Source organism: Leuresthes tenuis, unplaced genomic scaffold, assembly GCF_036924035.1.
Source record: "Leuresthes tenuis unplaced genomic scaffold, fLeuTen1.0.hap1 SCAF_22, whole genome shotgun sequence".
Lineage (NCBI taxonomy): Eukaryota > Metazoa > Chordata > Actinopteri > Atheriniformes > Atherinopsidae > Leuresthes > Leuresthes tenuis.
The window spans coordinates 28,386,174-28,458,262 of NW_027325376.1; the positions used below are offsets into that span (position 1 = coordinate 28,386,174).

A 72,089-nucleotide genomic window follows, 5' to 3' on the forward strand; every position below is an offset into this window, starting at 1 on the left:
ATGTGTGTGTATATATGAATTACGTGTTAAATACCCTCATGCTTTGAAACCATATCCTGCAGAGGGTTGAAAAGTTTGGATCCATGTGATAATCCTGCTTCCACGGTGTACCGTTCTGTCTGCGCGCTTCCACGGAGCTTCAGTGATTTCACACACACTGCTGTGGAGCCAGATTAAATTTGACACCGGGAATCGCAGTGTTCTCGCGATAGAAACGTGTTTGCTGGCAGTATTTATTCGCAGCAGCGGTCTCCCCCTGTCGTCACAGTTTCACGGGTGGGTGCTGTGGGTGCCTGGTAAACGCACTGCTGTTATCGACACTTGGTCTTTGACAACCCATCGCAGACGTTTCAGTTTCTCCACAATTTGCAAGAGAGACAGGGGGCCTAAGCAGAGGGAGGGGAGGAGAAGTAACCGGGTAAGGCACCGATTTATTGTTATTCCGTTGGGTCTGATAGTTGGTCTTAAATGACACAGCCGATGCAGTCGGTCTGTTTGTGCTATAGCTACAGAACTATGTGCTGCAAACACTGCGCACCTCGTGCATGGGAGGTTGCTATCTTTTGATCTGATCACATCGATAGTAGCCATGGTCACGAGCAAATTATCTCGTTCCGTGAAAGAAATGGCAGGGCTGGCAGCGCTGCTGCAGCTGTCTAACAGGCGCGGAGTGCCAGCCTGTACTCCATTTCATACTCAGGCTTTCCCAGGCTGATCAGCAGAACTGCACAGCTCCTGGAACATGGCTGGGTACCATCGGATTTCTCAGCGGTAGCAAGTGAACCTTCTGCAGAATGCCACAGTAACATATAGTACAATATGGCAGATGTATTGATTGAACTGTCAGAAGTAATGATGAAGCGTGCTGAAGGTGCTGTGCTGTTCTCTCTGACATGGGACTGTATGCACTTTTATAGCTGTGGGAAATTGATGCGTGACTCCTCAGTGCTGAGACATGTGGTCACTGGTGATGGTGTCTTCTTTCTTCCCTCTGCTGCTATCACATGTGCAGATGTTTAAACGTGCATGCTGGGAGCTGACGCAGTGTTTTAGTAATATTCTACGTTGCTTCTAAAAGGTAGCTCATGCTGAGACACTGCTTCACAATCCTGCATTGACTTGGATGTTTAAACATGAGCAACACTGACAGGATCAGACTTTTACATGCACAGATACTCCATGTTGTGATGGCGGTGCGTGAAGCTGTGCTTTCTCAGGTTGCATATTCTGTTCTGTCCCTCATACACTAGAACTTATCTGAATGTGCTGGCAAATCCCAGCCACACTACTATAACAGCTAAAGTGCTGAAAATGGTTAACTGTCAGTCATATGGACTGAGTTAAAGAAAATGACGTTGATGTACCCTGTGTGGTTCTTGAATTGTTAAACACAAAGCAATCATTTAGTCCTTCTTGGCAGCCTGAGCTCACTGTGCCCTTAATTTATTGCATCTCTAAGTAATAAGAGTAAATGCACTTTTGGCAGCCTGCAGTGCTCTCTGTTGAATGATGAGTAATCAATGCTGCAGGTTTTATTGGATTTACTTGGACGTGCATGCAGTTTGGGATAATATCTGAGTAAATTTTTTCTTACTTCCGTCCCACAGTGTGGTTTGTGTGTTATGACACTTTGCTAGTCTGGCAATTTTAGAAGAGGAAAGAATAAAGCTGATTTGATTCTTTATTTTGTCCTGCTGTGAACAAATCTACCAGAAAGACTAAAAGCAGCAAAGTACTGCTGCATCTCTCAGTACTTCCTGTCGTGTTACTGGAAGTGAAGCTTTTGTTACATAATGTCCTTGGTAAAATTGATCAGTTAACGATGAAAGAAAGACAAAGTGACAGAACAGAATGTGTCATACTCTGTGTGATAAGTGATGGAAGCTGAGGCAGACTTACTATTTGATGAAGGACTTTTACTGGTAGAGCATGCTTTTCTCTTTTCGCGGTCCAGACTCTCCACTCTGGCCAGACCTTCACTAAGTCTGGTCTTTAGAACAGTGGGAGAAGCAGGCAAAGCATAATTGTGGTCCTAGTCGAAAGAGGGATGGAAATATGGAAGGGAATAATGCCCGACAAGGTGTCCATTATCAGAAATGAATGGAGGACGCGGAGGCGTGAACCGCCCGACGCCACGAAGCCTTCCAGACTTCGAATTCATCAAATAAGTTGTGATAAGAAATGATATCACTCATGTTTTGTCTGTCTTGCCCATTGTGATAAACAAACTGTGAGATAACGTTGATTCTCCGTTGCCATGGTTACCAACTAGCGTTTGAGCCAGCGCGATAATTTAGAACTGTCATCAGGCAATTTGTCCAGAATGTCTTTCCTTGGTGTCCATAATCACTTTTTAACTACACCCTCCAGCTCTCATGATGCTCTCATGTGTTTGAAGAACATTACACGCAAATATAAAAACATTAGAATTCAGAATGACGGTTCAGCTTCAGGCAAAGGCTGAGAAAAGTCCACTGGAAGACAACCAGCATTTAAAAAATATCCAAGCACCCTGTATCATAGCTACATGTGAGACGTTTTTAACAAATCATTACGTTTGGAAATCGGTCCAAAATTCAGCGAGTAATTCTACTTTAAGATTGAGGAGTTTATCTTTCCTTTGTAAATTCACGCACCGCTGCCTCTGCTGGCCCTGTACCAAGCGGCGCTTTAGACACGCCCTTCCACTGTCTGATGCCGTCTGACCAAACTTCCAGGTCACGTAAACCCGACCAATTATATATCAAAATCAAATTCTGTCGTGGTGCCGGTTTTTCCATTTCATATTTTTGATTTGAGCCTAAAAATGAAATACGAAAAAACAGGCATTTTTTTGTTTTTTTTTTGTGTTATCATAAAAAAAACAAAATAACCAGTAAATTTTTCATTATTTGAATTTTTTGATTGGCAATTTAAAATGGAAAGAACGAATGATACCCTGATCATGCGACCCTGGATTGGCTGTATTAACGTTACACTGTGTCGCATGCAGGAAAATGTGGTTACGCCCACAGACGGGTTCATGTGCATCTGCGTTGGGAACTGTAGTTCAGTGCGTGTCGTCCAACCGGTTAAACGATGCCACCGAGATCAAAAGCGTGGCAGCCATCCTCCTCTCAGCATTCAAGTCAGCCTGTGGACGCCACAGAGCCCGAGCGGCATAATTCAAAGTCTCCACCACTGGACTCGGCTTCATCTAAGAGCACCGAGGACGGCGCAGTGTTTGGGATTATAACAGGAAAATTAACGTTCGGTGAAATCAAATTCTGCATGGAAATCATGCAGAAATCTTAATGTTACTGCAGCTTAATACGTGCAGAAAGCAGACACGTTGACTTTTCTGAAGAAAAACTGCTGAGTGAAAAGTATCCTCAGTATGTAGGATAGTGTTAGACACCAACCTGTCACTTGTTTGCAGCCCACCCAGCTAAACTTAAAAAAACGTTGAAAAGACGTGATGGTATGCGTCCAAACAACGTCTACATTTGGTTGAAAGGTAAAAAGCTGTCATTTTCAGGCCATTGGAAAAAAGACTCTTTCAACGACTATTTCAGAACTAAATCAAGACTATGACAGACCGACCAGATTTAGCCTAAAAACCAACATCCAAATGGCGCAAACTGTTTTGCTCTGGAAATTATTAATTTTTTTCTGTAAGAAAACTGCTTGGATTGGAAATATAGATAAACAACTTTATTAATCCCTTTGGGAGTTTCCCTCTGGGAAATTGAAATGCTGAGCTGAAAAATAAAACTGAAGATTTGTACTGTTATGTGTAATGGAATTTCCTTTTTGTTTGAATTGATATTATAAAATTGGTATAAAAAAAAGTATTGTTCAGGAACCAGTATCGGTATTGGTACCGGTATCAAAAAATTTTGATTGATACCCAGCCCTACCCAGAGATGTACTCTGCACAGAGAACATATTTGCATTCAAAAACTGAATAGAGGTCAAACAATCTAATGTAGATTAGATCTTTTTCCACTCGCTGCCAATCAAAAACAGAGCAGTTATTGTGGCAAATGGAGGACTGTTGAACATAATCAATACTCAATAGATGATTAAGACATCTCCTATTGAAATGATTGCTCTAAATGTGCAAATCTACTGTACATTCTGTCTTTTAGTGAAACATCTTCAGCGCAGATAAGCCCAGATAAATTCAAATGATACATTGCCTGGTAGTGAAGTACCCCAAACCTAAAGTGTCAAATCTGATCAACTTTCAAATAGGAAATACTCTGTAGTCTGGTGGGACATCAGCACACACTTTAGTCTTACTTGTCAGATTACAGCTGACTATTGCTTGTATGGAAATAGTCTTGAAGCAGCCTTGCTCAGTAGTGACACCTCATCACACCAAAGAAGTAAGACGGTTACCAGTGAAGAACATGCCATGCCCGTTTGTGATGTTTAGCCTTCTTGTACAACCATTTCAAGGGTGGAGATATGTTTTGACAGTGACATTTTCTCTGTGAAATAGATTTTCAGGAATCGGAACTGTCCCTTGTGAACAGAGGTGTGGGTTTTTTTTTAACCTCTTTTCTTGTAAAATCAACAGTCAAATCTTTGATTTTTGTTAATGTTGAGTAGCATCTGTGCACTATCAAACCATAAGCTCGGTGACAGATGGTGGTGGTGGTGACATCAGCAGAGTTCTTCTTGTGTCTTGGTGTGCAGTCGCAGATTAACAGGAGGGGCTTGAGAATTTAACCCTAAAGGACTCTTGTGTTGAGAACCAGAATGAAGGAGGAGCAACTACCAGTCAGAACTGAAGTGTTGTTTTTTTTTTTTGTTTGTTTTTTTTTGTTTGTTTTTTTTTTAGGAAGTAGAGGGGACTATGTAAACCCATAAAGCCAGTTTAACAATAATTTTCAAGCTATGTTAAGACAGAACAAAGAGCAGTGAACATGGCATTCTCATTGGATATGAATGCAAACTGAAGGTCGAGCCCGACTGAGATGTTGCACTTGATGTAGTTCCTGTTTTCTCTCTTTTTTTTAACACAAAACTTTGTGTGTGTGTTGCAGAAATGAACAACAAAATTCACAATGTAAACATAATTATATAATTCATAAAAAGTAGTGATGGACAATAAAAAAAAATCAATAGAATTTTGAATCTAGACTTTAATCCAAGAAGTAAGTAAATAGGAGGTGAGCTACAGGTCAAACGTTGATAAGTTGAACTGAAACATTTTTTTCTTTTTCCCTTGCAAACCATTTGCATTTCCAGTGGAATGACCAGAAACAACTACATTGTGATAGTTTACACATTTACCTGTTATGGAGTTGATTTGTAATGTAAGCAGAGGCAGTTGCATTTGTTATGGAAGTTTTCAATCGCTTCCTTCCTAATACCTCTGATGAGCAATGACATAGAGAACTTTACTTTTTCTGCCGGCCGGCTAAGATTTTATTCTTTGTTGCAAGGAAAAAGATCAGTCCACACCATTCAGTGGCAATGGTATGAAAGATAAAAACAAAAGGAACCCAGAGCATTTATACCTGAGGAGGGGGCTTTGTTCTTTAGGTGTGTAACCACACTTCCGGGGGGGGGGGGGCTCATAACTCCATCCACTCACTGTCTTTCTAACTGGCACCTGTTGGTTTTTCAGGGTCTCCCATGTGGCGTATATGTGTATATATTCCTAAATTTTCATGGGATTTGAAAGCAGTGCTAAAAAGTCTACATACCAGACTACACCAGCATTTAGTGCAGTCAGTTTAGTCAGTCATTTCTGTAGGAGTTGATTTTCACTCTGCATGTGGGGATTTTCCCTTTTTGCTGTGTTAAACTGCCTTGTATTTACCATAAGCCTTCTGTCGTGCTCTGTAATATATGTCCCATATCACAGCTGTCGCCAACTTTGACAGCCCTGATATTCAGGCAAGATAGCTCAGTTTTGTCTCGTGTTCCAATGATGCCCTGAAAATGTCTGCTAGACTCCAACTGGTTCTGTGGTTGATTTTAAAACAATAAGCTGTGCTAGATCATCAGCGGAGAATTCATATGTCAGTCACTTAATTGAGTCTCATTGGTTGCCCCTTCCCCGCTTTGTGACAAATTGAGATGGTTCTGTTTTAGGGTCTGGGATCAGTGCACAGCTCTAAGACATTGGTCTTTGCTGTGATACTGTTGTTGGTCCCTGTCAGAGGTGCATCATTCTCATCTGATAAGTCAAAGTTGGGTGGTGGAGGTTGCAAGGATGGCAGGAGTCTGGTTGGTGCCTGCAATGTGGCCCCTTGACTCCCCCTTGACTTCAGACATAGGCAACGCCAGGGTAGGTCTTGGTGGGCTATAGCCCCACCAAGAATTGTGTTAGCCCTACCATAAAACCAAGAGAAGTGCCTGACGTGGAGGCATGTCAGGCAACTGCGATGACAACTGTCGCTCACATGACGTACTCATGTGAGCGCGCTTTGAGTGCATGCTCTCAAAACCCGGTGGTTGAAAATCTCAACATGGTGAGTTTTAATACTGTTTTTGTTTTTGGAAACTTTACTGACTTTATTGCGTTTTGCCCGTTTCATGCTCTTCCTTGCTGTGGTCTTGTTGCCTAATTAGCATACTGTAGTGAGTGCAATGTACATAATTCACCACATCTTCAAAACAGCACATTTCACATTCTTAATAATAAGTATAACTGTTTACTGGTCTTGCCTCCTTTAAGTGGCGGCGATGTTTGATGACCTGTTTTGTGTCTGATCTCTTCAACCCTTCTTGGAATGCTGTTTTGACCGGGTCTGGAGCTTTGAATAAACAGCACTGTCAAGTGTGTGCGTTCTGTGGAAAATCGCACCTTCTTGGTCTTTTCAATTTCCCACAATACTTAATTGGTCGGGACTGTGTTTTGACTCTTGACTGTTGTGTGGTAGACTATATATGGCTTTAGGACAACTTAACTATACCCTCTCTCTCTGTCTGTCTGTGTCTCTGTGTGTTTCTAGCTGTGGGAGGGTGTTGTTTTATTGAATATATATTCACATTGAAATCATGGCATTGATTTGAGCCTCATGGGTTAGCTGCACCGTAGTTGAACCAGAAAAATCCTCTGGGGTCGCCACTGACTTCAGACAACAACAAACCACAGTGAACAACAGTCAAACAAGAAGAAGAAGCTGATGAGACCGCTTTAGTTCATGAGGGGTAGGTGAGAACTAACATGAGAATGTACCCTTATTGGCTGTTTGGGTTATTTGCATTTATTTAGAGAGAAAGAAAACTAAATGTTTCGCCTTGGAGACTTCTTGATTGTTTTTTTGTCTTTTTCACAATGGTTTGGTTTGGAACTTGTTTGTACATTCCGTGGCGCACACTCGAGTGACTCGAAAACCAGATTCACTTTAGTGAGTGACTCATACAAACTCGAGTCAGTAAAAGGAATCGAGTCTCTCATCACTAGCTCACAGTCCCTCCAGACGGGCTGCTGAACATATCGATATGGAAATAGTCTGTGATCGTAGACGTATGTGTGTGAGTGAGCGAGCGAGAGAGTAAAAACTTAATGAACTCCATTCAGTCCAGTTTTATTGCAGGGAAGCACGTTGAGGGGATGGCTAGAGAATAGTGCTTGTCTCTCCTATTGCTATTGTACTGTTTTTTTTTCAGCTTCATTAATTATTATTAATGTTGCAGCCTAGTTTTCTAAAACTTCAGGGAGCTATTTATTTGTTTAAGTTTTCATTTCACTTTATAAGACATGCTGTTGAGCCCCTTGGAGCTCCCTGCACTTTTTGTTAGACAATAGACATCTTTGTTGTAAAATTCTAAGAAAAAAAAAAAAAAACCTTACCATGTTCTGTTATCTGAAAATCTGTTCAATAAACATATGCTATGTATTATTTAAAATTTTGACACCAATATTTTCACTTTTACTGCAAATGAATATCGGTTCCAAATATTGTTTATCGGCCTCTTTGACTACTAATAATCGTTATCGGCCCTGAAAGAAACATTGGTCTATCTCTACAGCAGACAACTGAGATACCCACCCACCCCCAAATCTCTCCTGTGGCCTAGGAGACTGAGGGGACACCATAAACAAAAGCGGGTCAGGAGGAACGGGCCCCATGCTAGACAACATGCTAACTCACACAGACGGGGTCATCCAAATCTCTTCCTCGCAAAGTCTGAGACGTTTCTGCTCATGAAGCTCCACAGACAGCATTCAATAGATCTGGAGGATAAACAGAGTTTGCAACACGCAAAATCATGAGTCACCTTCAAAGCTTCCTGTGTTTGTTGGATATCAGCATGTTGCTGACCATCAGTGACTGCACAAGTTTGATGATACCCGATTAAGGATCCTCCTAAAGCACATCAAGGACATCATCCCTGCTGGTCTGGAGAGCCTTCAGTTTGCATAAAGGGGGCACTGATCAACAAAGGATGCAGTCTCAATAGTGCTTCACACAGCCCTAACTCACCTACAGCACGCTAACACTTATGTTCAGATGCTATTTGTTGACTTCAGTTCAGCATTTGATCCTGTAATCCCAGGCAAGCTGGCGCCGAGGCTACATAACTTTGGACTGTCCACATTGTGTTACAGGATCAGGGACTGTCTCAGCAACAGGGCTCAGGTGGTGAGAATAGGAGACTGCACATCATCCACACTCATCCTGAATGCAGGTACGCTGCAGGGTTGTGTGCTCAGCCCAGCCCTCTTGACTCTGTTCACACGGCTGTTCTGCCACCCACTCCACAGTCATGGTTGTGAACTTACCTCAAAACCCAACTTAGATGTTTTTGACCAGAAAGGTTTTGAGGTGTCCTTTGGTTCCACATCCTCTGCATACTTTCCCTTTCACTAGGATTGCTGGTATAGTAGCATTCTAGCAATGGTGTTTTTTTCCATTCTGGTCCATGAATGCTAGAGTAGCCTGCTTCCCATCAGCATGTTATGGTCCCCCAACATCTTACAAGGACCTTGTTTATTCAGGAGACGTCATGGCTCAATCTGTTTTGTTCTGCTCATGTTAATTCCGAGGTTGCTGGAGGCATGCCCTTGCTGAGAATCGAACCGCTGATCCTAATCCTTACCGTCCCTGTTTTACATGCCATGCAGCTGTCACTGCTATTAATAACCCCCTTGCCTCCGCAACCCCTGCATTCTCTTTCCCTCCCTCTCATATGGTACATGAACTCCTCTTCTAAATTTCAGTTTTCCTCTGTTATCGTTGCAATAGATAAGTTCACACTATGAATTGTAAAAATCCTGAGCTCCACATAATGTCCCATTATTTGTGTATTCATCAAGTTTAAACACACCAGTCTTATTTTTCAAAGTCAAGAAACATTATTTTCGCCAAAGGGTTTGGCCTAAATGTGTTCCAGAGATGTAAAATGACCATTGAATAAAAATCTTCTGACATCTGCAAAACACTATACGTGACCAAACTACAGTGGAAACTACTGAGTTGATGATTAGTTTAGGGACAGTATTCTTCTCTCACAGGTCCAGCATCTGGTCTTCCCAGTTCACAGATATTTAGACTTTTTTCAAAGAAGAAGAGATGCTACACAGTAACATGTAGTAACATGGTTCTGGCCCAATTCTTTTGAGATGAGCTGCTTCCATCAAATTCAAGATTAGCAAAGATTTGCTTTTAGTAATCTTTTGTTGAATGCTGTTGTCTGTAATTACTTACCTGGTTTAAATTCCCCATTAAATACTTCTATGGATATTATAATCTTGGTTATAGTTACCGGTTTATGTATTAATAAAATTGTTAGTCAAGTACATTTTGATTTCTTTAGAGACTTTTCTTTAGTTGATTCTGATCTCCTGTTTACTGTAATTTATCATTTAATTTATTCATTAGAATTCCAAAAGATTGAGTTATCATTTATTAAACTAGTTTATCACTGGTCAGTGGACCCCAACAGACATGTGGTTGTTAACCCCAATATTAAAGATTATCTGAGTGCAGTCTGATTTTAACCATAACATTTTGTACGAACATGATGCTTTTGGTGTTTTCTATTATTCAAAGTCCCACTCCAGCAGTTAGAAGTCCCCTGAAGACACATCTGTTTTACTGAATATTGCATTTAAAAAATGTTTTTGCCCCACAAAAGATCTATTTTCATCTTGTTACCTTCTTGGTCTCTTCCAACTCAGCAAACTCACTCTGCTACACTTGTATTATAAAGAACAGCCAACAAAAGGCTGCTAACTCCTGCTCACTCACAAAGAGACTCGTGGACTTTTCAAATAAAAGGCGCTAAGCATTCAATTTATTTTCAGCGAGACGCTTGCAGGGCAGCCCCAGTTTTGCTGACTGTCTGCTGAGGACAGAGTAAAAGACACCCAGGCAGAGACTGTTTCATGCAGCTTGCAAGTGATTACTCCCATGTCAGAGACCACCTGTGTTGGGCATTAAAGTGTAAAAAAGAGCACTCTTACCAGCGGCGTTGATATATTTGCTGAAGTTTGGAATGATCCAAGGCTATTTGGCACGAATGTGAAGTGAGCGCAGCTCTAGCTTGTGGCATTGAACAACATTCTTGCTGAATTAGGCCTGCACACACCCTATAGATGTGTACCTCAGTGGAAGCCACAGACTTTGCAATGCTTTCTGCTCCAGACACAGGCACAAATGCCTTATTTACAACAAATGCAACTGCACTGGGACAGTAACAGATGTCTATTTATAGATGTGACACAGCAACTGACAAAAGGTGGTGTGGAGGTTTTAGAAGACAGCTATAAAGGAGTGACAAAAGACTGAGGCCTGCTGACTGAATCTGAAGGATGTTATTGACAATTTAGTACAGCAGAAAGCCAGAGAATATATGTAATGTCAACTGAACTTTTGCTTTGGCTTTGGTGCACACAGCTGTACTGCGTACTGATCTGTTCTAACCAGTGCCGCACACTGTCCCTTGATAGGATTTCATCTGAGGAGGTGTTTCCATACCAGATTGTGTCTGATTTATTGGAATCCCATTTGAGTAAAAAAACACAAATCTAAAAGAATATATGGACGAAATAGAATGTATTGAAGAAAAGGTAAGAAGGAAAGGATTCAAAACTTTGCCTGAGTTGGAAAAAGAAAAGCAATGTTGGTGTCTGAGTGTCTGAGTGCACCGCCACAGTGTTTAGTGGAGGTTTAAAGTTTATAAGTAGAGCGCCTGTACAGTGTAGCCACAGTGTCTCTTACACACGGGAAACAGATTGACTTATGAACACTGAACTGTACTTAGAGGAAATAAGACTATCCGGGCTTCTCTGTTTTAATAGTAACGGAGATAAATGAGAGGGTATATTATTGTTTTATTTACAGAAGTTGTAAAAGTTAATGTTTGCTCATGGGCCAAAAGTACAGGGACACCTAAACATTATACCCAAAGTGTGATCAAATACGAAGCCAAGGCTGTGTCGGGGAGAAGCCGTACAACTGCCAGTTACATGTGGGAGGACCCTGATTGATCGTATACAGTGGCGAAGGTCCTCCAACGGAAGGAGTGACTGTCCTGATTCTGGGGAAACTGGATCTGTTTATAGGGTCTATACTCTGTATATCTGTTGTGGGTTCAATAAGTTCCCCGTATAAAGAGAACAAACCCTCGGTTTTCTGTCTTTGTGTCTGTCTGACAGGAAAACCTGACATTGTTTTCGTAGCCTCTACTACATTTAACCTACACAAATATAAGCATGTAAAATTTGTTCAAATAAGGAAGAACATTAAAATAATATTTGCATATGATCAGTAATAAAATTTTTGTTCAATTAATTATCATATAGCTGACAGTGTTTCCAACGTTGTTCACAAACATAGTTTGATGTTTTAATCTCACCAGCTGACATTTCATCTCAAAATAGTGCTACTCGGTATGTAGTTCCTGAAGTATTGGGCAAATGTTGGTCACCATTCCTACTGAGACCCTTATTGCTCAGTTACTTATTTTAGGCCAGGTTCAGACTGCACAGTTTGTAGTGTCATTGCTGGTTGTATTGATCACAATAAATGACATTTCTCTTCTCTTTAGAGTTAGAAAGTCCCAGTGGGTTCACACTACGCTGCTGATATGGGGCAGGGATCACAAACACAGGATTTTCCGTCAGAATTAACCCCCGAGACTTATATATTAAACATGCTACTGAAAAATAAAGAATTTGTAGACATATTAGCAGTTTGGAGTTTCGTAGCCAGGGTTTTGCATACTTATGTAAATTAAAAATCGATGTCACATTTAAATTTTCAATGCATTTGTAGAGCATATATTCAAAAACATCAATTAGCAATTTTTGGGTCATTTAGAGGTCATTTGATTTAAAACACAAGAATACAACAAAAAGTGAAGTGGTTGAAAGACTATGTTGTTGGACATTTAACAGCTCTGTTGAACCTAATTTAAATGTAATGGAGATCTTAGAAGAGATTCCCTGGTGTCTGTTTGCTGAAGTGAACTTCTAAATGAGCCACAGTGACTGGAGGCAGTTGTGTTCCACCTGTTAGGTTGCAGACTGCTCTTTATGTTTAGCAATGTATGGTTGTCAGAGTGACAGGATCAGCTTGGAGGAGATTTAGAGGACAGGAGGCAGCTGCATGCGAGAACTGTGTGTTCTTTCCCTGCCATACTTTTATTCACTTAACCAAATCATTGTATGATTGATAGATTATGACTTCCAACGTCGAGAGTTTTAGCAATAGCTAAAGAGAAATTTCCTTGACTGTGTCGAGTTACAGACTCTGTAGAAATACTACTACACTGCAGATATTTTCCTGCTCATATATCCATGTGTTATGTGCCTACGTGGTTCTACAGTACTTAATGCTTAAGTAATAGTACTTGTAATTAAACAGACTTTGATAAAGCATATTATTGCATTTAGATCCAATTCAGTTTTATTAAAAATCACAACATTCATTGTTATACAATCAAATCCAGTTAACTAAATTCCAAATGAGTCACATTCTTACAGAGTCAATAAAAAAATTGCTCGCTCAGAAAACCAACGGATAGCATTTAAACATCTCTCTGATCCAATCCCCCGTCCTGAGTGTGCTGAGGCGACTGTGGAGAGAAAAAACTCCCTTTTAACAGGAAGGAACCTCTGGCAGAACCAGAACCAGGAAGGGTGGCCATCCGCCTCGACCAGCTGGGGGCTGAGAGGACAGGAAAGAGGGGACAACAAGCATCGTAACACCAGGCCAGAGATACCTGCTGAGAGAGAGAAACACAAGTTAATGACAACAATGATGTCATATGTACATGGAGGGAGGAGAGGTGCATCATGGGAGCTCCCCCAGCAGTCTGGGCCTATAGCACGTATAACTATAAGCTTTATCAAAAAGGAAAGTTTTAAGCCTGATCTTAAAGGTAGAGAGGGTGTCTGCTTCCTGAAGCCAAACTGGAAGCTGGTTCCACAGAGAGGGGCCTGATAACAGTGGATCGGATCGAGCGTTCTGTGCATGCTCCAGATTTTTTCCCGCGATCGTCACCTGGAAGTCGAAGGAGACGATATTACTGTGTTTGTCACCGCCGTCAGAAAGAAACAAACAACGCGATGGAAAATGCGCCGTTGTGCATCGTTTGTGCCATAACCAGCTCATCACAGATGTAGAGGGACGCAGCTTCATCTCGCTCTGCGTTCGCCATCTTTCTGAATGCCTGAGTTTGTTGTTGTTGGTGGTGAAGACGTCAACAGGAAGTGGCTCTATTAGCGATAGCTGAAATGGGTACAGCGCCACCTATCGTACCGGGGAATGACATGCTTTGTGCCAGTGATTCCATTCATTCACCGCCATATATCCAAGGATAATTACCCTCAGATAAGGAGCAGAACCCAACTGTAGCTACAATCCAGTTAATCTCATCATGTGGACCCACTGAGTTTGAGGGACTCTCTTCCACCAGACCTGTGCCATAACTTATCTGAAGAACATTCAAATATCAGCTAGCAAAAGCTATTGGTGAATAATCAAAACCTTTTCGTGTGAGTGAGGAGTTGAAAGTTTATTGGCTGAAAGTTGAGACGAAGCCTGAGTCATGCCCCGCCTCCGCAAGTCAAACTTGGAAAACTGCCAGAGAAAATTAGAGCGAGAGAAGAAAGAAGAGAAAGAAAGCAGAATTAAATCATTTTATTGTCCGTCGTTTTATCTTGTCTCTATGCCTTTTGTTTTACGTTGCACGTTTCAACCTTTGTTTAATACTACACAGAGCAATATTTTTCTCTTTCTATGAAAACCAGTGTAAGCTTGTCAACTTTTTGTTCATATTTTGGGAATTGAAGTTTTCCTCAGCAGAGTTGGTTATTTGACAAAACAAGCAAACAAACTCCAACTCTGAGGTGAATCTCTAATTGTGTTCTTGTTTTTGATGGCGAATTCTCAATATCAAACTTCCGGCAATGAGAAGCCCCAGTGAAGAAAAGAGACCCAACTTTTCAGGCCCGTTGAAAGTCCACGGAAATTCATCCACTAACAGCTGACTAACTGGGCTAAGTGCCAACCAAAGTAAGGTCTGCCATCTTCTTCTCATTTTGGGACAGTTCTGTGGTATCAAGAGAAATCCAGAAGAATTTTAGAATATATTCTGAATTTAACAAGGAGCCAATGAAGAGAAGCTAAAACTGGATAAACATGATCTCTGCTGTTAGATTGTAAAGATAAACATTAGTGGTAATAAACTAATCTCCACATTCACTATGAGCTCCACAGCAATGCCTCCATTACAGCTACTAGAAATGGAATGTCCTATAATGTACGACTCAGACAGAACAGATTACCAAAATAAGTATCGATTTAATCAATCCAAGGTCTGGTACACGGGAAGGCAAGAATAGACCAGGCAAATGTACAAAATCAGCTGGCAAAATCTCTGGTCGTAAAACATGCAAAGGGGTCAAAAAATGACAAAAGACCAGACGAACACGCAACGAACAAGACAAAGGCTGGGATATAAATACACTAAACGAGGGGAATACAATGATGCACAGGTGAAAATAATTAGGATGACGACAGAGCAAGGCAAAACTGACAACAATTAGACAGTGAGAGGAAGTGACTACCGAAATAAAACAGGAACATAGAACCCACACATAGATGCCATGACGTCTAAAAAAGTTGTATCCATTTCAACCAGTACAACTTTAAAAACACGATGAAGCATCTGAGACCCTCAATTTGGTGTCTGGACATTTACTCTGCTTCCTCCTGCTGCTTACTGCTTTATTTGCTTTTAAATCATTCTACTTCTTTCCACTAGTCCTGGATATAATTTTATTCCTTTTCTTTTAAGTGTATATTTGTAACTGGTATTAGCCCTCCTGTTTGCAAAGAGAATCGGACAGAACAATTTCTCCTAATTCTGCATTATCAGTGAGCTGCACAGAGTGTGAGCGACTCTCTGTGAGGACAACACAGCTCGAGAAGAGGATTGAAACGCTGCAATACATTCGTGCGAACGAGGAATTTATTAACTCTATTATAGCTCCTGTACAGGCTGTGGAGCCTTCATGTGCCAAAGGACTAACTCAGATTTTTCTACACGGGATCACAGCTGATGTGGAGCCTCCCACTGCAGACCTGGCTGACACACTTCCCTGGATGTGTCCAAATGACACTGGAATATGTGGTGAAGCTCCCAAACCAGCCGGTCCGACTGATATCTCTTACTGGAACAGTGTTGGTGCCAAACCAAAGTCATCAACCCCAGCCAGGACCTGGTCTCATGTTGTCCGTCGTAGAGGTAAACCCAGCATGAAACCTAAACCTCCCGCACTCACTCCACCACCTGAAGTACCATTGCACAATAAACACGATCCGTTGACTCCAAATACAATGTGTGATGATGAAAGTAAAGCAAAAATGAATAAAAACAAGATAAATGGCCCCAAAAGTCAGCCATGGGCTAACCAGAACATCAGGAGAAGCCCAAATGCCACAACCAAGGTGAGGACAACAGAAGCAATCGACACATCCACACAAAATGGAATAGATACCACTCTGATTGGTGACTCTGTAACACAGCATGTCAGAATGGCAAAGACAGTCCCTGTTATAGTAGTCTTACTACAGACTGCTGTTCTGAGAACAAGCTGGGACCCAGTAGGATTCCTGTATTAGTTTGTAAAAGAAGGAATCTAAAACGGTCAACTTGCTGGGTGAATCTATCTAATCTGTTAATGGTACCACGTACAACTCAGAATACAACTGAGACCAGTGTAAACTCCACAAAGCTAGCTTTACTTTAATATTAGATCTCTGTCCAATAAGTCATTGTTAGTTAATGACTTCATCATTTCACACAATTTAGATTTTCTTTTTCTGACAGAAACATGGTTAACAGAGAGCGCAAGAATCCCTATCTCTTGCTCCATCAAAGGTTGCTAGAAACTTGGGTGTCATGATTAATGACCAACTAACCTTCAAAGATCACGTTACCTCGGTTGCTCGTTCATGCTGCTTTGCATTACTAAACATAAGAAAGATCAGACCATACCTAACCCAACATGCCCCCCAGCTCCTGGTGCAGGCCATGGTCATCTCCCGCCTTGACTACTGCAATGCTCTCCTAACTGGTCTCCCAGCCTGTACTATGAAACCTCTGCAGATGGTCCAGAACGCGGCAGCGCGTCTGGTCTTCGATCAGCTTAAAAGAGAACACACGTCACCCCTCTGTTCATTGAACTCCACTGGCTGCCCTTAGCCGCCCGCATCAAATTCAAGTCACTGATGTTAGCCTACAAAGTGCTTAGTGGAACGGCTCCCATCTACTTGAATGCTCTTGCAAAGGCTTATGTCACAACTCGGTCCCTCCTTTAGTCCCAGGATTGTCGTCTAGCAGCTCCTACACCACGCCTAAGACAATCCAAACTCTTTTGTGTCGTCTCACAATGGTGGAATGACCTACCGAGCGCTACCAGAACAGGGGCGTCCCTGTCTATCTTCAAGAAACTGTTGAAAACCCAGCTCTTCAGAGAGCATCTCCTATCCTAGCACTTACCTTGTACTTACCTACCCCCTCTATCTCTGCACTTTATCTTTCTGTACTCCCTTCTATGTCTGCACCCTATCTCTACTCTGTCACCTCTGACAGAGTCGGACTCGTGGGTTCCTTCTATGTAGTTTATTGTTAGCTTTTTATATAGCTGTTATATCTTCATCTGTAAGTCGTTTTGGATAAAAGCGTCTGCTAAATACATATACAAACATAACAAGTGCTACTGTTCTTAATGAAAGAGCACCCCCAAATTTTTGTTTTATGGATAAATGCCGAAATGGGAGGAAAGGTGGGGGAGAGGCTGCCTTATTTAAGGATATATTCCAGTGTAAAGAGATGTCATTTGGTGATTTCACTTCTTTTGAATATCTTAGTTTTATTTTAAAGGGTGTTCCTAAAATTCTGTTCTTAATCATTTACAGATCTCCAGGATACTGTGCAAGTCTTATTGATTAATTTTCTGAATTATTGTCTGTTATCTCGACTGATTTTAACCATTTTATCTTGACCGGGGATTTGAACACTCACATCGATAATATGACGGATGGTAATGCCAAAGAATTTTCTTCTGTGCTGGACATGTTTGGTTTGTGGCAACATGTCACAGAACCGACCCACCTTCGAGGTCACACTCTGGATCTGGTCATTTCGAAAGGTGTTGATATTTCTTCTGTTGTGCTTATTGATTTGGACTTGTCTGACCATTTCTGTATTTTATTTGATTTATTGATCACTCAGAATGTTCAAACAACAGCTTCTCAGTTACACACATGGACAAAATTGTTGGTACCCCTCAGTTAAAGAAGGAAAAACCCACAATTCTCACTGAAAGCACTTGAAACCTACAAAAGTAACAATAAATAAAAATTTATTGAAAATTAAATAATCAAAATCAGCCATTACTTTTGAAATGTTGATTAACATAATTATTTTAAAAAAACAAAACGTGTCCACGTGTGTAAGAAGAACAAGTGCTGAGTTTAGGGAGGCCATAGCTATGTTACCAACAGTGAGCGCACAGTTGACTGACGGACTGCTGGATCATTTCAACTTAAACTTCGAATGTAATGGAAGCTGTTGCACCGATAAGTATCGAAAGCACCTTAAACAACACCATGGAGAAACATCACAACGGTCAAAAACCTGAAAAGAGAATGCAGGAAAGCTGAACGTAAGTGGAGGAAAACAAAGCTTCAGATTCACTATGAGCTGTACAAACAAAGCCTGCGTAGTTCTAACAATGAGTTGTGCAAGGCCAGAGAGCTGCATTTATCTGAACTGATTAATAAGAATGCCAACAATTCTCCAACTCTGTTTGCTATGGTTGAAAAACTCACAAATCCTCCTAAACAGTCAAACCCAGACCTCCTCTCTACTGAGAAATGCAACTTAGCCAACTTTTTTTAGCCAAAAAAATCAAAACAATTAGACAAAACATTCACACCACACAGACCAACAAGAAAACTAATCTGTGTCTAAAACCTAGAAATAACTCTGACGTTATGTCACAATTTGATATTGTTGATTTAAAAATCTTAGAGGAAACAGTTCAGCATCTGAAATCAACAACTTGCACTTGATCTGGACTTTATACCATCTGACTTTTTAAAAAGTGTTTTTACCTCAGTAGAAAGTGATCTCCAATAAATAGTTAACAGCTCACTGGCATCAGGCATTTTTCGCAAGTCACTGAAGACAGCTGCCATTAAGCTACTCCTAAAGAAGAGAACTCTAGATGCCTCTGTGATGAACAACTACAGACCTGTCTCTAACCTCTGTTTTATATCCAAGATTGAGAAAGTTGTATTTAACCAGCTCAATGACTTTCTGAATGAAAGTGGAAGTCTCGATAACTTTCAATCAGGCTTCCGACGTCATCACAGCACTGAAACAGCTCTGGTCAAAGTGTTAAACAACTTGGAAACATCAACAGAATTAAAGGTTTTCTCTTCCAAAAAGACCAGGAGAAACTCATCCATGCATTCATCTCCAGTAGACTCCATTATTGTAATGGTCTGTTAACTGGACTTCTCGAAAAGAGCATTAAACATCTGCAGCTCATCCAGAACGCTGCTGCTGGAGTTTTAACCAGGACTAAGAGATCTGAACACATCATACCAGTTTTAAAATCTTTACTCTGGCTTCCAGTCAGTCACAGAATAGATTTTAAAAGCCTACTGATGGTTTACAAATCCCAGAACGGTTTAGGCCCAAAATGCATTTGTGATATGTTCAGAGAATATAAACCCAGCAGAGCTCTTAGATCCAAGGACTCAGGTCAGCTGGTCCAGTCCAGAGTCCAGACTAAACATGGAGTAGCAGCATTTAGCTGTTATGCTTCAAACAAGTGGAACAAACTACCAGAGGACATTAAACTGTCACCAAATGTAGACGTTTTTAAATCCAGGTTAAAAACATTTCTTTTCTCATGTCTATGCATGAAATCTGCACGATATCTTTTATCTTATCGACACTGTTGCTTGTTTTTATTAATTTTAATTATTTTATTTCTTTCTATTTATATTCTTTTACATATTCTTATTGCTTTTTCTGCTCCCCGCTGAAATGCTTTTATTTTATGTAAAGCTCCTTGAATTATTTTGTACATGAAATGTGCTATACAAATAAATCTGACTTTGACTTTAGACATCTTGGATATTGTTAACACATCTCCTCCATCTGGTGTTTTTTTGCACAGGCTCTAAAAACAGCAGTCATTAAGCCACTAATAAAAAGAAAAACTTGAATAAATACAGGCCTTCCTATTTTTGTTAAAATTGTAGATAAAGCTGTTTTTTATCCGCTGACAACAAATATGTTGCCATTTTCTAGGGTTCTGTCCACATCTCAGCACTGAGACCGCTCTTGTTAAAGTATGAAACAACATCATGGACGGCTGCTTTCTCTCTTAGTTTTACTGGATTTCTATGCTGCATTTAATACAATTGACCACAGTCTATTGCTCCTGAGATTGGAAAAATATGTGGCACTATCTGCCTCAGTACTAAAGACTGAAGTTTTAATTATCGATCCTAAGGCTCAGAGAGAAACACTGTCTTTAAATCCATCCAATCAGGTAAAGAATCTGAACTCAATTTCCACATATTAAACATGTAAAAAAAACAGGATTTTATCACTTAAAGAATATAGCCAGAGTCCCTTTCTCTCTCGTGCTAATGCAGAGACACTAACACAGCTTTTATTTCCAGTTGTATTGACTACTGTAACGCCCTGATTTCTGGTCTTCCAAAAAGAGACATCTTAGGTTTACAACTTTTACAGAACTCAGCAGCACGTGTGCTGACGAAGACCAGAAAGCGTAAACATATTACACCAGTTTTAAAATCACAGCATTGGTTCCCTGTGTGTTTTAGGAATGATTTTAAGGTCCTTTAATGGTTTTTAAATGTGTTTGGGGTCTTGGACCTTCTTATCTTTTAGAATTGCTTTTACCATATGAACCCTCGCACACCTTGAGATCCTCCGGCATTGGCCTTTTAATAATCCCCAAATGTAGAACATGAATTTACGCTGAGGAATCTTTTCAGCACCACGGAACTGACTGCCAAAGGACGTGAGGGCCGCAGAGGGTGTTGATATTTTTAAAAACGGGCTCAAGACCAACCTTTTATTTTAATTAATTTAATTTTAATCTAATTGAATTATTTTAGTCAATTTATATTTTAGCCCTTTTTATTATTTTTATTATTTTTACGACAGAGTTCATTTTAGCTATTTCCTGTTGTAAGTTTATTTTATTCATTCATTTCATATTCTTACCCTTTGTAGTTTTATGCTTTTATTCCATATCACCAGTGTTCCCACGGTGAGGGCCGTCTGGGCTGGGGGCTGTGATCGGCTCTGGCTGGGATGTCTCTGACTCGTGGTGAACATCGTCTTGGGCAGGTGGGGATCTGCAACAGTGCTCCACAGCTGTGGGCCCCTCACTGGCCTATAGCTTAGTGTGTGCCAGAGTGGAGGCGTCCTTGCTGTGGGTTGTAAGCAGCTCCTGTTCCTGTTTCCTTACCTAGCTCCTCTGTATTTAGCCGCACATTTATAAGTTTATTTTATTTGTGTGTGCATTTGTCTGTCCATGTGTATGTCCTGGGGTGGGGATAGGGGCTTCTTTTAAACATGTAAAGCACTTTGTGCTACGTTTTTAATGTATGAAAAGTGCTTTATAAATAAAGATTAATTTTTTTGTGATTGATTTAAAAAAAGTGGTCCTAATCCTACTTTGAAACACAGAGGCCACTTTGTGTATAGTTAATGACACATCTGAGCAGAAAAAAAATGGCATCTGGAGTTCCCCAGAGTTTAATTCTGGGGCCTCTTTTATTCAACATTTACATGCAAAACATGTTGACTGTGAAACGGAACAAAATATACAACCACAGTTACGCAGACAACACATAAATCTACATCACCATATTGCCCACAGATTATGATCCTTCACAGACTCTTGAACAAATAAATAACTGGATTATCCATAATCCAGCTTCCTGTCTGTAGAAGAATTGACTATAAAATGCTGCCATTGGGTTATAAAACTTGATGGTTTCGGGCCAAAGTACATCTCAGATCTTCTGGTACATTATGAACCTTCTTTTTTTTTTTTTTTTTTTTTTTTTTTTTTCCTTTTCCTGTTCAGCATTATGGCAGCAGAATTGTAGTCTGAATACCTTTGATGCCAAACAGATTTGCTTTGCCAAGGGAAGTTTTATAAATGTAAAGCTCCCCTTGATGCCCATTTATTTATTTCTGTTTACAATATATGAAATGTAATAGAACTGAACCGGACCGGGGGACAAGGAAAGAAGAAGAGGAAAGAAGCGGAAACAGAACAAAAATAGACACAAAAACCAGACAACCAGCTGCTACACCTGTAAAAAACAAAACAGACAACAATCCATGGCCTCTGAGGGGAATCCAGCCTTAGCGCCACCAGGAGCACCTGAAAGCAGACAAGCAGAAACAAACAAACACAAACAAACAAAAAAAAGCACAAGAAGCGGCAATCGCATACAACACAGCTGTGGATATAGATGACCTGAGACGACATGATAATACATCAACTGCTTAGTGAGCATGCTACTGGACTAATGAATGTGTGTGTGTGTGTGTGAGAACTTGCAACACCCATGGCACAGGACCTACATGATAACCGTGCTTAGTTATAAGTGTAAAAGCGTACAGGGCCACAATCCACTGCCCCCCCAAGCAATCAGAAGCAGGCAGAGAGGGCCACAAGACCCAGGCCACCAGCAGCCCCCATAGAGCACAGAACCCAGGAAGCCCACCGCAGGGGCAACCACGCATCCACCCAGAAGACTGCAGAGGAAGCCCCCGGACAGAGCCCCCATAAGCATAGGGCAGAGGCCCTCCGGGAGCCAGGGGCAACAGCCCACCGACCCCGCCAGGCCCCAGCCGCCCAGACACGGGCCGTGCACTGGACCCGGGCCCCAGGAGCCCGAGCGCCCCCAAACCCCCCGGCAGAGGCCCCACCCAATACCCAGGAGGGCCAAGTGCCCCAGACAGCCACACAGTGGGTCAGCGCCCCTGGCCAAGTGCCCTGGGAGTCAAGACGTGCCCACAGGTGGGTGAAGTCGCGAGCAGCGGGGAGAGGCAACGCCGCCCCCCCATCGGGAGAAGCACAGGCAGGCCAGGCGACAGCAAGTCCCAGATCCAGGCCCAATCATTACCACACACACTTTCACGTCCCATACATCCACACATCCACACGTCCTCCCTCCCTCGACTCCGCTGGGGTGTAGTGCAGCGGGCACACCACGGGGCCAGCAGCCCCCCAGCCACCACAGACCCCGAACCAGCAGAACAATTAATTAATCCTCCTGGCCCCTCCTGGCCCCTCCTGCCCCGAGCAGCAAGCAGGGATGTGGGAAGAAGACCCCTCGCCTCACCCTTCTGGCTCTTCAATATTTTCTAATAGTGAGCAATTAAAATTGAGGGGCAGCCAAACTTGTAGAACTGGGAGCGCGGCCCTCTGGGCAGCCTACATACCCAAAGAGCCCCGCCCACCAGATGCCACTCAGTGTAACCACCCCCCAAGACCTAATGTGTGTGTGTGAGTGTGTTTGATAAGTAGTAATGTCTAAGGTGTAATTGAAACGGGGGCAGGGAACTGCAGAGTGCAACCAAAGGGGACCACCTACGTGGCCCCATCCACTACACCCCACCGAACACACACGCCCCCAAAACCCTTCATGTGTGAGTGTGTGCTGTGTACAGGAGCCAGAAGGGAGAGGGGTATGGGGATATACACCGGGGGAGCTACTCTCCCCCGGAGAGGGCAGCCAGGGACTGGCTGCAATAGGCATCCCCGCTACCTGGGAGCCAACACAGGGCAGGAGGGCCTGATGTCCACATTATGAACCTTCAAGGCATCTCAGGTAATCAGCAACAGGTTCGCTTTCTGTCCTCAGAATTGTGAGGAAGCTACTTTCAGTTTTCATGGAGCATATATATGGGGCAGCTGTAGTTCAGGAGGAAGAGCAGTCGCCCACCAATCAGAAGGTCAGTGGTTCAACTCCAGCTTCCCTGGGCCACACGTCGAAGTTTCCTTGGGCAAGACACAGAATGCCAAGCATCCATCGGTGTATGCGTTTGTTTGAATGGATGAATGTAGTATGTTGTGTTAGAAGTGCTTTGAGTGGTCAGTTAGACAAAGAGTGCTATACACGAACAGTATATATGCACTATATTGCCAAAAGTATTCACTCACCCATCCAAATGATTCAATTCAGGCGTTCCAAACGCTTCCATATAAATTCAAGCACCAAGGCATGCAGACTACCCCGACCCAGAAAGTGCACAAGCAGGGCGAGAGGGTGGTCTATAACAACCTCGTAAGTATGTAAAGCATATACTTACAACAGAAAGAGAGAAGTTTGTTGATGATTTCAGTTTTAAAACTAACAAATCAAATTGTTTCGGGACAACTTTAGACATACATAGATAGAGAACATTGCAAATGTACTTTTACAAAGATAGCCACTCCCCCACCCTTAGTGGCTCTATCCTGGCGAAAGACATTGTAACCCCATATTAGGATGTCAGAGTTTGTAACACTTTTCTTAAGCCATGTTTCAGAGATAGCTAAGACATCAGGATTAGCAGTGATTTTACCTGATCAAATTTAGGCAACAAACTGCAGATGTAAAAATTCCAATGATTTGCGATCACAAAAATTAAGAGTTTAATTATTATTATTTTTTTAAGAGAATTAAAGCTGCAAGCAGCGTTGATCAGGCCCGAGCATGTGCACAGGTCGGGGTAGGCATAGGACAACGGCCGACACGCATGGCACAGCACAGCTGTCCGTGAAGTGTAGAACAGGCTGTGAGAATCCCATGTATATGAAGACATCATCCTCAGTGATTTTGAAAATTCGTAGGGGTGCCACTGAGCCATTTAGCTCCGGCTACACAGTATATGCTTTACATACTTACGAGGTCATCAGTGTGGACGTGTGTGCCAAGTTTCATGACCTTGGGATGATGATATGGCTACACGACCTTCACCGCCTGGCCACGCCCACACTGTTCAGACTTTGAAAAAGATTCTCCTAACTTTTAGTCCCCCATGGCTGAAAAATAACCTGGCCAAATTTGAAGCTGTTGGCATTAAATCTGGAGTTTGATCATATGCGAGGTGTGGAAACAAAGTGACGTTTCCAACCACCAGCAGGTGGCGCTATAGGTGAGTGTCAGTAGGCGCATATTTACGCAGTCAGGGCAGAGTCACGGGCAAGCCTATGAAGTTTGGTGAAGATGGAACAATGTATGCACAAGTTATGAGTGACTTCGTGTTTTGTCGCGAGCAGTTGCGAGTTGTCAAAGTTTGAGGGTCTGTCACGGCCACACCCTTCAGACTCACCAGTAGAAGTTGACGCGCTGACCAAACCTCACAACTTCATGTGGCCCTCAGATTAGCTCAGGAACAGTGTGTAGAGAGCTTCATGGAATGGGTTTCCATGGCTGAGCAGCTGCATCCAAGCCATACATCACCAAGTGCAATGCAAAGCGTTGGATGTAGTGGTGTAAAGCACATTGCCACTGGACTCTAGAGCAGTGGAGATGTGTTTTCTTGAGTGATGAATCACACTTCTCCATCTGGCAATCTGATGGAGGAGTCTGGGTTTGGGGATTGCCAGGGGAACAGTACTTGTCTGACTACATTGTGCTAAGTGTAAAGTTTGGTGGAGGGGGGATTATGGTGTGGGGTTGTTCTTCAGGAGCTGGGCTTGGCCCCTTAGTTCCAGTGAACTAACTCTGAGTTCCAGTGAAGGAAAAAGCTTGCCCAGAAGAGTTGAAGTTGTTATAGCTGCAAAGGGTGGGCCGACCTCATATTAAACCCTATGGATTAAGAATGGGATGCCACTTAAATTCATATGCGTGTAAAGGCAGATGAGTCAATACTTTTGGCAATATAGTGTATGTGGAACAAACTCCCAGATAGTCGGATACAATCAATACAGATACATATCAATACATTTCACAACACTGTACCTCCCACTGTTGTTTTGTCTGTCAAGCACTGCGAAGTTTTGTTTTACTGCTTTTATATTCTGTATAGCCTAAAGCACTTTGAGTCTATCTGTGGGGCCTCTGGCCGCACTGCATTAAAAACTGGTATGATTCTGTCATGTAAATCACTGCATAGGCTCAGGAACACTGTAGCTGTATCAATCATTGTCTGTGAACCAGTGTCGTTTTTGACAACCATCTTAGATTTAGTCTTAGTCTTCTAGATTAAAATGCTTATTAGTTTTAGTCACATTTTAGTCACTTCAATATGTGATAGTTTTAGTCTAGTTGTAGTCGACAAAAAGTTTAAAAGGTTTGTCTAGTTTTAGTAAAAAAGAAAAAAGTATTGTCTTTTAACAAATTAATTTAGGTCAGTAAGTATTGTAGATTGCTGTTGGCCAGTGTCACACATAAGTTGTGAGAATAGCAGATCTATAAGTTCAACACATTGCAACACAGATGGGCTATTTTCACCAATAATTACAATACTTTCTGATCTAAGGATTGTGCATTACACACAGATAAAGTGGTAACAGTGGAATCAATGTTCATTAATCCAAAAAAACAAAAACATTCTACTTCGACAATTGTGGCTTTATTTCTCAGAATATGCTAAAATACAATGAACACATACACATGCCCCAAATATGAGTAACGAATGAAGAACACATATGCTCAACTTGCCTTGTCTGCCTGCATATTTTTTCTAAAAACAGACATCATACAACCCCACTCTATCTTTAACTTAAGCCAACTTAACGTTAGCATAACAAAGATAACTTTAGCCTGAAGTTAGCAGCGCATTTGCGCCAGGAGTATGTGGAAAACTTATCTGCCGATTGTCGAGTAACATTGTATGTATACGATATGTTGACAGCACTTGTAACTGTCACGGAACAACGGTGTTGAACGGAGGACCCAGATGCAGAACTCACAAAGCAAACAAGATTTATGTCAGGAACAAAAAGGCAAGAACAAAAAGCGCAGCTGAGCCGGATATCAAAAATTGTAAAACTGTGACATAAAACAAAACAAGACTATGACTAATGAAACAAGACGAGACTATGGAAAAACCTGACCTGACGAGACATGGACCATGGAGAAAGGTGAGGATTCTGCCATGACTGAGGGAAACCTGGAAACTGAATACTGTGGGGAGGTGATTAGTGATGGTGTGCAGCTGTGAACAAAACAGGTGATGTAAGTGAGTCTAACGTGACAGGGGAATAAACACGACAAGAGAAATTAACCTAAAACCTGAAAACAAGACCAAACAAAACAGATCTCAAAACGTGAACGTGACAGAGCCCACCCGGGCTCCCACTGGCGAAGACAAGGCAGCTGCAATATAGTTCTCCCACTGGGGGAAGGCGAGGACAAAGTCAGTGGAGAGTTTGCCCGTGCTCCCACTGATGAAGGTGAAGGCAAGGAGAAAGGCGAAATCAAAATTTGTTCCTGAACTTATTTTAGGAGAGAAGTAAGCAATGTATTTAGCTCATATTGTTTTTCTGACATGCTCTAATGCACCTCTGATGGAACAGAAAATGCTGTGACTCAAACAGGAAGTGCATTGTAGCAGTGCCTTACATATCACATCCATTAATCATCTTCATTTCAACACTTTTCACAACTCTAACATGGTCATGTGTTTAATGTGTGTAATTGTTACATATAGATAGTCAAATTTGCTACTTTGAGGTTTTTATCTATTTAGTGTTGCTCTATTATTGATTGCACATTTTCATGATCATATTCCATGTATTGTATGATCTGATTTTGCATCCCACATCTGTAAAATGTCCATATTAATGCCTGATTGATCTCCTCTAAACGTACATGCAGTCTGTTGCCCTGGAAGAGCAACAACATTTTCTTTGTTCTGAATTGACTGGTTTTAGAAAGCACTGATTTCTTTAAGTGTGATACTGAGGCTTTCCAAGTGAAGACACAACCTGGTGCTGATGGATGTAATTTTCTGATCTAAGCGGAGAAGCTCATTTAAATTAGTGTAGTACATGTAATATTAAACAGATGTGACCCTCTATAGAACAACCATTGAGAGCGTACTCACATACTGCATCACAGCTTGGTTTGAAGAAAGTTCAGCTACAGACCGTAAGTCTCTGCGGGGAGTGATCATTGGCTGTCCCCTGCCCCACCTGGAAGAGATCGCCTCCTCACACTCCCTAAAACAGGTCAAAGCTATCCTGTCTTACCCTCCCTACCCAGCCCACCAACCTGTTTGACCTGCTCCCCTCTGGCAGGCGATACAGGTCAGTCAAAGTCCACACAGTCAGGATGACAAACAGCTTCTTTCCCTGGGCCATCACAACTCTAAACCCGCATAAACTGCCTTAAGACTGTTAATCTGTCTGCAAATTCCACAACAACCAAGTGCAAAACTATGTTAAGCTGTGTATCTATATAAGTTTCTTGCTAAATGGAACGGCACCTCAGGCCTTTTTATATAGTTACATTTTTACATTGTTTATTGTTTTAATGGATATATAAGCACAATTTGGAGATGCACCTTCATTTTGTTGTACAATGTGTGTGCAATGACAATAAAGCTTTATCTATCTGTGTGTGAGCAACAGTGTTAAACCTGATCATTTGGATCTGGGCGGCCTGTGTCTGTCATCCAAGACTTTCTAACATCCTTTGTATTCTCATTGCTTCCCTCATCTGATTTCTCCTTCCCTCTTTCAGTCTGTTCTCCATCACTCTTCTTTACTGTAATCACATTACTCTCTCTCTGTCTCTGTCCTCCTTAGATCTGAGGTGACGCAGAGCAAACCCTGCCCTCACTGACTGCAGAGAGAATCACGTCTGCAGCTTCAGCCACACAGACAGTTTCGCCTCCATCATGCAGTCCTCCATTCTTCTCTTCTGCTCAATCTCCTTCCTGTTCATCCCCAACTGCTTCTCCCAGAGTGAGTCAGACCTCATTGTTCAGACACGTACTGGTCGAGTTCAAGGCATCCGCCAGCCAGCTCCAGACCGAAGCTATGTCACCGCTTTCCTGGGCATTCCCTTTGCTGAGCCACCGATGGGGAAGCGGCGTTTCCGTCCTGCTGACCCAAAGCGCCCGTGGACAGGGGTGTTTGAAGCCAACGCCTACCCTAACGCCTGTTATCAGTATGTGGACACATCACTCCCAGGTTTCCAGGGCTCTGAGATGTGGAATCCTAACACAGACATGAGTGAGGACTGTCTGTACCTCAATGTATGGGTGCCCTCCTCGCCCAAACCCCACAACCTCACAGTTATGGTGTGGATCTATGGTGGAGGTATGTGCTTAGACCTTATTACGAAAGAGTAAGCTATATGTTAGACAGAAACTTTTCATCAAAAAGATAATTACGAATAATAATAATAATAAGTTTATATTTGGTGGTATGGATGGCTCTGTTCTTATGGTATGGCTCCCTGTCGTTTAATATACAAACATGTCATACCGAAGATGGGGAAGATCTCCATTAGAAACATATAAAAGAAGAGAGCAGCCTTAATAACAAATCTGGCCCTCAATAAGTCAGGTGTAGTTTCAGAAGGAGGAGGTCTGTTCGAGGTCGATTTCAAAGTAGCTTGAAGATGATGTGGTAAAGAAATGCAGCCCAAAGCATTTTATATGGAGTGCTCGCTAGGATGGTTACACCAAATCAGTAGTTTTATTTATTCAACCAGGAAAAGATTAAGAATCTCTTTTCCAAGAATGTCCTGGACAAGACAGCAGCACGGAGATAAAGATTAACAGACAGACATATCAGCACATGCAAACTGACTGAAAATCAGGCAGAACATCTACAAACAGATGAATCTGCCTCCAAGTCATCCAGCATTTTTTTTAAAGCCTCTTTTTTTGCAGTTTGTTGCAGGCAAAGGGAGCAGCATACATGACAGCTTTTTTTCCAACCTCACTTTGTACCCTTGGAACTGAAAATATTTATTTTTTAAATCATGTGAATGAAGGCTGTAAGGCCCTGAACTCTTCAGATGGAGGAAGGTCGAAAAGTAAGATGGGAGTACATCAAGAATAGCCTTTTAAACAAGAATAGATGCGATAGCCGAATGGAAATGGCGCGAGTCAAAGCTTCAGGTTCATTATGAGGTTTACAGAGAAAAACTATGTGTGTTCAACTAGACTTTGCGTAGAACGAGGGAGAGTTATTTTTCTGAAATCATAAAAAAACTGCAGTAATAACTCTCGTGTCCTGTTTGCTACAGTAAACAGATTAACAAATCCTCCAGTTTCACTGCCTTTAGAACTCATTTCTACATCTAAGTGTAATGAGTTTGCAATATTCTTTAATGACAAAGTTCAAGGCATTAAAAATGCAATAATTTCCACAACAAAAACAACTACTCTGCAGCCAGCTAGACACCTAGAGCTGACACATTTCACACCTGTCACTGACAAAACAGTCAAAGAGATCATCTGCAGTCTGAGTTCATCGACATGCTGCCTTGATGAATTGCCCACTAGATTTCTAAAGTCTGTGCTGAGCAGTTTGTTACCACAACTCGCTCATCTCGTCAACATCTCACTCCAGACTGGAACATTTCCAAAGGCCTTAAAAACTGCTGTAATTAAGCCTTTTCTAAGAGCCGTCTTGATGCCACAGTACTGAACAACTACCGGCCCATATCAAACCTGCCGTTCTTAGGCAAAGTCCTAGAAAAAGTTGTATACCAACAGCTTTCTGACTTTCTCCTGTCTAACAATTTCCAGAAGAACCCACCTTGATACAGTGTGTTTTGGTTTAATCCGACAAGCAAAGTTGGAAGGTTTCAGCTTCTTGCTTCCCCTACAACTTCACAGTAGGCTAAGGTTGCCTCCTGAGCCAGTTCCAACTCTAAAAGGCTTATGATTGATGAGGATGGGGGTTGAGGGTTGATGCGACAATTTGATGTTTTATTGCTGCAGTTAAACTTATTAATCAGGCTATGTACAGCAAGCTTACAGTCAACCTTGTTAGTCGATTTTCCTTCTCTTTCATTCGTGCTTTGAAACACGTTCATGTCCATTGCACAACCTACTTCTAAAGTAGTTCATCCTAACAGACACCCTGCTATTGAGTCATTTTGTGTTGCATCTGTATTTTGTAGTTAGTTGATAAATGTGTATTTATATTGCTCTGTTGCGTTGGCTGTTTTATCAGCACTCATAAATAGTAGTTAGCATTTGGAAACAAACTGTTGTTTCAAACAGCATTTAAAAGCTAGACTGTTGTGATATAGACATCCGATTGCTGGGAAAATGAGACAAACTCTGATCTTTTGTTGTTTTTGTGAATATAAGCGCTCCATGTGCTGTGGTCCTCTACAGAAACTCAGAGCACACTGAAGGAAGGAACATGAGTTGGAAGATGACGTGACGTGGCTCTGTTGTAGCTTTCTGGCTGTGGTAAACCAAATCAGCTCTTAGCTAGATAAACTTAGAACTGTCCCTGGCACCAGACGTGAACCAGCTTCGGAACTGTTTTGGTTGTAATTGGTTATGTGTCAGATTTACCAACTGAATATGCATAAGGGAAACAGCTGATCAATCTGTTGATATGGGCTAAGCTTGACAACGGGGCCTGTCAGAATGCTGTGCTTTATATTAGTAATAAGTGCATCTGTATTCTAAAATACATTCTTTAAATTTTTTAGTTAAAAGCTTCTGTAAGTGGTAAAGGGTTGTGATAACATAGGCCAACACTAAACTGTTCTATGAAATATTTTCAGGGTACTACAGTGGTTCTTCTTCTCTGGATGTGTATGATGGTCGCTACCTAGCTCACAGTGAGACAGTCATTGTTGTGTCCATGAACTATCGGATCGGTGCCTTTGGCTTCCTTGCTCTGCATGGCTCCTCTGAGGCTCCTGGAAATGTAGGTCTGCTGGACCAGAGGATGGCACTGCAGTGGGTGCAAGATAACATCCATTTCTTTGGTGGAAACCCAAAACAGGTTTATATCTCTATATTTGTCTGGCCTCTTCAACACAGCAGATTAAAGGAACCAGTTTTTCTCCTAACCTTTATGTTTCCTCTTCTTCTATGTCAAACAGGTGACTATATTTGGAGAGAGTGCTGGTGGTGCTTCAGTAGGATTCCACCTGTTATCTCCAGATAGCAGACCTACTTTCGCAAGGGCCATTCTCCAGAGTGGGGTCCCCAACTGTCCCTGGGCCTCAGTTAGTCCTGCTGAGGCCCGAAGACGCGCCACACTACTGGGCAAGCTGGTTGGCTGCAACGGAGGCAACGACACTGAGCTGGTGGACTGTCTGCGCAGTAAAACTCCAAAGGAGCTTATCGACCAGGAATGGCAGGTGAGGCAGACTCAGTCTGAAGCTCACTTTATTCTTTTTTAGGTCTCACAACCTTTCTGACACAGCAATTAGCGAATTAAGAAACTTCATGACACTTATAACATGATCATGTAAATGTCAAATATTTCCACCAATGAGTCCCACTCGTTGGTTTACAACACTTTCCATTATGTTCTAATACAGCTGAAAAAATTTTTGTTAATTATGTAAATTAATGTTAATTATTGACAAATCATTATTGGCTGATGGTATACAGTATAATGTCACCCCTAAAGTAGATAAAACGGACAGTTATGTCACAAGCAAATATGGAAAAGGCTTTCACTACAATGGCAGTGTCTGTGCGTCCAGTGCTTGCTTTCAGTAACACGACACAAATTTCTCAAAATGAAAAAATCTCCTTTCCAAGCAATAATGTGATTTAAGACCCGTGCGACACACTGATATGATGGGTGACATGTTCCCAGGGCAACAAAGAGGTCATAAACATATGAATATTAAGAGCTGACTTAGAAGCAGCACCTCTTTGCATTATATAACCAGATCCCTGCCATGTGGTGCCTATGCTGGAAATAAATTAGCTAGAAAATTGGGCCCATGTAAGGTTGTGTGTTGGCCCAATGTTCATTGCCCATGTGGGTTTGATGAATGAATGAGTGGGCCCCAAATGGACTTTCCCATTTGTTGTGACACAAAATGGGTCACATTTATGATGGTCATTTCCAGCCCTGGCTTATATTTGTCTGTAGTGATCCAGCTGGGGCCCACATAGAGGGCCCAGTGGGCTACCATATGGGGGTGACTCAAGTGGGCTTATTTTTTGGCTAATGCACATTCACTACCTGTGTACCTTAGCAGAACCAATTTTGACAATTAGCACTGGCCCATTCTGGGAAATACTAAATGGGGCCTATTTTTCAATCTATTCATACACATATAGGCCCCAAGTGAAGCAGCTTGATTCTTTTGATTGTGAGATCACAGTCATGAGAAAATCCATCTACAGCATAAAGTTCAGACTACTATGCTTGTGGCTATGGGTAGGTTTAATAAGACAAGTTTAGCACGATTCGTACACAAGGCAATTCAAAGTGCTTTACAGCTTCATAAAATGACAAGAAGGCAAATAAAATCATTCCATAAATATAAAAAACAATCATTAATTAATTAAATTAAAAGGGAATAGAGCAGATAAAATATCTTCAGTTGTCATATGCACAGCTGAATAAACGGTTTTCAGCCTGGATTTAAACATTGTCAGAGTTGAGGCCTGTCTGACATCTTTTTTCAGATTTTAGGAACATAAAGCTGAAACGCAGCCTCAGCTTGTTTCGTCCTGACTCTGGGCACAAGCAGGAGACCCCTCCCTGAGGTTCTTAGAGTCCCGGTTGGTTCATATGGCTCTGACATGTCAGAGATGTACTTTGGTGCTAGACCATGAAAAGACTTGTACACAAGCAGAGCTGTTTTAAAGTCCATTCTCTGAGTGACAGGAAGCCAGTGCAGAGACCTGAGCACTGGACTAATATGGTCGTATTTCCTGGTTCTAGTCAGGACTCGAGCAGCAGCATTCTGGATGTACTGCAGCTGTCTTACAGCCCATTTAGAGCCCAGTCAGCAGGCCGTTACAGAAGTCTAACCTGCTGGAGACAAACGCATGGATTAGTCTTTCTGAGTCTGGTTTAGACACTATTCCTTTGATTCTGGCAATGTTTTTCAGATGGTAAAAAGCTTCTGATGTTATTGATTTAATGTGGCTGTTAAAGTTCAGGTCTGAGTCCAATATTACCCCTGGATTTCTAACTTGATTATTAGGTTTTAGAGAGAGAGTCTCAAGGTGACTGATAACACTTTCTCTTTGTTTCTGTGGGCCACAGACAATGATTTCCGTTTTGTCTGAGTTTAGCTGGAGAAAATCGTTTTGCATCCACACACTGATCTGTTCGATGCAGTGACACAATGTATCTACAGGCCCGTGTTCTCCTGCAATGATTGGTGGCTCCTATTCACTTACTAGTTGCAGATGTAATGTTTGGGTTAATTTCTTCAGTTCTTTTTCTCTCCCTCGGCCTTAGAAGTTATGCTTTCAACCCAATGATTGGATGCAGTGGATGTAGATGTCAGGTTCATGGAGAAAATGGAGCAGGCTGATTTGGCTTTCCAGCTAACTGCCACAAATGACATGCTTTAATATATATTGCGGCATCTCGTTTTAGGTACGGACAAAAGAAATGTTTCAAAATATTAAAGTTTTTCTCACCCTGAATCATGAGCAACTTTGAGAACCACGGAACAAAATTTTGATGGTACAGCCAGCTGAAAAATAGCATTTCCCACAATAATATTAATATATATTCATATTTCTTTTAGAGTGGGCTCATTCTAAAAGTGGGCGCTTTGAGTGGTCAGTTAGACTAGAAAAGCGCTATACAAGTACAAGTCCATTTACCATTCTGCTGTTCATCTAACAATCAATTTTGTGGCACTGTCAGGGGAGAGTCTGTTAAAGATGGAATAGGCTAATTCTCTTCAGCCTTCCCATCAGATAGCGTGTCCGTTGCGCATGTGACCCTACAGTTGGAAAAAACCTCTTGAAAATTGCTCATTCAGCCAGATAAGGGGGGCGGCTGTAGCTCAGGAGGAAGAGCAGTTGGTGGTTCGACAGAAGGTCGGTAATTCGACTCTCGCTTCCCCGTGTCAGGCAAGACACTGAAACCCATGTTGCCTACCGGTGCATCCATTAGTGCAGAGTGAACGTAGTAGGAATTACGTCTCTGTATAGACTTAGTCAAGCTGTGTGAAGGGGTGAATGTGGCATGTAGTGTTAAAAGCACTTTGAGTGGTCAGCTAGACTAGAAAAGAGACGAGGTAGCAGCTACGGCTTTTGTGCAGTTATTGGCTCGGGAGCTGTCTTCGGCCTCAAGCACACCGAGAGAGAATACAGCAGTCAGGGCTGAATGCAGTGCCACTGGAGACTATATTTTTTTCCCTCGTAATCCATGTTTTTATTACAAATGAAGGAAGAATCTCTTGTAGCGGTCTGTGTTACAGCAGTTCTGACTCCTGACAGATTCTCAAGAAACTCCATTTTCTGGAAAGATACTAGCCTGAACCTCTTGGCACGCAGAGGCGCTAGCGTAGCTCTCTCCATAGCTGGCTGGCTTGTATTGATAGTTGCACAATTAAAGCGATTAGGACTAATAACTAAACAACTTCTCATAACAAGGGGATTAAGTAGCCAAACATGATAAATTAGATGTTTCTCTTACCGCTCCGCTGTCATTGCTGGAAGCCATGTTGGACTGACTGAAATTCACATGCATATGTAGCAGTTTGTTAAAAAAAGAAAAAACGTCATATTCATTTCACCGAAACACCCCACTTTTATTGTTCCTTATTGGGTTGTTCTTCTTTCCTGACGGTTGATAATGTAGTAGTGTGTATGTGTGATCATTGCCATTTCTGCTGACCGGAGTGTCTGATGTTGAGCCGCACACCCACACACGGAGCTCACCGTTTTTATTTCTGTTGACAGTGAAACTGTTGAATTGGATCCAACTCCCTGTTTTTTATTCCCGCACAACACAACGCAGAGGACAAATGCACAGGCTACACACATAGCGCGGTTTGAATGGCTTAATGTGATTGGATTATGAGGAAATCGTCTCGCACGTTGGGTGCGTTCTTATGATTGGCTGAAACAAGGAAGATATCTGATTGGTTGCAGATCACTCCGTGTTAACAAAAAAAAAGACATTTGTGGGTTGACACAAGTCAGGGGAGTCTCAAAAGTCACACACAAATGCAGCGAAATCCACAGACCAGAAGCCGTTTGAAAATCAAGTTGTATTTGTGTGTCCATCAGAAATACCTGTGTGAATCTTGTCCTGCGCATTTGTAAATCGTCCTGTGCATTTGTGATACTTGAGACTGATTAGGTCCATAGTCCTAGACCCAAGATTAGTTTTAGCTCTTTTGAATCTCTGATTCTCAGTTTTTCCCACCCAAAGTGGAAATCATAAAAACCTCTTGTGTTTGTTGTTGTGTATCGTCCACCTGGCCCTTATTCTGAGTTTCTGTCTGAATTCTCAGAGTTTTTATTCCAGTTAGTGTTGAGTACAGATAAAGTCATTGTAGTGGGTGACTTTATATTCATGTAGATGTTGAAAATGACAGCCTAAATATTAACTTTAATTCTATATTAGACTCTATTGGATTTTCTCAAAGTGTTCACAGACTTACTCACTGCTTTAATCATACCCTTGACCTTGTGCTGACTTATGGCATTGAGAGTGAACAGTTAACAGAGATTTAATGATGAATTAATTAATTTAGCAGATGCTTTTATCCAAAGAGGTTTACAGGTGGATTGGTGGAAAATATGGGATTTAGTATCTTGCACAAGGATACTTCGATTTATAGACTTGGGAATTTGGAGATCAAACTAGTGACCTTCCATCTGTAGGACAAGCAGTTAGCCACACAGAGGGTGAGACCTCTACACTGCATTACTGTCTGTTGTGTTGCTTCTACAGTAACAAGTGAACTTAGGCTTAAAGTACACAGTAAAGTACCAACAGCCACTGAGTGAAAACACCGTTGGCAACATACTACGTCTTGGAGGAAATCAGTGTAGTTTCTGCTGTAATTGAGACTGAAAATGGATATTTGTTGATCTGCTGTCAGGAGAGATCTGCACTCTTCAGGTCAGAGCGCTGTAATGGGAATTGGAATTTTCCTTCAGATATGAAATCAAAGCATGTTTAATTTCTGACAGTAATTGGCTTAAACACACCGGAAAAATGATGTTCTAACCCGGTGAGCCCTTGGAGTTGAGGAGATAGAAATTGGGAAACGGGTAATGGTCACAACTGCAGAGTTGAATGTAAACACAATTATAGGTCAAACAGCTGATGCCAGCTGTGGATGGTTGAAATTAATTGAATTTACTTTGCTTGAATTCCAGAAATAGCACCAATGCTTACTGGTACTTTGGAACCAACTAGTCTGACATCAGCATCAAATTTAGCTGCAATTTTCAGAGTTTGAAGAGCCAGGAGCTCTCCCAGTGAGAAACACAACTCCGCTGCCCTTACTCTAACTTCAGACCTCTTAGATCCTGTGAGAAACTGCTTTTAGCTGCTCATGCGTTGCAGTGGCAGCTCCAAAGCTCTGGAACATTCTTCCTCTTTCAGGTGAATGTGGCCTTTTTATTGACAGCTTTTAAACACAACTGAAAACATGTTTGTACTACTTGGCCTTTTGCTGCATTTGAACATTTTTTTGCATTTTTCACACCCTTAAGTGTCTTTATTGTTTTATTTGTTACTTTTTAGGGAAGTCATTTTTATGAGGGTTTACTTAGTGTTGCCTTTGTTGCTTTCAGGTGCTTTTAATCTGCCTCTGCTTTTCTGTTTTAGTTTTCTTTTCTTATTTGTGTTATGTTCTGTACAGCTCTTTGGTCAACTGCAGTTGTTTTAAATGTGTTTTATGAATACATTTTTACTTTATCACTTCTTGCACGCTCTAATCTTAAAGCAGGGACTATGAGCATTTGTGACGGTAGCATCAAAAATCTGTTAAGAGAAAACACTGAAGATTTATGTCATGTGGTCTTTGGTATTTTGTGCTTGCTTGTCTGTTCCATTCAGACAGATCAACTCATTAGCCCATGTGGGTTTTGTCATCCTGTTCTGAACAGGTTCTGCCTTGGTCAGCTCTGTTTCGGTTTTCATTTGTACCAGTTGTGGATGGGGAATTTCTGCCTGACACTCCCGATGCCATGCTTAACTCAGGCAACTTTAAAGACACTCAGATCCTTCTTGGGGTCAACCAGGATGAGGGCTCATACTTCCTGCTGTACGGAGCACCAGGCTTCAGCAAAGACAACGACAGTCTCATCTCCAGAGATGACTTCCTAGAAGGTGAAATTAGCGCAGCTGGGAGAATAAGCTTACTGCAAAATTCAGGGCCGACAGAACAAGGAGAAGTTTTCTGGTCTCATCTGAAAGAGAATAGTAGAAATCAAATGATCACATAAAGCCTGTTTTAGATACATCACATTTTTCATTTTTGTTCTTTTTTGCATGAAATGTGGTTTCATGAATAAAATTGCACTGCCTTGCCACAGGTTGCTCGTGTCACTTACAGAGCGTGTTAGCCGCTGACAGAATCCCAACCACACTGCCTTACATGGGTGGTCATGTATGGTGTTAGGTTAATGGTTCAAAGTTCAGACTAATGCAACACTAAAAGGAAATCAAGTTTCTAAAGTTTTTAAACTTTCTTTTTATATTAGCAGAAAGAATTGTTGAATGTTTACAGCCATGACCTTACTTCCAGTAACAGCTTTGCATGTAAAGTCTCTAAAATCTTTTAATTCTATCTATCAGGTGTCAAGCTGAGTGTACCACATGCTAATGATATTGGAGTGGAAGCAGTGGTGCTACAATATACTGACTGGATGGATGAGAATAATGGGGTGAAAAACCGTGATGCCATGGATGACATTGTGGGTGACCACAATGTCATTTGCCCATTGGCCCACTTTGCGCGCTCCTATGCTCAACGCCATGCTCTTAAGGCTAACATGGGCGGAGCTGGCTTCAGCCAGATGAACAATGCAGGAAACTCGCAAGGTAAGATTTGCTGTGGAGCTCAAGGGGTGCTGTGCTCTGGTGTATCAGCTTGGTGTCTGTATAACTAATTTTACTGTATAGTGTGTAGTTATCAGGGCAATGATAGTTTACAGTTTTCAGCTTTCTACCTAGAACATTTGACTCATCTGTTTCCTCCCTGAATCTGGTGGCACAACTCTGTTTACACAAATATCAACATAAGCCAGAGTTTTTTCACATTATGCAAAGCATTGATTGTTAGTTTTAAAGAAAGAAGAGAGAATCTGTACCTGTACTCTTATGCTCATGCCATGTGTTTCATACTGTTCTGAAACTTGAATGTGTCCCCCCATATTTAAGTAAGTTTGTATAGAAAAGTCTATTAAATGACTAGATGTCAGGTAATGAATGTAAAAGGCCTGGACTACATCTTCATTATAAATATATTGTTTCCTTGCTCTTAAAGGAGGAGTGTACCTCTACCTTTTTGATCACCGCGCCTCCAATTTAGCCTGGCCAGAGTGGATGGGCGTGATCCACGGCTACGAAATTGAGTTTGTCTTTGGCTTGCCTCTGGAAAAGCAACTCAATTACACCCTGGATGAAGAGAAACTGAGTCGGCGCATGATGAGATATTGGGCCAACTTTGCACGGACAGGGTAAGGCATCACAGAATGGAAAGAAAGCTATGAAAGAAGCTATGAGCAGGTCAGTTAGAGATCAAACCAGAGTAAAAATCCATCCAACATTTTCCAATGCTCATGTTTGTGAAGGAGGTGACTACAAAGTGCAATAAAGATAGCAAACCTCTGGCAAGTGAAACCAGTGCCTCAGATACAATACTTCTGAGGGTCTCTAAATCATCTATAACTCCAAAAGTTAAAAGTTAAAAAGTATCAACTTTCCTCACAATTTAATAATTTCTCATTAACATTACATTTACATACAAAATATTTAACCCAAACAGAAATTGTGTTGTTGCAGTTTTTTTAAAAATTTTGTATTCATTTATTTATAAATATTCTGGCAGTTTTTGCCTAAAAAGCATACCCAAAGTAAATTAAAAGCTGTTCTTCAACCATTTGGAGTAGAGGTATGGTTGAGGTGTCTTTGAAAGAGAATCTGTCTAAGTACTGCTGTTACAAAGTAATATGAGCTTGAATTAGGGCTGCAACTAGCGACTATTTTGATAGTCGACTAGTCATCGATTATTGAAACAATTAATCGACTAATCGGTTAATTACTAATTAAAACAACCCAAAACTGAAAAAGGATACATTCAAGCCATATTATATCTTGACTTTTAACATTAACTGAAAATGCTAAAAAGACAGCTGGGTGTAATGCACCAACAGTGCCAACCAAAAAGACTGTCCTATCCCACGTCCAGATTCACTATCAGTATTACTGACAAAGAATAACTGAGGCATAAACACATTTTTCCTATAACCAGAGGTTTGTGCATTCAATAAAAACAGTCGAAACAAATAGTATGGTCTAAAATGCATTTATTTTATTAAAAAAAAACAATTACATAACAAACAAAACTGCATACTACTTACAAGATTTTATCTTTCATATATATAATTTTTTCTGATTTTATCTATTGTTCTTATTTCCTTCTTTTGTTTAAATTTTAAATCATGCTTTTTATTTCTTCTGTTTTAATGTCTCTGTGAAGCACTTTGAATCACCTTGTTGTTGAATTGTGCTATACAAATAAACTTGCCTTGCCTTGCCTTGCCTACAATCGGTAAATTTAAATATTTTATATTATGCAAGGCAAGTTTATTTGTAGAGCACAATTCGTACACAAGGCAATTCAAAGTGCTTTACAGCTATATAAAATCAGAAGAAGGTAAATAAAATAATTCCATAAATATAGAAAATAATAAAATTAAAATAATAATTCATTCATTCATTTAAAAGTGAAGATTGCAGGTAAAATATCTTCAGTTGTCATATGCACAGCTGAATAAAACTGTTTTCAGCCTGCATTTAAACATTGTCAGGGTTGAGACCTGTCTCACACCTTCATGAAGACTGTTTTAGTAGCGTAAAACTGAAACGCAGCCTCAGCTTGTTTCGTCCTGACTCTGGGCACCAGCAGGAGACCCCTCCCTGAGGTTCTTAGAGTCCCAGTTGGTTCATATGGCTCTGACATGTCAGAGATGTACTTTGGTGCTAGACCATGAAAAGACTTGTACACAAGCAGAGCTGTTTTAAAGTCCATTCTCTGAGTGACAGGAAGCCAGTGCAGAGACCTGAGCACTGGACTAATATGGTCGTATTTCCTGGTTCTAGTCAGGACTCGAGCAGCAGCATTCTGGATGTACTGCAGCTGTCTTACAGCCTGTTTAGAGCCCAGTCAGCAGGCCGTTACAGAAGTCTAACCTGCTGGAGACAAACGCATGGATTAGTCTTTCTGAGTCTGGTTTAGACACTATTCCTTTGATTCTGGCAATGTTTTTTAGATGGTAAAAAGCTGCTGATATTATTCATTTAATGTGGCTGTTAAAGTTCAGGTCTAAGTCCAATATTAACCCGAGATTTCTAACCTGATTATTAGGTTTTAGAGAGAGAGTCTCAAGGTGACTGATAACACTTTCTCTTTGTTTCTGTGGGCCACAGACAATGATTTCCGTTTTGTCTGAGTTTAGCTGGAGAAAATCTTTTATCATCTGTTCGATGCAGTGACACAATGTATCTACAGGCCCGTGTTCTCCGGCCGTCAGTGACACGTAGATCTGAGTGTCATCTGCATAGTTGTGGTAGGACACATTATAGCTGCGATATTAGCTAGCCTAATGGGAGCATGTACATATTGAACAATAGGGGTCCCAGGATGGACCCCTGGGGAACCCCACAGGTCATAGCTATTTGGTCTGAGACATAGTTGCCAATTACAACAAAATACTTCCTGTCCTTGGGATAGGACTTGAACCAGTTTAAAGCACTACCAGAGATTCCCACCCAGTCTTCTAATCTCTGTTATAAGATCACATGGTCAACTGTGTCACAGGCAGCACTCAGGTCCAGCAGAACCAAGACTGAGACTTTGCCTGCGTCTTTGTTCAGGTGGATATCGTTTGTCACCTTGATCAGAGCTGTCTCAGTGCTGTGGTGGGGCCTAAAGCCTAATTGGAAAGTATCAAAAGCATTGTTAGACAGGAGAAAGTCAGAAAGCTGTTGGTAAACAACTTTTTGTAGGACTTTGCCTAAGAACGGCAGGTTTGATATGGGCTGGTAGTTGTTCAGTACTGTGGCATCAGGACGGCTCTTCTTTAGAAGAGGCTTAATTACAGCAGTTTTTAAGGCCTTTGTAAATGTTCCAGTCTGGAATGAGATGTTGACTAGATGAGCGAGTTGTGGTAACAAACTCCTCAGCACAGACTTTAGACATCTAGTGGGCAACTCATCAAGGCAGCATGTCGATGAACTCAGACTGCAGATGATCTTTTTGACTGTTTTGTCAGTGACAGGTGTGAAATGTGTCAGCTCTAGGTGTCTAGCTGGCTGCAGAGTAGTTGTTTTTGTTGTGGAAATTATTGCATTTTTAATGCCTTGAACTTTGTCATTAAAGAATATTGCAAACTCATTACACTTAGATGTAGAAATGAGTTCTAAAGGCAGTGAAACTGGAGGGTTTGTTAATCTGTTTACTGTAGCAAACAGGACACAAGAGTTATTACTGCAGTTTTTTTATGATTTCAGAAAAATAACTCTCCCTTGTTCTACGCAAAGTCTAGTTGAACACACATAGTTTTTCTCTGTAAACCTCATAATGAACCTGGAGCTTTGACTCACGTCATTTCCATTCGGCTCTCCGGCACTCCCTTTTCTGTGCCCTGACCGACTCTTCTTTTTTCCAGGGCGCCCTTTGCCCACTTTTAACCTTTCTAACCTTGACAGGAGCAATGGTATCCAAAACATTTAAGACACTTGATGTGTAAGAATTCAACAGATCATCAACATTAGAACACGGGGTGTTCCCTGTTCTGTCAATAATGAGTCTTCCCCGAACAACTGCAGACCCAACTGCTGGTTTGGGTGTGACAGACGGCCCGAAGAAAAGACAAAAATGATCAGATAAAGCTACATCGACGACATCCACATTTGAGATAACAACACCCATTGAAATGAGCACATACAGAGTGTGCTCTCTGCTGTGGGGGGGCTCAGTCACATGCTGAGTTAGACCAAACATTTCAAGAACAGCAGTGAATTCTTTAGCGTGCTTATCTTGGGCTACATCCATGTGCACATTCAAGTCCCCTGTTATGACTAAACAGTCAAAATCAGTGCACACAATTGAAAGTAATTCAGTAAAATCATCAGCAGAACCCATCCAACTTGAAGGAGCTGGAGCAGCTTTGCTTTCAAGGGTGATCTTTTTTTTCTTCTTTTTTTTTTTTTTTTTACTCTAAGAGACCTGCAGCTCTAAATGTTGCAAAAGGTGGCTCGACAAAGCACCGACTAATTTGGGGGCAATACACATGTGGAGACAAGAAGTAAACCAAAGTAATGTTATATGTGTAGTTAGGACTTTGAATGGGCCCAAACATCACAATGGCTCATGAATAAAACTCTGTTCTGTAATATAAACAGGAATATGAATAGAATACCTCATATGTAGCCCATGTAAACTCTTTAATGGGAATACTGTCTTATTTAAATTAAGGTGAACAGTTGGAACACTGCTGTGTATGTAATCTTTCTGAAAAGTTCAGTCATTTTCAACTGTTAGCTGCTGGAGTAGCAGTGCAAAAAGCTGGCATAAAGTAAAGAAAATGCTGGATACATCCCTCTTTTCTGTGGGCAGACAGAGCTCCCTCCTCTATGGAACAAGTTAAAGATGTCCCATAGAGGAAGTTACAAGTTACCGGCTCTCAGAAAAATGTCTTATGTAGACAGACACCTAAGAAGTGCTGTATGAATGTTTGTGTGAATAGGTGAATGTGATTTATGCTGTAAAGCACTGAGTGGTCGGTAAGACAAGAAGGGTGCTATGTGTTAGACCAGTTACCATTTTAACTGAGTTTTTCTCAAAATATTGACAAATGTCAATGAGTATGTCAATATATTTCCAATTCATAGAAGAAATCTAGTAATCTAGCCAATGAAATCCAAAGATCACACTGAATTATCAGTTTGAATAAATCTCCTGTCCGGGGCATTCATGGTGTGGTGGGCATCAGCGGAGAGCAGAAGTCCAATTTTTAATCTGACAGATTATTGTGGCCGAAATATCTCATCATTTACTAACTGACGCTGTTTTGTAAATTGTTGTGTTTTTTTAAATAATTACACTACGTTGTGTTATCTTTGGAAAACCTTAGAGATGTGTTCAGTATTTCTAAACACTATGTCTCCAGATTCACCACAGATATGGCATTCTTGGCTTGCAAATTTTCAATTTAATTCATTTCAATAATTAGTCCCTCCAGGATTTCTTTTTTTTTTTTTGGGGGGGGGGGGGGGGGGGGGGGGGTGCAGGGATAAGGGAAAATTTGAAATTTGTCTTGACCTCTTTTGCCACAAAGACACAAATCCTCAACTCAGAAGAACAGGCATAAAACACTGCAGAGTGAAAACTCAGCAAGTACATGTCAGATGGACAACCTGCCATTCATTTCCTTAAAGAGGTCAGGGTATTTGAGGGTTGCACGGTGGTGTGGGGGTTCGCACCATTGCCTCACAGCAAGAGGGGTTCCTAATTCAAATTCCATCTGGGTTCTAACGAGGTACTCTGGCTTCCTCCCACCATCCAGAAACATGCATGTTAGGTTAATTGGTGTCTCTAAATTGCCAGTGAGTGTGAGCGTGGATGGTTGTTTGTCTCTGTGTGGCCCTGTGATGGAGTGGCGACCTGTCCAGGGTGTACCCCACCTCTCGCCCGATGACTGCTGGGATAGGCTCCAGCCCCCACACTTCACTGTGACCCTGAGTTGTATTAGACGGGTATAGAAAACAGATGGATGGAAATTCTTTATGACAATATAGAGAATGTCATAGATACAGACAAACCCATTTACTATTCTCATATTACTGCAAACCATGTTTATAAAATCTTTAACAAATCAAATTTCAGCTTCTTTCAGATTCTTTCAGCACTTGCTACAGATCTGGATCACAGATTCTGCCATGGTGATTTGTTTTGTCTGGTAGCGCAACTCATCATCATGAGTGCTGTGATTGGTCAAAGTTACATTAAAATTGAATGAATGAATGATACCTTCTTAATCCCCGAGCGGTTTGTTATATATGTATAATAGAATATATATAAAATCAAATTCAGCTAACAAAGATTTAGAAAGTTGAATTGTAGCAGATAGGTGGAGGTCACAATAAATGTATTTGGGTGTTGTTTCTGTTGCTTAGCAACAACTTAACTGATGATGTCACACACAGCGTCAACAGGTAACTCAGGTGAACTCTCTCAGCAGACAACAGGGACAGAAACTCACAGCCAGCAGTTCAACATCTGGGGTGCAGAGACGCTCCTTCTTAGTGACATGTCCAGGATTCCACCATTTGTTGTTAACCAGCTCTGTAATCCTCCTCCTTTACTGTTAGCGCTATGTCTGCAGTCTCTGTCTGCCCGGATAGTCTTAAAGCTGAGCAGAGAGCTGTTAGAGTTGTTCCTGCAGCCAGGTCCAGGATTCCACCATCTGTTGTTAACCAGCTCTGTAATCCTCCTCCTTTACTGTTAGCGCTCTGTCTGCAGTCTCTGTCTGCCCGGATAGTCTTAAAGCTGAGCAGAGAGCTGTTAGAGTTGTTCCTGCAGCCAGGTCTCTGCCTGATATTGAAGCTGTGTCCTCATCAGGGCTCCAAGCTCATTCATTTTATCTGCCAGTGGTCTCACATTTCTCCTGATGATCAAGGGAAGAGATCATTTGAATATCCTCCTCCTTATTGTCCATTTTGTTTATTAATTGCATCTTTGGCATTTTTGCTTCAGCTTGTGTGGGTTTGGGTCTTATTCCAGGCATTACTTGGGCTTTTGACAGCTCAGTTAGCTGTTCCAACAGGGTAACAACTTTCTTATTGCCATGGTTATGCATCATATCAGAAGTGAAAAAGTGACAGTTACGAACAGAATTACTTCAGCCCCACAGCATCCAAACCAGCATTGAAAAGATTACAAAAAAATCTGTTTTATATGTACAGTATTACATTAATATGATGTTTGTGTTTTCAATGACCGTCGCATAAACTAATTGTGATGCAGTCCATTTTCATAAGGAACAGTCATGCTGTCATGTTGACTTCATACAGTCAACACACTCAGACAAAGTTAAAAGTAGGTTTGCTACGCTCGGCTTCACTTACAAAGCTGTGTCCCTGTGAGCAACACACCCACAGCTCCTATTCAACAGTATGATCAGTGTTAATAAAAACATCAAGTATTTGCCAGTACTGATATTACTCGTCTACACAGCTATAGTTGACTGAAAGAAGAGCTAAACCAGTTTTGTTCAGTTTGATCTATCCTTCATTGTGTGTTCCTTTCCTGGTCTATCCATGTCTCTTCTTCTTCTGCCTCATCCCGCTGTTCAGAAATCCCAATGAAGGGCTGCCTGACCGAGGAAGACGCTGGCCTCTGTTCACTGTCAGTGAGCAGAAACATGTTGGACTCAACACTGAACCGCTGAAGATCCACAAAGGTCTGCGCAATCAAATGTGTGCGTTCTGGAACCGCTTCCTGCCACGCCTCCTCAACATCACTGGTACATACTGCTTCTAAACACTGCACCTCTCAAAACACAAAAGTCTAAGAGAGTGTAGATCCTCATTGAATTCCAATTGATGCCATAATACAGTTGCATCCTAAAACAACTCAAATTTATGAATTTGATTGTATCTGTGACATAGACAACAATGCAATACCAACCAAGGAAGTTGACATGGTGCAAGATGAACACTTCAGTGTGAGCAGTCAGACTACATAGTTGAATGAGTTTTACCACCACATTAGTATGTCAGAGGTTTGCACAACTTTGAGAAGTAAGGCAGATTTGTGTGTAAATTCAGAGCCAAAGATTGGAAAGGAGGCCTGATGAAGTAAAGGTGGACCAGATGTGACCTGACAAGTTTTCTTTTTTAGTTTTGGTCTTATAATTGAATGTAATGCTTTAGGAAAATTAGATGCTACAGTATTAATTAGTAATGAAGACATCCTATTGTTATAGATGGATAACAAAATAACGTGTTTTTGTAGCTTGGCAACAACTCAGCTGATGACGTCACACAGCGTCAGCAGGTAACTCAGGTGAACTCTCTCAGTAGACAACATGGACAGAAACTCACAGCCAGCACTTCAACATCTGGGGTGCAGAGACGCTCCTTCTCAGTGACACGTCCAGGATTCCACCATCTGTTGTTAACCAGCTCTGTAATCCTCCTCCTTTACTGTTAGCGTTCTGTCTGCAGTCTCTGTCTTCCTGCAGCCAGGTCTCTGCCTGATATTGCTGCTGTGTCCTCATCAGGGCTCCAAGCTCGTCCATTTTATCTGCCAGTGGTCTCACATTTCCCCTGATGATCAAGGGAAGAGATGATTTGAAGAGATGACATTCCCATCTTTATTCCCCATTTTGTTCCTGCTCTGCATCCTACACGTCTCTTCTTCAACTCAGCTTGATTTGGGGTCATATTCCAGGCATTAGTTGGGTTTGGAAAGCTCAGTTAGCTGCTCCAACAGGTTAACAACTTTCCTGTTGCCATGGTTACATATCTATAACAGATGTAAATAATAAATAAATAAATAAAAACATTCAGCAGCACAACATCCAACAGAAAAAAAGCTGAAGAAGGTGAAAGAAAGACACAGGATGTCCAGAGCTGCTGCAGCAGGTTGCTGCCTCTAGGGCGGCGCCAATCTGTAATATAAATATATGAATAATTAAACTATAAAATAATTTATAGCTGAAAATGACAGTTTTGTTTCTGCAGGTTGGATATGTTATTTTTGCAGTTTTTGCATGCCATTCAGGTTCGGATATGTGCAGTCATGTAGATATGAACATTAAGAATTGCCAGGAGAAGCTTGATCAGAAATTTATAGTTGTTTGTATTATTGTCAGTATTCAGTGTTGTGGCAGGAAGGTGAAGAATCAGGCAGGATGACTGAAGCTCAGCCCAAATGAATCCAAGCTATGGAGTCAGCAGAACAGAGCTGAACCAAGCTGACTGGAGAACAGAAACAGACATTAGACAGACTACAGACATCTGTGGGTAATTAACTGATGAAACCACTGAACCCAGGTATAAACTAATAAGCTTACTAGAGGCAGATAAACACAGAGACTTAAACCATTTCTCACTTCACTGGGTGGCAACAATTAGATCAACTTGATTAACATGTTTGATGTGTGCAGACTGAAACATGATGATATGACTTTAAAATGACTGCACTGTGTTTATACGGTATTCATACATTGTATACACTGTGTATTCATGTTAGCTACTTACTTAAAAGCTCTTTCTTTCTTTCTTTCTTGGTTCGTTCATTGCCTGAGCTGGGAGACCCATCATACAGACATAAACCCAGTCTGATTTGATTCTGTGAATTTCACAAATGATGTTTGACTTGTTTGGTTTCCATCTGCACCGTTAGGTTTTAATTTAGTTTTTTACATGATGGTGCGTCACATTGATCAACGTGTCACTCCATGCTACATTCCTACTGGCTACTTAGGATATGACTGTAGGCGGTAACAGCAGTCACAGCAGTGTTGATCATCTTAAATCGCTCACACTGTCAGAAATGTTTGCTAGCAATACCATGATAACAGTGCACTTTGAACATCTCTTTGTGTCTGCTGTAGGACTACTGTTTTCTGTCACATTGGTCATCTTACTGGTGACAGAGTAGTATACTGGGATTAAAGACATTGCACTGCACATATCAAAGTTAAAATCCTCAGTCCCACATTGCAGTACCATGAGATTGATTTAAAAAAAAAGTAGAAAGTGGTCTGAGCAGATTAGAAACTTTATTTATTAATGTGGTGATTAGGGAGGAAAATGATTAGCCAGACGAGTCAGAGAAGAGAATGACCCAAATATAACATCAGCCTTTAAAGATTGGGATGAATTTCTGCTAAGAGCATGAATGAAGTATTTCAACAAAAGTGCAAGAGGCTGTATACATCAAGTTTGAGAAAGAGCTCACAGAGAGGCAAGCTGAACTAAAGAAAGCTGTGTCACTACCGATAACTGGGACACATCAGGCTGCAGTGTCTCTCCTGCAGAGTTAATTACAGTATACAGACCTTCTTGCATCAGATTTCTAAAGGACTCAAAAGAAAGAGAGTCATAATATATTGATTCCTTTCACAGAAAGAGTTATAGCAGATCCACCGAATAGACCTGCTCACCTGCTGCCTACATTGTAAAGTATAACCATTAGTCAGTCCCACATACAGTAACTTTATACCTTCTGACCAGGTTGTTGTTACAAAGAGTAGATATTTTTGAGACAATATGAGAAGACAGGCCAAAAAAGGGTATGAGAGCAGTCATATGGTCACATTGTCTCATCTGTAGGTGAATAGGAAGGGGAGTTTTGCTATTAAGAGATTTCAGAAAATAGTGAAAAAGTCAATCGTTTCACTGCAGAGCAGAACAGCAAGGCTACTTAGCTCCTGAAGAAGAAGGTTTGTGTTGTTGAGTTGCGTTGACAACCTTTGTTCATTTGTTTTTATCTGTTATTTTGCTTAATTGGATCAAAAATCCAATTTCCAATTAGTTAAACAATGTAGACAGATATATAGCTCATGCACTAAGCTGGATATTTAATTAGTATAACCTACATTAAAAAAAAAGTTGTTTCTTTGATTTAGTGGAAATCTAATGTTAACATACCTTTTCTTACATGTTTCAAATGAATAGCCTTTTTTTGTGGATGACAGAAGAGGCACAAACTCCTTTTAAGATTCAGATAAGTGCCAGTAAAGTTTCTAAAATAACCCAACTGACATGAATCCATCATGAAGCACTGATTAGTCATTCTGACTACACAAAATCGTGCCACGGAGGACATGGTCCGCTAAAGTGCACTCCATTTCTGCACGGAGGTGTTCTCCATGGAAAGCCATAATCTCTCATGGGCCCCAGTGGTCTGCTGTGCTTGACCCATTTATGCTCAAGCTCTAACAGACTTGTTAGTGTGAAGCTCTGCAGTAAGTGTGGCATCAAAGTTCTGCTGTGAACTATTCTTTCCACTTTGTCTCCATGTTCCTTCTCTCAGACAACATAGATGAGGCTGAGCGTCAGTGGAAGGTGGAGTTTCACCGCTGGTCCTCCTACATGATGCACTGGAAGAGCCAGTTTGACCACTACAGCAAGCAGGAGCGCTGCACTGACCTCTGAGAGCCTGAGCAGAGAGAAGAGGATGATGGGGTGGGGGAGGGCGCCAAGGACACTTTATGGCCAATCCCTCCATAGTCCTCAGTGATGTCTGACTTCTTTTACAACACACACAAACTGAAGCACTGTTCCATCTTTATTTGTATTATTTATTCTATTTATTAATTTGTTCTTTTGAATTGATGTGTGTCTGTGGAAATTACGGGCTATGGAGGGAACTAGTCATAAGTTGGAAGGAATTTTAAAAATGTCAATCATCAGTCATTACCTCGTGTGTGTGTGCGTGTGTGTGTGTGTTGAACTCAGTCAGATGTGTATAGCTGCATCTCTGCTGCTTTTCTGTGAACTTGTTTCCTCACCATCCTCTCATCGTAGGGAACTTTTGCTTTGTTCCAGTGTATCAGGCTGTGGTGGCTCTGGACTCAGCAGCTTCTGTACATGTATGTTGTGTTACTGTTGAGGCCTTGTAGTCCTCTACTTCATTTTTGGTATTTTTAGGACCACTATTCTTCTCACATATTGTGGCTTTGCTTCATCTGTGTGTTTTCCATGTGATAAAGCCATACATTTATTACAGTGGTGTGTATTTGAGAGTGAAAAAGGCTCCATGGAAGAGCCTCAGAGTTGGGAGAAGCCCATCATGCTGGTTTGAGGTAACTGCTGTGGAAGGAGGAGCAGTCAGTGACTGACTGGTGCCCAGTCTATGTTAGATGTGAGAAACTGGACGCTGAACAGAAACCGTCACCATACTGTTGATGGAGCTCAGCTATGGCGCGTATGTGTGTGCGTGCGCGCATCCATTCAATGTCGAGTATTTCGTGTGAGACAGCACTTTGTCTGCTCTGCCGTTTTTTCGTTCCTGCCTCTTCTTTCTCTCATCCCATCATCTTACTCTTTTATTCCTCCGTCTCCCTTTTTCTTTCCTGTCTGTTCTGTTTTTTTTTCCTCTACTCTCCCATCTCAATCTCTAACAACATCTTCTTTTCTTTTATATTTATACCCATCTCTTCTGTTGTCCTGTAGTCTTTGCTCGTCTCCCTCCATCACTGCCTTTTCTTCTTTTTCATTTTTAACCAGCCTCCACCCATCCTTCCTGTCTGTCGTCATCTCTTCACTCCCTCCTCTCACTCTTGTGCCAGAGCTCTCCTTTTCCCAACCCTCCCATCCCTAATTTACATCCTGTTCTCCATCCCTTCTTCTTTTTCACTTATCTAATTTCAGTTCTCCTTCATGTTTCCTATCTCTTGTTCCAGTTACATCCCCACCCCCACTTCTATCTTCCCTCTGTCCTCCTGCTTTCTTGTTAGACTAATGGAGGCAGAGTAATTCACTCAGCAGCAAGATAATGTGACAGAGTGCTGGCTCAGCCTCTGGCTCTCCAGCCAGCCAGCACGACACCATGGATTGATGGAAAATGGAAGAGAAAAGGTAGAGGGAGAAGGCCAGGAGAGAACTGAGGGGAGGAATAGAGGAGATAGACACAGCAAGAGAGGAGGAGATGTGATTGAAAGATGAAAAGACAGATACCCACCGTTACATAACTGTAGAAAATCTGTGTGAACGTGCTTAGCAGTTTTCGCTCGTGGCACTGATAATGTGACAGAAGTATTCAAAGTGGAAACACAGATGAAAATAAACTATAATTTTCTCCAGAGATGTGGACTTTATTCCATTCATGGCCTTACCATTCCTTATTTTGACAGTAAAGGCCTTTATTTAGCAGCATTAATACCCATTTGGAAATCAAACAAACAGAGACAGAAATGTTGCACACTTTTATCGTTTTGAAGCCCCCTGGTGGCCTGAGCACTCTGCTCCTGCTCTGATGTTTGGGTCTTCAGAGATTATCTCATGTTAGTACATGCACGCTTCATGTGTTGTTAGCATATCAGTTTGTGGGAGCAAGAGAATTCATGGTTTATTGTTATTGTCTTGTGTGTGTTTAATTGTCTTCAGTCATGGTCTTGTTTGCAGAAGATGCATTTATTTCCTTTTGAATCTTGTAGGTACAATATATTATCAAAAGTTTTTCAGGGTTTTTTGAGTGTGTCAGTTGTTATCTCATTTATTGTGGATCCTGTTGTTCCTTTCACTGTATTAAGATTATATATCATATATGAATCAACATTTACAGGATCCATTAGTACACACTCAGTAATAACCTGTCTATATGCAGTGCCATAAGGTAGAGTTTTTATCTCTTGAGGGTATGAGATCCTCACCCTTCATACTCTTATCATCTTTTATGTCCTCACTCCACCTGTGTGTACTCCACTGGTCAGTATTTCTGTGTCTACCACTTAATTTAACCCTTGTGTGTGTGTGTGTGTAGCTATTTTAGGGTTAAAACTGGGTTTAAGGATTAGAATTATGCAAAGGTTAAAATTAGGGTTAGGGGAAGTGAGTGGCTGTCCTCACAGGGACAGTGAAACAAACATGTTTGTGTGTGTGTGTACTATTACTGTCAGCGCCCTAATTTGCTGTTGGCTTACCCTGCAAAGTGTCTCTGTTGGCATGTGAAGCTCCTATTTATGGCTCAGAGCTATGTAGCCTAGCTTTAAAAAGAACTATATATGAAAAATGGATTGTACTATGTGTCTATTAATAGTGAGGACTGCATGTGTCGAGGCTGAGCGAGTTACAGCTCCTGCAGCTTTCTTCCAATGGAAACCCTGCTTATGCCCCATCTCCCTCCCTCAGTCTTCCTTCTAACACCACTGCATGTCCTGAGCTATGGTAGGCCAGAACTTTGATACCACGTGTCCAGCTGGACGCACTGCATAACCCACAGGACACCACAGCTGTCCAGTGAGCCTCACAAGTGTTCCAACTTGGCAGTGTCCAGTTTGAAATGAGAAAAAATTTATCTTTTTGATGGCTCCCACCAGAACTCAAGGACATCAAAATCATACAGAAGAGTATGTGTAAACAGTGATGATTAGACGATGGTGACAACCATGTTTCTCCTGACATTGAAATAATGTTCTTTAGGATTGTTCTGATAAGTTCTCTGACACTCCTTTAAACTGTGTCATGTGTTCTGGAGGGTAGAGCACCAGAAAGGCTTCCAGATTACTAACATCCCAAAACTGCTACTGCCCTCTACTGGTGAGCACAAACATAGAAAAAAAGGCTACTTTAGTAAGCAGATGATTTTTCTTGTTTAAAAGCATATCAAGCACTACACTATCATTATGATAATTACTAAACAGTATTAACCAGAAGAGTACAACAGACTATTTTAAAAGATTTTTCACACATCATTAACCCAAAAGTGTCCAGGGTGTCATACAGTCTTGTGGTAATAACTGAATTAATTATATAATGCAATTTTTTTGTTGTTCATGATTTCATCGGGGCTCAGGATATGACAACTTTCATATCCATTTTGTATTACGTGTAATATTTGAGAACTAAAACATGTTAAACAATATATTTTTCCCAGTAAATGAATAATCCAAATACTTTAATATAGAAAATATGATCAGTGATGAACCTTGGCTGTAACATATAGCTTACCCTATATTTTTACCTCAGTATACATACATCCTTTCCTTTCAGATTCACAGTAAAATATCAGAAGATTGATCTGGATTCCAATGTAAATAGAAAAAAAACTTAAATTATATTTGCATCTGTTGGTATATATGAAAGATTTCTTTGTAAAAGATGATTTTTTTTCAAAGATAAGGTTGCCCACCCTTCATCCGATTGACCAGCGCTCTGACTCCATATGAAGGGCCAGCTGAATAGGTGGTGTCTTGTTTGGGTAATGTTATAAATTCAATGGCCGACCATACTGAACTCCACCACCCTCAGTATATCCTACCAGTCTTGGACTGTTATTTTCTGTAAAGTTTGTACTGTTCAACACAACTATTATCAAAATTAGTCATATATATATATATATATATATATATATACATAATGTTAGCTTTGTTTGATGTTAGCAATAAGGGAAACACATCAGTAAAGGAATATATTTGATATTTAAATGCAGTGTGACTATAACGTGACAAAACAGCAATGAGGTTTGAAAGAGTTGTGTTTTAAAAGCAATATTATTGTGATTATAAACTGAACTTGGGTGCCATGAGCTTTTTATTTGCTGTATTTTTCTGTTTGGTGTGTTTCAGTCCTCTGCCTCACTGTTGCGTGTCCTACTTACTGATTGTGTAAGTGCTGAAAGCTTCTGTAGCTTCCTAGTATGTGGCTGTGTATCATGAATGCTGACTTGATAAAGCTATCAAAACAGAAATAAAAACAACCTGCTGAATCTGTCCACCTGGGGCTTTTATTGAGTTCCAGCATGAAACATCTCCCACACTATGAGGTGACATCACTCAGAAACCATCACATATTTTCTGTATGCATTTTGTTTTCACCCATGCACACCATCTTTTCCCAAACATACAGTGCTAATGAACTGAAACACTAACCTGCCCATGAGTTGTTGTCATTAAACCACAACTTTGGCACAAAGAGAGCTTTGAATCATATTAGTTTCAGCAGCTTCCTGAAACTAGTAGGGGCTAGAGAAAGTGTTTTTAGACACTGAACAGGAACCCATATTTCTGGTACTAATCACTGAAATGCAGATTTTCTTCTTTCTACTGGAGTGAAATATGAAAAGCAGAGGGCTCCAGAATGAGTAGTTATCATATTACTAAAGGATCATGGGCATCCAAGACTTTTACAGTGCTGTAAATGTGTTTCAACTCCATTTAACAAATGAATGATAAAGCACGTTTATTTTCAGCACATAAGCTGAGATAAGGTGCGAGACAGATAGATGCTGACCACAATTTAGCTGCTGTAACCATGAAACTGCACAACTGCCGGAATCTGACTAATAAAAAAACATGCCATCACCTCAGCTAGCCAAAACGTGACATGTCGTCTGATTTTCAAATGTAAACATTCTAGATCTTCTTAGAGTAACAAAGAAAACACAATCTCCCTTTCATTTAGGGAAGGCCATTATTTCTTTTAATAGAAATTAAACTGAGGAGGTATGCAGTGAAAACAGGTCCAAGTGCTGCTTTACTTTCTGTCCCCTTCAACAGAAGTTTTTACAATCCCCATGTTTTTTTATTAATTTATCATTTTTGTTCAAAATATGCCATCATGAATAAGAAACAACCAATATCATAGCCACCGGGCCATTATTTATCAAGTTAAAGCCACACTTACAACATACAAAAAAATGTGTCTTTGTATTACTCTGTAAGTAATAAAGTGATTTATTCACTTCCTTCTGTGTAGCAGCAGGATTACAGGAAAATACACAGAACAGTCCTTTAACACCAGGACTGGAATGGAAGGTGTACAGATGATAAATCCGACACCTGTGAGCTGCAGGAGATGGGAAAATCTGGCTGAAGGAAAACAGAGAGAAGTGCGAACAAACAACTGAAGGTGTAGTCTGGTTTCTGAATATTTGTTGCTTTAAAAAAGAAATTGGCTTTGTTGGAGCTCCAAATGTTTACAGCTACCTTAGCTTTTCCCACTTCACTGCCTCCAGTTTCTACACACTTCCCCTCATCATAATTTACACACATATACAAACACAATTCAACCCCCATTTGAGGATAGTACTTATGAATGGTGATGCAAATTCTCGCTTCAAGCGACTTTTGTACATATAATAGGACCTTTCACCAGGAAACAGGTCTTCCCATTATCATTACATTTATTCAGAAACCATTTTTCTTGGACATTGCCATGGTTCTTAAGACAAAAAGAAAATAATAATATTGCTTTAGTTAACTGAATCAGATACAATATACTAAACAAAGATGCAAAATAAATCATAATCAACATGCTACACAATACAGACCAGACATTGCAAGCATTTAATTAACAAGTAAAACAAACCGTAAATCAACTCACGCTGTGTACTCAATTAAATCTGTTAATTCCTATACAAGTCATCATAAAGACAAAATATATGCACTTTGCATCAACAAACATTGAAACTTACAATGCTGGGTAGCCATATGTAGTTTCAGAACTTTGGTCCACTGTGGTTGTTTTTATAGTGCTTTATGAATAAGGTAGTAGAACTAGGGAGAGCTTTCTCTTGGGGGAAGCCTCCTCTTGAGAACCAACCTGGCTAAAGTGCCTTCTGATTGGTCAAATTCCTGGAGGTTTTACAATAGGTGATGACGGTGACTCGTAAATGTGCACTACTACAGTTGCCGGCTAAGAAGCTATAACAACACAGAAAACATGAACTTGCTGCGTTTTCAAGCATGACATGACACGCGTGATGCAGCTGTATGTGTTGGAGCCAGAATCAGACCCGAAATGTCAAGGTGAGCAGTACGATGAACCCCCACAACCAAGACTAAAGCAGGACATCTCAGTTTGATAACTATGCTCAGTACCTGCTCGTGTGAGTAACTCTGTGTTTCTGAGCAGTTGTAGAAGCAACAAATTGATACGTTCAGTTGTCTTACGTGCACATTTATTTACACAGAGTACCGTTAGCCCCCTTGGCTGCTTTTTCACTCAGTATAACCATGATGTTTGTACTAAAATCCAGTCATACATCTAATGCCAACACAACACAGATATTTAAAAGTGTATCCCTCACTGCTTGTAGCTAAGACTTTGCCCTTTTAGTGTTGGAACAAGCTCAACTTTTACCTTCAGTTTCCCAGCAAAGCCAGCACCGGACTGGTTCTAGTTTGTAAAACTGTAAAGTGGAGCGATTGGTGTCTATCTTTTCAAGCTCTCTTCTTTCCTCTCTCTTCCCTCCCCTTCTTTCTTTAATCTCTCCTTTGAAAACAAACAAAAAAAAAAACAATAGTGCTGCAAACTATAATGAGAACAATGGTACAGTGGGCTTTTTACTTTGCTGATCCCTGTGCCTCTGAGTCTAGCAAAAAAAAAAAACACCTCCTTTTTTACAGTCAAACATCATTCGAATGAAAACGCACAACTGGGCTGTATCACATTTGTCAGTAGACTTGCTTAATTGCAGTGAGACACTCACAGTCTGCAATGTGTTTCCAAAGTGTCAAATCATCTGCCATTACCAAATAGAATAGAAATACTTTATTCATCTCCCAGAGGGGAAATTCAAAAACCACTTCATGGTGGTTTTTCCGTATTTCACAATTACTTCACAGTGCCGTATAACTGTACTTCTTGATAGCTGAAGAGCTTTGACAGAAGATTACATTTTTCTTCTTTGTTTTTGAAATCCCAAAATAATGAGTCAGCTACCTCAGTAAAGGCCTCTTTTATCATCTCTTGATAGGACTTATGCTTAATGATAAGTGACACATCCAGAATGGTGCTTGGGTGGCTGCCTTTGCTTTTAAATTCAGCTGTGTGAAAAGGACTGTTAACTGTGATTTTAGTTCCTTCACCTTTCTCTTTCTCATTTTGCATTTTGGACGGAAGTTTTAAAAGGTTTAAAAGTATCATTCCACATCTCAGTTTCTTTGGAATAGCAATGATAAACTGACAAACGCACTTTGAATATGACATGGTGAAAATAAGGTCCTCCTCCTGCTGGGCATGGAAGTGTTAAGTTTTTGGTTTCTCACTTGGTCCAGCGCCCCACCCTTTTTATTATATCCCTTCTTTAGTAGATATAAAGGCTAACCAGGTCACTTTAACTTGGTGGATTACTGCAGTAGTTTGCGTTGTGACCCGTGGAGAAGAGGAGAAGAGATCTCAGACTGGTTATCCTGTGGCAAATGCCATTGGGAGGATAGATGATGTTTTTTTTGTTTTTTAATGGCATGCAATCTACTCGCACTACCTTTGAGATCTACTGGTCAATCACGATGCATGTTTTGGGTACCCCTGTACTAAAAGTTGTGTAGGCATCTTTTTTTGAGCTGTGGGTGGCATTTAAGGTGATAATGCATCATTTTTACACTGCAGATGAGTCAGAAAAAAGACATTGACCATTGACCTTCAAGCTTAAATTTATAGTGAAACACTCTGTAATGTGAACATACTGTATTTACATGACAATAGTAACAAGCACCACGGTAACTGCTGTACTTTGTGGCAGTAGAGCTGCCGGAGTATCTGGTGGCATTTTGACACTGTTGCCATCAGAAGTTTGACATACTTTAAAAGTAATCATTTCTGCATTCATTTAAAATTCTTCTCCATAGTTCCTTTTAGTTTTAGTCTGTACTTTTGTTCAGTGAATTTTTACTTCCAGATTGGTGACTTCAGCTGTACACAAATACACTAAGAACAAGAAGTTACCTTTGGATGACACACTTTTCCATTCAAGACAAAAATCATTAAATGCCTTTATTTACTGTACTTGACATTGTATTGTATAATTGACATTGGGCTGTTGCTATGCGCCAGCCTTATCGGCAGCAAGTTTATGTAGTTCTCAATTTTGTTTGTCGTTTATATAATTACATTATTAGTTTTTATCTAAACTTTTTTAATGATCTGCTTTTTACTTACATTTTGTTTTTGGTTTTTTGGGTTTTTTTTGACAATGTGCACTGCTACCAGTACTAGAGCAGTTGGCACTGTCAAGGATTAGACACGGAATTAAAAATCCAATTCCGACCAAGCTAAAAAAGCTGTACCGTGGATGCAGAGCTGGAACAAAACCAAAGGCAAAGAGGCACAACAGGAGGTGGAGGTACAAGCCTTTTCTGTCCTCTGTGATTATGAGAAACGCTAACTCGCTACCAAACAAGTGTGATGAGCAAAAGGTGCTTGTTCGGAACCAACGGCTGTATAAGGAGAGCAGTTTGATATGTCTGTCTGAGTCCTGGCTGAATGACAACATACCAACATACTCATGTGTGAACATACCTGGTTTCACAGCCATACGAGCGGATCATGACCGGAGTACGAGCGGTAAACGGAAAGGCGGGGGTATTATCCTGTTTTTTTTTAATCTTGCAATGTGAGCGTTAAGGAGAGGGTATGCTGTCCAGACACTGAACTGCTGTCAGTTTGTTTCTGTGTGTTCTATGCACCCAGAGAGTTCCCAAATACAGTCGTCATCGTTGTTTACATTCCACTGAGGGCGGCACCTACAATGGCGTGTGATGTCATCCATGACACTGTTGCTAGGATACAGACCCAGCATCCTGAGGCATTCATTGCAATCACAGGGGATTTCAACCACGTCTCTCTATCCTCCTGCCTGACTGGCTTTGTACAGTATGTGGACTGTCCAACACGTGAAGAAAGGACATTAGATCTGTTCTATGCAAACATGAAGGAGGCTTACAGGGCAGTGTCTCTTCCACCACTGGGTAGATCTGATCACAGCATGGTCTATATACAACCCACATATGGACCTTATGTACAAGGACTTCCTCTTACTACCAGATCTTTCAGTAAGTGGTCACCAGAGCTGAGTGATGCATTGAGAGACTGCTTTGATGTCACAGACTGGGCTGTACTGCTGGAGGAAGAAGAAATGGACATTGACATGGACAGGAGGGTCAGCACCATCACTGACTACATTAACTTCTGTAGGGACACTGTGATTCTAGTGAGGACCGTAAGGTGCGATCCAAATAATAAACCATGGATCACCAGTGACATCAAAGACCTCCTGAACCAGAAAGAGATGGGGTTCCAGAATGGGGATGGAGAAAGGCAGAGGAATGTACAACAGAAGCTTAAAAAGAGACTACGTCAACCTAAGGTGGAGTACAAGAAAAAGGTAGAGAGACAGCTGGAGAACAATAACACCAAGGAGGTGTGGAGGGGCATGAGGACCATCACTGGATACAAACTGAAGAACTCTCAGTCTGTGGAAGGTGATGTGGACAGAGCCAATACTTTCAACCAATACTACAATAGGTTTGATAGTGTGGCTTTTTCCACCTCTGCTGCTGCTCCCCCCCCCCCCCCCCCCCCCCCCTTGCATCGCCAAGCCTACTCCTCACCAACAGGCTTCTTATGTCCAGCTGTACCTCCACCTCTTCAGCAGCTTCCACCATCAGGTCTCCTGTGTCAAGCTACACCTCCACCTCTACAGCAGTTTTCACCGCCTTGCCTCCTGAGCCCAGCTGCATCTCCACCTCTGTGGCAGCTTCCAGCACCAGGCATCCTGAGTCCAGCTGCACCTTCACATGTGTGGCTGTTCCCACCACTTACCCTCCTCTGTCCAGCTGCACCCCCACCCCCATATCTAAAATTTATAGCAACATCACTCCTGTCGTCATCCCTCCGCTACAACCTCTTTGTCTAACTATAGAGGAGGTTGGAGCTGAGCTCAGGAGACTTCAGTCAGGGAGGGCTGCAGAGTATGTCTGAGGCATCTGAGGGACTGTGCTGGACAACTAGCAGTCCCTCTTCAGAGGCTCTTCAATATGAGCCTTCAGATGGAAAAAGTCCCGGTGCTGTGGAAAACTTTTTGTCTCATACCAGTGCCGGTGGAGCTGAATGATTGCAGACCGGTGGCTTTGACATCTGTGTTCACGAAGATCTTGGATAGACTCCTTGTTCGCCGCATAAGATTACAGGTTGCTGAGGATCTTGACCCCCTCCAGTTTGCCTACCAGAAACACATAGGAGTGGAAGACGCGATTCATTAATGCTGCATCGGTCATATGCTTATCTGGATGTGCCTGGTTCATATGTGAGAATCATGTTCTTTGACTTCTCCAGTGCCTTCAACACCATACAGCCTCCCATGCTAAAAGACAAGCTTCTAGGTATGGCTGTGGCCCCCTCCCTGACATAATGGATTATAGACTATCTGACTCCTAGATCACAGTATGTCAGGATCGGGAGATGTGTTTCTGGAACACTGGAATGCAGTATTGGGGTTCCGCAGGGTACTGTCTTGGCTCCTTTTCTTTTCACCTTGTACACATCAGACTTCAGGTACAACTCAGAGTCCTGCCACATACAGAATTGTTCTGATGATACGGCTGTTGTGGCATGTGTGCGTGGTGGACAGGAGAAGGAGTACAGGGGCCTTGTGGAGTCCTTCAGTGGCTGGACAAAAAATAACTCCTGAACACTACCAAAACCAAAGAGCTGGTGGTGGACTTCAGGAGATCTCCATACCAGTCAGTCTGCATTGATGGAGGGGAGATAGAGACTGTTCAGACCTGCAAATACCTGGGGGTGGTGCTGGATAAGAAACGGGAGTGGACTGCCAACATAGAAGCAGTGTACAGGAGGGACCAGAGTCGTGTCTTCTTCTTGAGACGGCTCAGGTCCTTCAATGTCTGCAGTGATATGATATGCATGTTTTATCACACTATCATTAAGAGTGCACTGTTCTATGCTGTTGCCTGCTTGGGGAGTTGCACTACAGACTGTAGGAGCCTGGACAAACTGGTGAAAAAGGCCAGTTCTGTTGTAGGCAGAAAGCTAGGACATGTTGCTGTCATCAGGTAAGTAGAAAAAATGTATACTGTACATCTTAATGGGTCATTGTGACTGAGAAATTACTCATCTACATATTTGATGGGCGCTCATTTAACATTTAACATACGATAGCAATTTGTTAATTACATAATAGTGACACTAAATATAATGTAGTTTACATTACTTACAAAGTCACACTGTTTAAAAGAAGAGAAGGGCATGAGACTAACTAAGTCAGTTTTTTGCAATGAAAAGGAGGAACCTTCTACTGTTCATTAGAATGAATACATTTTTCAAGCATTTTCAAATGGGCTTATCTTTCTGGACTAAGAGGCCAGACCGATCTTTAAGTGCAGTCTGTGGTGAGAAATGGACACAACACTGCTTCACATCACAAAAAAATTCTGCTAGTATTGATATAAATATCTATATTTCTTTATATTTGGGATGAATAAAGTATTTTCTATTCTATTCTTTTTATATACATAGATATTTATATCAGGGTTCCATTCACTAACACTTAGCTTAAAGAATGTCCTTCTCATGGACAATCTGCTTGTTGACATCATGAGTCAGTTTCTGCTGTAAATACATTAATTATTTAATTTATTTCTTCTATTTCTTCTTTCATTCATAAAGCATTTTAGGATGCCTACTTCATCATACCTTATTGATCCTATGAGATAGACATGTCTTTGGATAGTGGGAGGAAGCTAGAGTACACAGAGAGAACCCACACACCGCAACTGACTGCAAATACAAAATCTTAAAAACCAATTCAGAAATGCTTGTGTCTGTTGATACAGTGAGATAGATGTTTGGTGTGTTTGGAATTTGTTCATTACGCGGTATTGTAGATGACCCCCTTAAACATTTTTACACTTAAAACTAAATCAGGCATGTATATTCTGGTAAGACAGCAGTACGTAAGTATTTTGCCACTTTTCGAAAAACAAACAAAACAACAAAAACACAACATAAAGTCCAAATCAGCAGACTGATGACAAATGGGGTGACAGATGCTAAAATATTTTTTTTATCTTGTTCCATGTGTAAGGACGCAGAATGTGGCTTCCAACTTCTCATTTACTTTTGTCCAGATAAAATAATGGTCAATGATATGTCAGCCCTTCAATTCAACTCAACTCAACTCAATTTAATTCAATGATACTTTGTTACTGGTGGAAAATGAGATTGCTACACTAAAATGCTATTGTTATAGATATCAAAACAAAACAAAAAAATCAGCTGACAAACGTAGAAAGTTGAAGTGTAGCAAAAAGGAAGGTGTGATAGAAACCTCAGTCTCAGTCTCCATCAGTGGGTTGCGGTGTTGTTTCTGTAGCTTAGCAACAACTCAGCTGATGATGTCACACACAGTGTCAGCAGGTAACTCAGGTAAACTCTCTCAGCAGACAACATGGACAGAAACTCACAGCCAGCAGTTCAACATCTGGGCTGCAGAGACGCTCCTTCTCAGTGACATGTCCAGGATTCCACCATCTGATGTTAACCAGCTCTGTAATCCTCCTCCTTTACTGTTAACGCTCTGTCTGCAGTCTCTGTCTGCCCGGATAGTCTTAAAGCTGAGCAGAGAGCTGTTAGAGTTGTTCCTGCAGATATGTTTCAGTGAAAAAAGATAACACCACCTTTCCAATATCTCTGCTGCATCCTCATCAGGGGTCCAAGATTGTCTATTTGATCTGCCAGTGATCTCACACTTCCTTTGATGATCAAGGGAAGAAACGGTTTCAAGTTCCCTCTTCTTATTCCCCTTCTGGTTCCTGCTCAATGCATCTAGATTTGAGCTCTGATTATAGGCACAATTTGGGCTTTGGACAGCTCAATAAGCTGCTCCCACGTGCAAATGTGTGTGTATGTGTGGTTCTGTAGAATACAGGCAGGAAAGGAAAACCACAATGATCAGTAAGCACAAATACCATGATATATCACATAACTGCAATAACATAGTGTTCAATACTGTAGCATTTACACAACACAAGTTGTCACAGTATATGATCAGATATCAATAACAATCTCAATTAGAGCAATAACTTAAATATCTTTGTTATGCCATAAAGAGGCATAACAAAAGTGTATACCGAATTTTGTCCGGCAGGTTCAACACAAAATGGCCGACTTCCTGTGGATCCAGCGCCATGAAGTCCCAGGCTTTTTTGTGTGCCTGGGCATGACGACGGCATGTAGCGAATTTCGTCTAGCTATGCAAAACTAACCCCAGCGACAAAGGTATTTAGTAAATGAGTAGGGGGCGCTACAGAGTCATTTTGAAGCAACTGCACTATAACGTAGTGTACAACAGGCCTGACGCGCATGGCAAAATTGGTGAGTTTTGGTGTACGGGAAAGCACCGAAAATTGAGTAAAATGCACATAAAATAATGATAACGCCTTGAAGAACAATAGGGTTTCGCTGCCTTGCCGCTCGGGGCCTAATAATAATAATAACACCTTGAAAAACAGTAGGGCTTTGCTGCTTTGCAGCTCGGGCCCTAATAATAACAAACTAGAACAATAACAGCAGTGTGTGTTAACAAACAAAAAACATTAATAGACAAACAAAGTTGGGCAATGAAACCATGAGCACACATACAGGTGTGTCACAGGACATCCTGCCAGACTGTAGAACACAGCATGTCAAACTGGAGCCATGAGTGTCCGGGAGGTCCTTTAAATACAGAGGCTAAAGGCTGCTGGCATAAATGGACACGGATTTTAATGGTGAAGGCAGGGTCACAAGATATTGCTTTGTTTAAGGGTCCTCAATGAAAACCTCAAATCTTTTATGGCAGTTCCATTCACACCCTTCTCATGCTTTTCATCTGTATCCTGTAAAGAAGTAAATGGGGTCAGGGAGAATGGTTAGATAACACAGCAGGCATCACTTAATCTGTACTTGATATAATCAAGTATATAATCACATCCGCACTGTCCAAAGAAGAATGCAACATGGAAAACTGAAGTGTTGGAGTAGGTTTTTGACAAGCTGAAGTTAAAGGCTGGTAGCATGAGCCTTTGGAGAGGGACTGTGTGCTAACCTTGGATGAGATGACCATCACCCCAAGTATAAAGCTGCATATGGGGATAGGAAAGCTGTTTGGCAATGTTACACTGCCTGGCAACAATGGCAGAGCAACTCATGCTTGTGTCTACATGCTGGCTGGAGTAACAACAAGGTGGAAGCAAATTGTAGCCAGGCAGTGTACAGCAGTAATTCCACCAATGGTGCCGTCTACCAGCCCATCATCATTGCTATAGTGGAGGTAGCGGCATCTGTAGGGCTTCATGTCATTAATGTCACAAGTGACATGGGAAGCCCCAATAGAGCAATGAGCTTTTGGGGTGACGTGTGATAAGCCCTGGATTCAACATTCCATAGAGGCACACCGGTCGGCTCCATTTTAATGTAGATGTCACAAATCTGGTCAAGAACTTGAAGAGCGCCCTTGTCCGTGGTCAGACCATCACCATTCCACAAGATGTGGTGAACAAAGAGCACTTCTCGTCCAGTGTGGTGTCTGTTGGTCCATTACAGGATCTGGTGTCCTACCAAGAGGGTATAGCACTAAAGCTGGCTCCCAACCTCTCCATGGGCGTCTTGGAGCTTAAACACTTTGAAAAGATGAAAGTTAGCTCAGCCATGCACATCTTCAGTAAGTTGACAAGTGCTGCCTTAAAGTACCTGGTAGAGGAGGAGCAGTGTCCTGAAGCAAGTTCCAGAAGAAGGTGGACCACTGGTTTTATCTTATGTCATCCCGCCATGTTGTGACTGCCCTTTCTCGGTTCAACATGGGAGAGTACGAAAAGGCCATCAGCTTTTTTCCAAGAGAGCGTCAATCTTTTTCATGGCCTAAAGATAGAGGAACAGAGCAGCTGGAAGCCGGTCCAGACAGAATTGGTTATGGCCACTTTAACCATACTGTCGAGCCAGGGTCACAAATTTGTCCTTGCAAGTCGGTTCACGCAGGACTGCCTGGAAAACACATTTGGATGCATACGTCAGAGGAGTTCCACTATGCCCTGCGGGCTGTCACTGTTGGACAGTTCCTGTACCCAGTGCATACAGGCAGTTACCTGGATGACAGCTGTGACCACCTAGCAGACTTCATGGAGACCAAAACCAATACCAGCAGTTCTGAAGGTCTGAGAGTGGAGCAGCTGGTCGACCTGACATCACCACCCACCTTCACAAAAACATATCCCTGTGTTCTATACCATCTGGCCAGGTACATCGTGAAGTGTGTCTTCAGCTGCTCACATGCAGTGCACCAATGAAGTGGAACAGCTGTAAGAAGACGCCATGCTTCTGGATAGCAGCCTTCCATCATGCCATGATGTGAAGAGAAAAATCACCTGCAAATATGGCAGGCTGAGGTTAAGGGTTGTAGCAAAGTGCATCAGGGCTGCAAGGAGAGAAGACAAGAGTAAAGGTTACCTTGGCAGCAAGAGTCAGAACAAGATGGCCAAGAAGGCTCAACCTCCTGCACCAAAGGCCATAACATCTAGGCCACTACCAAATACCTTGCTTATTGTCATGGATGTATTTGGCCTCTCTATTCCTTCTCAACCTCCAACAACCACCAGTATCTTCCTGCAGCCCTCAGTATCTTCCTGCAGCCATCAGTGAGACACCAGCAAGCAGTCACCACGGGCAGGTTCCAATTGCAGAAGCCATCACCACCAGCAGAAGCAGCAGCAGCCTCTGCCAGCACCATTCACTGCCAACACCAGCAGACACCAACACCAGCAGCCTCCACAAACAGCAGCAGCCACCGCCAGCAGGAGCAGCCACCGCCAGCACGAGCAGCCACCGCCAGCACAAGCAGTCACCACCAGCAGCAGCTTGCAGCTAAATCTGGCACAATGTATGTATTAAGCTTTGTCCCTGTTAAATAAATAAATAAAGTTCATTCATATTTTTATTGCTAATGTTTTATGGTCCCCCCATGAGCTGTCACCTTACCGTGGTGGAGGGGTTTGTGTGTCCCACTGATTCTGGGAGCTATGTTGTCCAGGGCTTTAAGCCCTAACCCTAACCCAAGGCAAAGAGATCCTAGATGTGGGACCAGACGAAGAACAAGAAAAAGACTCTTGGAACACGTTGTCCCTTGCCCGGACGTAGATCACTGGGGCCTCCCCCTGGAGCCAGGCCTGGGGGTGGGGCCCGGCAGCGAGCACCTGGTTGCCGGGCCTATACACATGGGGCCCAGCTGGGTATAGCCTGAAAAGAAAACATTGGTCCACTTTTCGACAGGCTCACCACCTGTGGGAGGGGCCAAAGGGGGTTGGGTGCAGTGTGAGCTGGGCATCAGTCAGTCTCCTTGAGAGGGGTTCTTGAGACTGAACGTTGACGAGACATCTCGACAGACTCACAATTGACTGCAGACGACAGTTACACCATTCTCTATGGAACTCACCCAAGGAGGGACATTGTTAGAAAAATTATATAGTTATACTATGAGAAAAGCTGCAAGAATAAGAGTTTCTGTGATGGGGGAAGCCTCCTCCTGTCTTTTGGTTCTCATAATACTATGTAGCAAGCAAAATTGTTTTGACTGTCTGAACTCGTCTTCCCATAACATTAAATGGCTAGTAATGTCTTTTCCCATAGCATTGAATGTCCCTTTCCCATAACATTGTGTGGCCAGCAAACATAAACAATATAAATAGTAATAGTACCATTTTGTGAGTCAGACCATTTTGTTAGTTTTTCTGACAGACATCGAGAACATCAGTGACATCAAGAACTCCAGGGACCGCGGATGACATAAGTGTATTATATATGCAAAGCGAACACATGTCGGATTCTGAGGAGTTCAACACTGCCGGGGTACAGTCTGACATGGATTTTTTCAACGGCAACAAAAACGAGTTTTACACCAACATCCAGGTGAATGACAGTTCCGGTTCCCAAGACGTATCTTTGATGCTGTTCGATTGTTTCAAGGAGCAGTACAAAAAAAATCCTCAGACACTCAATAGAAATGTAAACTTAAGCTTAAGCTTAAGCTTAAGAGCTGAGATTGTGGTCAATCTCAGTGGACAGACTTGGTCACAGTCAGAGTCTCATCAGCCCCAGTCTTACAATCAATCTCATGGATCCCAACCCCAGATTCAGTTTCATCAGCAAGTTAACCAAGTTACTGAACAACCTGCGCAGTTACGGCTATATCCACAACGTGGGGTCCAGCAGATTAACTATTGGGGGGACAAAAGGTATACTACTATGCCACACATGACCTGTATCAGATAATACAGCCTAAGCCAATGGGAGATCCTGAGCCAATGGGAGATCTTTTGCTCATAGATGGAGACAGAGTGGAAACCCCTTAAGAAGAGGAGTTTTTAAAAAGCAAATGTCGTTGGGAATTGATTAGGTTTAACACCACCAACCTGAAGACAATTGCATATACACCATACCAGAGGATAATGGTCCATCTCAACCTTCTCTCATTGGTGGCGCTGACGCTTTGCGGTAAGACGTATTGCATCACTTCCCATTACCTTGTTTGTGTACTGTGGAATTTCTTGCTCCTCTTGGATTATTAATAATCACTTTATTTATCCTTATAATTTACACATTTTTGCATTGTTAACTCTATTGCATACTTGTTCTGTTCTAACATTCAGTCCTACAGATCTTTGGTGTTTATTTTCCCTTTTTAGCGGTGTGTCTGGTACTTTTGCTTAGCATGGCTACCAGTTCTCGCCATCTCCTACTTTCACCTGGTCCGTGTGTCAGATATTTAGTTACTCCTCTGCCTCCTTTAGCGATAATGGTACGACAAATGTAGTCTTTTTGTAGTCTTGGAGGTGAGGTTATCTGAATTGGAAGCTCAACTCTGCTCCATGGAAAACCACCCAATAGCGAGCCAGGTCCCTTTAGCCAGTGCAAAGCCACCTAGTATAGCTGGCTCCATTTGCCACCTCCTAGCACAGGGGTGCCCAAGCTTTTTTGACTCAAGACCTACTTTTGAAGTAGCCATCCTCCTGAGATCTACCAATCCAGTGCCAACATCGCAAACCCACACACATCGTTTCCAGCCTGCAGTAACTAACCTTACAGCAGTTTTTCTTGTTGTCAGACAACCAGAAGACATTTAGACACTGGTCATCAGTCATTGTTGATCTGTACTTGGACTTGATTATTTGCATGTGCGAGAAAGCAGACTCGCACAAATAAGTTGATCCAAAAAGAGCTGTCAGGTTCAAGGCACATCTTCTGAGATTGGGATACCTCTCTTAAATCAACAATATTAAATTGTGACATAATGTCAGAGTTATTTCTAGGTTTTAGACACATATTAGTTTTCTTGTTGGTCTGTGTGGCGTGAATTTTCTGTCTAATTATTTTTTATTTTTTGGCTGAAAAAGTTGGCTAATTTGTTGCATTTCTCAGTAGAGAGGAGGTCTGGGTTTGACTGTTTAGGAGGATTTGTGAGTTTTTCAACCATAGGAAACAGAGTTGGAGAATTGTTGGCATTCTTATTAATCAGTTCAGATAAATGCAGCTCTCTGGCCTTGCACAGCTCATTGTTAAAACTACGCAGGCTTTGTTTGTACATCTCATAGTGAATCTGAAGCTTTGTCTTCCTCCACTTACATTCAGCTTTCCTGCATTCTGTTTTCAGGTTTTTGATCGTTGTGGTGTTTCTCCATGGTGTTTTCTGTTTGCTTAAGGTGCTTTTGAATTCCCTGCTTATGAAGAGTGCAGACGCGTCTCTGCTTCCTCCTGCTGCTTACTGCTTAATTTGCTTTTAAATCATTATATTTCTCTCCACAAGTCTTGGATATAATTCTATTATTTTTCTTTTAAGTGAACCAAGACTTTTTAAATCATTTTTAATAATTTTTTATTCTTTTTACAACTTATCTGACGAGCCAGCAACTCCGTGTGCGTGGCCTACCCACAGCTTAAGCCTGATTTACAGTGTCTGGGTACCTAGCACTCAGCTAAAGCTAAATAACCTGGAAAGGTGCTAACCGTTAAGCTAACTAGCAACAAGATGCCTCCCTTCTCCACAGATGACTACTACAGCCTCCTGCAGAAGATTGCAGTACTGGAGATGAAAATGCATCGCTTAGAAGTAAATGTGGAGGTAAATGGACTATGTGGAAATTAAACAATCTTGCCATTGATTCAAAACAGCGGAGATGAGCAAGCTAACACACAGCTAAGGAGCACAGATAACACAACCAAGAAAGTAGACTCTGTGTATTATAATAAATCAGCGAATAATAATCCTCCCTGGAACTGTCTCGGTGCAAAACCAAAAGAGTAAATCATGTCTCCTGAAAGTGGGAGGACGAGAAACCGATTTGGCCTTCACTTCCTACGAGGCAGAGGAGCTCTTCTACCCCTGTACATGGGAGGAAACAGGACTGGACATCTGTGAATGGGAATGTTAACAACAAACCTCCAAAACAACTGAGTGTGAAACTGCAGAACACTATTGAAGAACTCTGGATCTCTATTGAATGACCATCCATCCCAAAGCAGCAAGGCAAGTACTGAAAACCTGTTGAAAAGTAAAAAGCCACAGGGAAAGCTAAAGGCTGGGCCTCAAACTCTGATTGTGGGAGACTCTGCCGTAAATGATGTACAAAGGATCTGTGGTAAGAACACTAAAGTCCTCTGCTTTCCTCGGGATATGGTTAACGATCTGAAGGAGAGAATTCTTGGAATTGCAGATGTATATCCAACTGTGACAAACATCGTTCTACATACAGGGTCAAACGATGTGTCCAAGCAACAATCCGAGGTTCTGAAACGGGACTTTATTGGATTATTAAACACAGTGAGCTCGCTGAACGCAGCTGTATTCATCAGTGGACCTCTACCACCCGTCAGAGGAGGAGAGGAAAGATTCAGCAGGTTGTTGGCATTGAATAAATGGCTTTTATTGGCATGTGCTGACCACTCAGTGCATTTTATTAATAATTTTAAATTTTTTTGGGAACACAGGCATCTTTTTAAGGTAAATGGATTTAATTTCAACAAGTCAGGGGGGAAACTGTTCACCTCCAACATATTTTATTTCCTACGTCATCCATCTGTGGTCAATGCCAAGGCTGAGATAAACAAGGAGTTATCTCAGAGCGAGGAACAAACAAATACCAGTAGAAACCTTGAGGAGGAACTCCATCTGCCCCCACCCAAGAGGAACTTCGGAAAGGAGAGACATCAGAGGCAAGAAGAGGGGTCTTTATTTGCCCCCAACCCTCTCAACAGCACTAATGACCAGGACCAGGGACCAGGACCAGGACCTTCTCCTGCCCCCCAAACTCCTGACAGGTCATTGTGCTCCTCACCCTCCCTTTCTCCCTCCTCCTCCCCTCACCTGAAATTCACTGAGGAGATGATGGAGCGGGTCAATGCTGGGCTTAGATCTACCCCCCAGCCCAATCCCTTTTTGTCCCCCATAAACCCCCCACCAGAGCGGCCAAAGGTTCCCCGCCGAGCCCCGCCCCTACTAGAGCAGTGTCTAAATGTCTTCTGGTTGTGTGACAACAAGAAAAACTGCTGTAAGGTTAGTTACTGCAGGCTGGAAATGATGTGTGTGGGTTTGCGATGTTGGCACTGGATTGGTAGATCTCAGGAGGATGGCTACTTCAAAAGTAGGTCTTGGGTCAAAAAAGCTTGGGCACCCCTGTGCTAGGGGGTGGCAAATGGAGCCAGCTATACTAGGTGGCTTTGCAATGGCTAAAGGGACCTGGCTCGCTATTGGGTGGTTTTCCATGGAGCAGAGCTGAGCTTCCAATTCAGATAACCTCGCCTCCAAGACTACAAAAAGACTACATTTGTCGTACCATTATCGCTAAAGGAGGCAGAGGAGTAACTAAATATCTGACACACGGACCAGGTGAAAGTAGGAGATGGCGAGAACTGGTAGCCATGCTAAGCAAAAGTACCAGACACACCGCTAAAAAGGGAAAATAAACACCAAAGATCTGTAGGACTGAATGTTAGAACAGAACAAGTATGCAATAGAGTTAACAATGCAAAAATGTGTAAATTATAAGGATAAATAAAGTGATTATTAATAATCCAAGAGGAGCAAGAAATTCCACAGTACACAAACAAGGTAATGGGAAGTGATGCAATACGTCTTACCGCAAAGCGTCAGCGCCACCAATGAGAGAAGGTTGAGATGGACCATTATCCTCTGGTATGGTGTATATGCAATTGTCTTCAGGTTGGTGGTGTTAAACCTTATCAATTCCCAACGACATTTGCTTTTTAAAAACTCCTCTTCTTAAGGGGTTTCCACTCTGTCTCCATCTATGAGCAAAAGATCTCCCATTGGCTCAGGATCTCCCATTGGCTTAGGCTGTATTATCTGATACAGGTCATGTGTGGCAAAAGTACCAGACACACTGCTAAAAAGGGAAAATAAACACCAAAGATCTGTAGGACTGAATGTTAGAACAGAACAAGTATGCAATAGAGTTAACAATGCAAAAATGTGTAAATTATAAGGATAAATAAAGTGATTATTAATAATCCAAGAGGAGCAACTACTGACAGTTGTGACTTTTCCCAGGACAAGCTGGAACCCTGTTTATTAGAAGATTTTAAAATTTCTGTACTTTTAGGTGACATAAGGAGAAATGTGGCTCAGTCAAAACACAGAGAGTTAAACTCAAAAAGATCTTTAAATAAAGTAAACATACCTTGTGTGCCACAGACAAGCAAAGTCTGTGGGGGCAGACCCCCAAAAAGAGGGGGCAAATAATACCTCTAAAACACTTAAGTTGGCTTTATTAAATGTTAGGTCTTTAGCTGGGAAAACATTCTTAATTAATGATTTTATCACTGAGCACACCCTGGATTTTATGTTTTTAACTGAAACTTGGTTAGACCAGAATAACAGTGCTGCTGTTCTCATTGAGTCGACCCCTCCTGGTTACAGTTTTATCAGCGA

General features: G+C 41.5%; 1 protein-coding gene across 1 annotated transcript; it reads left to right on the forward strand.

Moving 5' to 3' along the window:
• Window positions 1-256: 256 nt before the first annotated feature.
• ache (acetylcholinesterase (Yt blood group)) lies at window positions 257-54,089 on the forward strand. Its single transcript, XM_072376068.1, has 9 exons — window positions 257-418; window positions 28,280-28,795; window positions 31,236-31,459; window positions 31,560-31,820; window positions 37,522-37,744; window positions 38,213-38,458; window positions 38,904-39,096; window positions 45,998-46,167; window positions 49,689-54,089. The coding sequence occupies exons 2-9, from the start codon at window positions 28,372-28,374 to the stop codon at window positions 49,808-49,810; spliced, it is 1,863 nt and encodes a 620-aa protein (XP_072232169.1). The 5' UTR covers window positions 257-418; window positions 28,280-28,371; the 3' UTR covers window positions 49,811-54,089.
• The last annotated feature ends 18,000 nt before the right edge of the window (window positions 54,090-72,089 follow it).

Coding starts and splice junctions, on each gene's coding strand:
- ache (XM_072376068.1), top strand. CDS start 28,372: ATGCAGTCCTCCATTCTTCTCTTCTGCTCAATCTCCTTCCTGTTCATC. Junction 28,796..31,235: donor GGTGTGGATCTATGGTGGAG/GTATGTGCTTAG, acceptor AAATATTTTCAG/GGTACTACAGTGGTTCTTCT. Junction 37,745..38,212: donor CAGAGATGACTTCCTAGAAG/GTGAAATTAGCG, acceptor TCTATCTATCAG/GTGTCAAGCTGAGTGTACCA.